The following is a 72,089-nucleotide window of genomic DNA, read 5'->3' as shown; positions in this document are numbered from 1 at the left end:
CCTCTGTCCTGTCCTCCCGTCCGGTTCTTGTCTTGCTCTGATATGAGGGTGTTTTCCGCTTCCTTGTGATCTTTATAGTATGAGAACGAGCCATTAGGGTTTCTGACTTTAAATATAGCTGGGTAGAGCAGCTGGCATTTTACTCTTTTGTTGTACAAGAATGTGCATATTTTACTGAATTCCTTCCTTCTCTTAGAAACATCAGTAGAGTAGTCTCCGAAGATTAGCAGTAGGTTGCCTTGGTATTGTAATGGGCGTTTTCGGTCTCTGAAAGCCCTCAGTATTTCCTCTTTGTGTTTGTAGTCGAGATATTTGACTATCACCTGTCTGGCTCTTGGTGCGGGTTTATTACTTGAATTTTGTCCATCCCCTTTGTTCACCTCCTGTTGCCTCAGTGGTCCCACTCTGTGGGCCCTCTCCACTCTAAACTTTGCTTTTATGCATAGGGCCTGTGGTAGCTCCTGCTGTCTAGCTGTCCCACAGATACCGATTCTGGCAGACCCACAATACGCAGTTTGTTACGTCTTGATCTGTTTTCTAGATCTTCTGCCTTGTCTTTTAAATATTCATTGGAATTCACTAAATTTGCAATTTGCTCCTGCATGCTTTGGATTACATCCTCAGAATCAGAAATTCTCTGTTCTGTGTCTGTTAGTCTATTAGCGTGGTCGTTTAACTGCTTTTGTATATTGGTAAGTGAATTTTTTATAGCTGCCTCAATGGCCACTTTTATTTCTTTACACAGGTGAAAGGCCACTTCTATTGCCAGTTTTTTATAAGTCACAGTGAACTCTTTCGGTTGCTCATTATGACCTGCAGGTGGTGCTATTGCTTTAGATTTTCTTGTCTGTGCTGATCCTCTGTCTCCTCCCAGTAATTTTCCAGATTGTAATAGCTTTGTGCTTGCACGTTTTTTGTTTCCTTTAAAAGGGGTATTAATGATTTTATTTAACTTTTGGGAAGCTTGGCCAGATCTGTTCCCAATACACTGCTGGCCTGCATTTTCCTCCTGCCCTCCTAATCCTCCATGCACCCCTTCAGCTCCACCTTCTTCTTCCTCTTTCTTCTTCTATGTCTCCTTCATCCTCCAATTGTGATCCTCCCTCTTCTGACCCCTGCATCCACTTCTCTGCAGCATCAGTGATCTCTGCCTCCTCATTTACATCCTCCATTTCTCTCCCTCTCAGGCCCAGCGTTGCTGTTTCTCTTGCCTTGTTTTCTGGCTCCTCCCCCAGCAGACTTGCCGGCACCATGCTTATCTCCTCCATGCCCTGCAGACATTCAGCGTTGCTGCTCCTCCAGGATCCCTCTCCACTACTGGCACTCCGTAGCAGGTACCGCTCCATGCCTGCCGACCTCCTGGTCCCTGCTGTGTTACTTGCGATGCGGCCACGTGAACGGGAGAGCTTTATTCTGACTGATTCCACGGGGGGTGGCAGGAGCTTCTTCTTTATGCCTTCACCTAAGCCAGGACCGGATCCGGAAGTATCGTCATAACGTTTTTAATTTTCCATCAACATAGGGGTGAGGGTTTGCTTTTTGAGGGATGAGTTGTATTTTTGAATTAAACTATTAATGTTACAATAGAGTGTAGTAGAAAGCGGGAAGAAAAAAATCCAAGTGCGGTGAAATAGCAAAAAAGGTACAATTTAACAATTGGTTTTGGGGGCTTTAATTTACTGTGTTCACTATATGGTAAAACTGACCTGGCACTATGATTCTCCAGCTCAGCATAAGTACATACTATAGATACCAAAAATGTATAGTTTTTCTTTAATTTAATTGGTGGGAAAAAATTCTGAGGTTTGTAAAAAAAAAAAGTTTCCTGTGATAAGATTTTCCGAGACCCATAGCGTTCTAATTTTTTGAGATCTGGGGCTGTGTGAATGCTTATTTTTTTATGACATTTTTACTGATACTGTTTTGGGGTAGATGCGCTGTTTTGAGCACCTCTTACGTTGTTACCTGTTACGGTGGCCACAAATCGTAATTCTGTCATTTTAATTTTTTTTTCTGTTACACTTTTTACCAATCGGATTAATTTGTTTTATATTTTAACATTTCTGAACACAGTGATTCCAAATCTGTATTTTTTGTTGTTATTGTTTTATTTTAAAGGCTCAAAAAGGGTGTAATTCGAACTTGTGTGTCTTTTTATTTTTTTCTCACTTTTTATTGTACTTACAAGACTTGGTGCTGTGATCATCTGATCACTTGTGCTGTACAGAGCATTGCATCAGCATCAGCACCGCTCTGTACGGTTCGTCATGACAGACACAAGGGTCATCAGCTAATCCCCGGCTGTCATGAGAACCAATCGGCTCCCCAGGATCACATCACAGGGCCGCTGATGGTAATGGAATGACACGCTCTTCGTCGGCGCATGTTAAATCCCGCTGTCAGAGACTGACATCGGAGTATGAGTGGTTAACAACCGCAGGCGGATCTCCGATCCACCCGCAGCTGTTAGAGGCACATGTCGGCTGATCACATCCCATGGGCTCTAGGTAACTATCTCCTGTGCCTGGGCTGAGCTGCTGCAGCTCCAGACCGCAGGTCTTCACTCCTCCGCTCCTACTTCCTGACTGGCTCCCTTTCCACCATGTGCTCCCACTAACTAGGCTCCACCTCCAAGCTGGCTTACGGGACGGTGCTTCTACTGGAGTTTAGTTGCACTAGGCCCTAACCATGGCCTGATGGAGTGTTGCTAAATGAGAGTATATCTGTGGTTGTGTGTACACCGATTTGTGACCTCCTCCTTACCCGGGAATGGGATACTACACCTCTGGCCGAGATGCAGTACCTCTCTGGCGACTGGAGCCTCAGGGGCGCCACACTACAGCAGGCATTGTCTAACAAACATTTATGGTATTACCTTTTGTATTAGCCCTTTACGTTTTACTGAGGTCCTTAGAATTGCTTCAGTCTGGCAATATGGCCCTCAGAATAGAAACCGTAAGGCCCCTCTCCCCTTAAACCTGGTAACACTGCTGTGTACAGTAGAGCTCAAGATAATAGCAGTCCAATTTCACTAACCAGATTATTCTCTGTTTTTGGTATAAATTATATTACCACTTGTCAAACAATTTACCAGTTGGTGCAGTAGATTCTTAGAAAACCACCAGACTCGACATTCATGATCTGCAGGTTTTTGCATCTGTGTATTTGAATAATTAATTGAAAGGTGACATGTGCAAAATAATAGCAATGAGGAGCTACATTAGTGTGGTCAATCATTCTGTGAAGAAACCGGTGTGAATCAGGTGACTCTTATTTAAGGGTAAATCCAGCGCATGTTGTACATGCATTTCTCCTTGAAAGCCTGAGAAATATGGGTGGTTCGAGACATTGCTCAGAAGAACAGTGTACTTTGATTAAAAACTTTTTGGAGAGGGTAAAACTTATAAAGAAGTGCAGACAATGATCGGCTATTCAGCTAAAATGATCTCCAATACTTTAAAATGGAAAGTAAAAACAGAGACACGTGGAAGAAAATGGAAGACAACTGTGACGCCCCTGGACTAGCAGGTCGTCACAGGGTACTGCACAAGCTGCCCTTCCGTGCAGTATTCCGCCTCTCTCTTGGTTCTGGGACCCTACTTAAGTGGTGGTGCCTCTAACAGCAAATCAAAATCCTAGAGACACCAGCATCACACCCACCTGACGCACCAGTGGATCGCTTGAGTGGAATAGAGCCGCCCACCTGTGGGGTCAGGGAGGGGAGGTGAGGTGTGTAGAGAGTGGAGTTGAGTCGCAGAGAGGAGAGGAGTTGGAAGTAGCTCTCGAGCTGAAAGGAGCTCAGAGGAAGTCAGGAGTGGTGACTCCCGAAGTAACTGCCTAGGTTGCAGACGGTGGTCTGGGCCTAGAGGAGTCGGACCCCCGGTCGCAGGGGATTGTGGCGAGGTGCTCGGACCCATCGTGGAGGACGGCCAGCAGCCTGGCCCTATCACCGGTCCGGGACCGAAGGCACGATGGGGTACATGGATCCTAGGTCGGGGAGTAGCTTCAGGCAACCCGACAATTCACCTGAGGAGAACGGAGCCTTCACGATCCGTTACCACCCGCTCCAGAATCGGGTCACTAGCGCAACAAGGGGGATAGGACTTTCCAACCAAAACGGTCCAGAAAATCCCAAGCGTGAGCCCTGAGAGCAAGCTCCCATACATAGCCATAGTAGGGAGGGGGGCCCGGCTAGTTCCAAGCTACCGGGCCATCAAGTTGAAATCTAAATTAAGTGCCAAAAGGCAGGTCACGGATCACCAGGCAACACTACTTGGGGACGGGACCCGGACGAGCTCCCCTCAGCGGCAGCGGTACCCAGAGACTTGGTTTACCCACTTGTTGGTGTCTGCTTATGAACTGAGTGAGTACGAGAGTGACTTCTGCATCCTCATGGCATCCCCCTCACTGAGTCCCGGGGCATCCCCTACCCGTGGAGGGTTCCAACACCTTGCTTCCCCGTTCCATCATCCCCGGGTACTCCCAACAGCAGCAGTGGTACTCCTAATTACCACACACCACGGGTAGCGTCACAAACTATAACTCCCCTGTAAATACCCCCCTTTTCATTAGAATGGCCGCATGACCCCCGGGTCCGGAGACCCTCGAGCCACAGCGAACCCGGATCCGAGCAGCTCGGCTGCTTCCACGGGGGCGGTACACAACCATTAAAATGAAGCGAAGAATAGCGAGAATGGCAAAGGCTCAGCCAATGATCAGCTCCAGGATGATCGAAGACGTCTCAAGTTACCTGTGAGGGCTGTGACAGAAGGCGTCTGTGTAAAGCTAATCTATTAACAAGAAGTCCCCGCAAAGTCCCACTGTTAAAAAAAACAAAGACGTACTGAAACAGATACTATTTGTCAAAGAACACAAGAGCTGGCCTAAAGATAAATGGAGAAACATTTTGTGGACTAATGAAAGTAAAATTGTTCCTTTTGGGTCCAAGGTCCGCAGACAGCTCTTCAGACGACCCACAAACTCTAAATTCAAGCCACAGGACACGCTGAAGACAATAAAGCATGATGGTGCAAGCGTTATAATATAGGCAGGTTTTTCTTACTACGGTGCCGGGCTTATTTACTGAATACCAGGGATTATGGACCAGTGTGAGTAGATCAAAACTCTTGAAGAGGTCATGTTGCCTTACACTGAAGAAGAAATGCCCTTGAAATGGGTGTCAACAAGACAACAACACTAAACACACCAATAAAAGAGCAAAATCTTAATCAGATAGAACACTTGTGGGGTGACAACAAAAATGCCGTTTCTTAGGCAAAGCCAACAAATGCAAATAAATTATGGGATGTAGTCAAAACATCCTGGGCTGGAATATCAGGTGACAGATGACAGAAGTTGGTTGACTCAGTGTAACATAGACATGAAGCAGTTCGAAAAAACAGTGGATTACAACTAAATATTAGGTTAGTGATTCACAGGAACGTGAAATCCTCAATAAAAAGAAGACAGATTCTGACATATGTAAAGACAAATGCAGACACTGCTATTTTTTGGAACAGCCCAATGTTCATTTTTTGAAATTTTCTGTAAAGTAGCTAAACATTATCTACATTTCTCTACGTGTTTTGATTTAGAAAACAGCGTGTAATATTCCTAATGCATGGAAATAAAAACTATTAGAAACATTTTGGGCTTAACGCATGTTTTTGAACACACTGTTTTTATTTTGAACACAACTATATATGCACACATGATTTAATTTTTTGCAACATAGAAGCGGTTATATATACAGGTTACAGGTATGTGTGCTCCATTATGGTTCTGCTTTTAACTTTATCTAGGAGGCCGCATGGCACATGAAATACAGAATATAGAGTAGGACCCCCCTATTGAGATTTGCCGTGACGTTGGCAGGGGTGGCTCAAAGAATTGATCAATTATTTGCTAAAAATCTCATTTATATTACAGTACAGTTGGAATAAATCTGTGAATTTGCACTTTTTTATATGATGCATGCCACTCTCAGATCGTGCTGGCTCCCCTCTCACACATGATTTAATGCAAACATTTCGATGACTGTCCAATTCATCAGAATTTCAAAGTTTCATGCACGTGTCGCAGTGAACTGATATTACATTGTAATAATGTGCTATGTGTGAGCATACCCTTGTAAGCATATCTATGTGTGTGTAGCTGTGTTGTATGGGTATACCAGGGGCCAAAATACCAATGGCACAACCTCTGCAGTTGCACAGGGGCCCAAGAGGTAATGAGGCCCACTTTCACTGCTAGCAGTTTCTGAGCTATTGTACTGCAAGAACTGCAAGTGTCTCATATAAAATTATTGCTCAGGAGCCCTCTTCTGCCTGGGGAATAAATATACAAAGAGTGAAATAAGTATTGAATATGTCACAAATTTTCTAACTAATATATTTCTAAAGATGCTAGTGACAGGAATTTCTTACCAGATGTCGATAACAACCCATCCAATCCACACAGGCAAAGAAATCAAACCATAGCTATTCATTTTTGGGATGGAGCCATTAATCTAGCCAACAAACTATCTGTGTTTCCTGTGGCGCTGACACCAGAGCTGGCAATGCTATCCCTAGGGGAGTTCTCTCTCTCCAGGTACAAGAAGGGCTTACTAGTATTGGGTGCATTATATGACAAGGCGACAAAACTTTTGTCTTGCCAAAATCTGACCTTTCTGTGTTCATTAAATGATCAATATTTCAGCAAGTTTATTTTCTAACCTAAACAAAATTTGGGAGGGTTTCAGCTTTCAAAAGAGTAATTTATAAAACCAATGGATGAATTTAAAGTCAGGTTATAAGCTTTTATTTATAAGCCATAGAACGTCTGTCAGGGAGTGTAGATATATATTGTCAGTGGCTAGGAGGCTGATCCCGAGGTACTGAAGACAGAAGAAGTCTCCATCACGTACTGAACTGGTGTTGGAAATTAACAACATATTCAGGATGGAAGATTTGATAGGCCAGACCTCTGGTAGGTCTGACAAAGTATTTGATACGTGGTCACCCTGGATTATGTTCCGGGACTCCCCGGACATGGCTGAATGGCTGAACTCAAAGAGGTCAGATAGCTTGACTCTCCTCTTGTCAGTAGAACTCTTTTTCAGGAGGTCTTGTGTTGTCTTGGACTGGGGTGGTCATCAGGACGAGATTCTACTTCTTTCCCTTTTTTTTCTTCTCCCTTTACCTCTATCTACACTTTCCCTTTTCTTTTCTCCCCCTTCCCTTTTTTTTTTTTTTTGCTTTGCTTTTTCTATTTGTCTAATAATGTGGTTTTTGTATAAAGCTCTGCAAATTTAGCATGGAACTGTTTATGTGGAAGTCGTCTAATATTTGGATATGGATATTCAGTGCGAGTAATAGAGACATCTGTTGATATTTTTATATAAGGGGAGTACTGTTTCTTTCCTTGTTAATTGTTCATAGATGTCCATACATGTTTCATGATTTGGAGATGCCTTTTTCAAATGAATAAAATTTGATTTACAAAAAAACCCCATAGCTATCCATAAATTAAATTATGTGTAATAATGAGAAATTACACAGGCAGAAGGTATTGAACATGCTTTCTGAAATTGAATTAATACTTTGTACAAAAGCTTTTGTTGGTGATGACAGCTACAAAATGCCTTTTGTACGGAGAAAGTAGTCACATGTATTGCTTAGGTGTGATTTTGGCCCATTCTTCCACACAAACACTATTCAATTCCTGAAGGTCCCATGGGCTCCATCTGCGAACTCTGAGGTTTAGTTCGTTCCATAAATATTTTATTCGATTCAGGTTAGGTGATTGTCTGAGCCATTCTAGCAGCTTTATTTTCTTTCTCGGACAACAGTTGAGAATTCCTTACCTGTGTGTTTGGGATAATTGACTTGAAATGTGAAATGTCCACCCTCATTTCATCTTCTAGACAAAAAACCTGCTGGCACTCCCAAATCTGCAATGTGAACTGGTGTATAACTGGATATGACATAAATGACAAAAATATAGACAGTTGCACTCTGAAATGCTAAAACATGAAAACCATGAATGTAAGAATATAGATATGCATTACTGCTAAAGGAAATCTAGGAAATATTGAGATATTTAGCATACAAAAATGGCCATTTTATATCTGACCAGTAGCCACGTCAGAGCATGTCTCATTATTGGATACCCAGTAACGAGATATGCTGTGACGTGGCTACTGGGCAGATATAAAACTGGCCGTTTTTGTATGCTAAATATCTCAATTTTTGCTTTTCCATTTTTGTTTTTGTTTTCCATTGTCTGTGTCATGATTCACCTCCCTATCCACATGGCTAGGGGGCGGAGCCTTCTCTTAGGCCTCACTTCCGGCCCCTGGATGCCTTAAAAGCTGACACTTCCAGTGAACCAGCGCCGGCTATAAGCTTAGCTCTGCTTTGCCTGTGATTGCTGGTCCTGTGAGTGATATCCTGATCTGTCTGTTCCTGTGCCCCCGTGCCCTTGTCTGTGTTCTGTCCCCTGGTCGTCCCTCCTGTCCTGTGTCCCCCCTCCTATTCCCCACTCTGTTGCTTCCTCCGGTACTGACCTTGGCCTGACTTTGACTCCGCTTTTGCTTGTCCCTCCGGTCCTGCTTCTGCCCGTTCGGTGTTTGACCCAGCCTGTGTGACTATTCCTTGCATGCTCTGTAGCTCTGCTTCTCAGCTGTGCTGATTAGGCAGTGCATGAGAACGCTGTGCATTTCCTCCCTGGTTCTCATTGCTCTGTGTAGTGTCGTCTGCTGCAGAGCTCTGGCTCCCCCTGGTGGCAGCATTACAGTCTGTCTTCATCTGTGTTTAACATCACACTCCTGCACCATCCTTCCCTGGTGGGAGGGAAAGGGGAGATCAGAGATCAGATATCAGATTAGGTCTGGTCAGCATACATACTGTATATACTATGTTGAAATACCCCAAACTTAATATTAAATAAATAAAAAAAGTAAATCAAATATAGGGGTATCTGTATACAGTATATATATGAGAAAAAATTCCAGCCGCACACTGTCGCAGTGTGCGGCTGGAATTCTTTCTCATATTTATACACCATCCAGATACGCACCTATTAGTACCAGCGTGGGAAACCAGCAAGGGAACCCCTGTTTCATTCTGTTTTTTTTCTATTGTACAGTGTATATATATATATATATATATATATATATATATATATATATATACGGTATGTACATATATACAGTGTCTTGAGAAAGTATTCGGCCCCTTGAATTTTTCAACCTTTTCCCACATTTCAGGTTTCAAACATAAAGATAGAAGATTTAATGTTATGGTCAAGAATCAACAACAACAACAAGTGGGACACAATTGTGAAGCTCAACGAAATGTATTGTTTATTTTAAACTTTTTTAACAAATAAATAACTGAAAATTGGGGCGTGCAATATTATTCGTCCCCTTTTAAGTTAATACTTTGTAGCGCCACCTTTTGCTGCGATTACAGCTGCAGTCACTTGGGGTATGTCTCTATCAGTTTTGCACATCGAGAGACTGAAATTCTTGCCCATTCTTCCTTTGCAAACAGCTGGAGCTGAGTGAGGTTGGATGGAGAGCGTTTGTGAACAGCAGTTTTCAGCTCTTTCCACAGATTCTCGATTGAATTCAGGTCTGGACTTTGACTTGGCCATTCTAACACCTGGATATGTTTATTTGTGAACCATTCTATTGTAGATTTTGCTTTATGTTTTGGATCATTGTCTTGTTGGAAGACAAATCTCTGTCCCAGTCTCAGGTCTTTTGCAGACTCCAACAGGTTTTCTTCAAGAATGGTCCTGTATTTGGCTCCATCCATCTTTTCATCAATTTTAACCATCTTCCCTGTCCCTGCTGAAGAAAAGCAGGCCCAAACCATGATGCTGCCACCACCATGTTTGACAGTGGGGATGGTGTGTTCAGGGTGATGAGCTGTGTTGCTTTTTCGCAAAACATATCCTTTGGCATTGTGCCCAAATAGTTCGATATTGGTTTCATCAATGCACCTTCTTCCACATGTTTGGTGTCTCCCAGGTGGCTTGTGGCAAACTTTAAACAACAATTTTTATGGATATCTTTGGGAAATGGCTTTCTCCTTGCCACTCTTCCATAAAGGCCAAAATTGTGTAGTGTACGACTGATTGTTGTCCTATGGACAGACTCACCCACCTCAGCTGTAGATCTCTGCAGTTCATCCAGAGTGATTATGGGATCAGTCTTCTCCTTGTTTAAGATGAAAGCTTGGATGGTCGGCCGGGTATTGTTAGATTTGCAGTGGTATATGCCTCCTTCCATTTCAATATGATCACTTGCACAGTGCTCCTTAGGATGTTTAAAGTTTTAGAAATCTTTTTGTAACCAAATCCGGCTTTAAACTTCTCCACAACAGTATCACGGACCTGCCTGTTGTGTTCCTTGGTCTTCATGATGCTCTCTGTGCTTTAAACAGAACACTGAGACTATCACAGAGCAGGTGCATTTATACGGAGACTTGATTACACACAGGTGGATTATATTTATCATTATCAGTCATTTAGGACAACATTGGATCATTCAGAGATCCTCAATGAACTTCTGGAGTGAGTTTGCTGCACTGAAAGTAAAGGGGACGAATAATATTGCACGCCCCACTTTTTAGTTATTTATTTTTTAAAAAGTTTAAAATAAGCAATAAATCTCGTTCAACTTCACAATTGTGTCCCACTTGTTGATTCTTCACAATAACATTAAAATTTATATCTTTATCTTTGAAGCCTGAAATGTGGGAAAAGGTTGAAAATTCAAGGGGGCCGAATACTTTTGCAAGGCACTGTATATATATAAATATAAATATATATATATATATATATATATATATATATATATACACATATATATATGCAGTACAGACCAAAAGTTTGGACACACCTCCTCATTCATAGAGTTTTCTTTATTTTCATGAATCTGAAAATTGTAGATTCACATTGATGGCATCAAAACTATGAAGTAACACATTTGGAATGAAATATTTAACAGAAAAGTGTGAAACAACTGAAAATATGTCTTATATTCTAGGTTCTTCAAAGTAGCCACCTTTTGCTTTGATTACTGCTTTGCACACTCTTGCTTGGCATTCTCTTGATGAGCTTCAAGAGGTAGTCACCGGAAATGTTTTTCACTTCACAGGTGTGCCCTGTCAGGTTTAATAAGTGGAATTTCTTACCTTATAAATAGGGTTGGGACCATCAGTTGTGTTGTGCAGAAGTCTAGTGGACACACAGCTGATAGTCCTACTGAATAGACTGTTAGAATTTGTATTATGGCAAGAAAAAAGCAGCTAAGTAAAGAAAAATGAGTGGCCATCATTACTTTAAGAAATAAAGGTCAGTCAGTCTGAAAAATTGGGAAAACTTTGAAAGTGTCCCCAAGTGCAGTGGCAAAAACCATCAAACGCTACAAAGAAACTGGCTCACATGAGGACTGCCCCAGGAAAGGAAGACAAAGAGTCACCTCTGCTGTGGAGGATAAGTTTATCAGAGTCACCAGCCGCAGAAATCGCAGGTTAACAGCAGCTCAGATTAGAGACCAGGTCAAAGCCACACAGAGTTCTAGCAGCAGACACATCTCTAGAACAACTGTTAAGAGGAAACTTTGTGCAGCAGGCCTTCATGGTAAAATAGCTGCTAGGAAACCACTGCTAAAGACAGGCAACAACAAGAAATTACTTGTTTGGGCTAAAGAACACAAGGAATGGACATGAGACCAGTGGAAATATGTGCTTTGGTCTAATGAGTCCAAATTTGAGATCTTTGGATCCAACCACCGTGTCTTTGTGCGACGCAGAAAAGGTGAACGGTTGGAATGAAGCATGGAGGAGAAGGTGTGATGGTGTGGGGGTGCTTTGCTGGTGACACTATTGGGTATTTATTCAAAATTGAAGGCATACTGAACCAGCATGGCTACCACAGCATCTTTCAGCGGCATGCTATGCCATCCGGTTTGCATTTAGTTGGACCATCATTTATTTTTCAACAAAACAATGACCTCAAACACACTTCCAGGCTGTGTAAGGGCTATTTGACTAAGAAGGAGAGTGATGGGGTGCTACGCCAGATGACCTGGCCTCCACAGTCACCAGACCTGAACCCAATCAAGATGGTTTGGGGTGAGCTGGACCACAGAGTGAAGGCAAAAGGGCCAACAAGTGCTAAGCATCTCTGGGAACTCCTTCAAGACTGTTGGAAAACCATTTCCGGTGACTACCTCTTGAAGCTCATCAAGAGAATGCCAAGAGTGTGCAAAGCACTAATCAAAACAAAAGGTGGCTACTTTGAAGATCCTAGAATATAAGACACATTTTCAGTTGTTTCACGCTTTTTTGTTAAGTATTTCATTCCACATGTATTAATTCATAGTTTTGATGCCTTCAATGTGAATCTACAATTTTCAGTCATGAAAATAAAGAAAACTCTTTGAATGAGAAGGTGTGTCTAAACTTTTGGTCTGTACTGTATATATATTTAGAATAAATGGTCAAGCACCATGCAATAAATACCTACATAAGAAAAAAAAGTGCTTATTAAACAATTTTAAAATACAAGAAATTGAAAATATATTGCAAATGGCCACAAGGTGGCACTGCGCACAAGATACAGGATTATTCAACCCAGTGATTTCTTATACACTGCCTGAAAGAGTGAAAAATGCCATGCTAGCATTACCAATAAAGTGACCAATGCACATAGTTTAAAGATAATAAACAGGTGCAAAATATTCAAAATAGAAGTACAAAATAATACATAGAAAATTACAATTAATAATAATAGCAGCACCACTGTTACTACAATAAAATTAATACCATTGTCACCACTAATAAGGTGGCCAGTGTATGATGTCAGAATAGCAGCAAAAGCAATGAAATTCAATAAAATGCTTACATTGGTATGACAGGTGCTAACCAGCAGCAACAAGGCAATGAGTTCACATTGTATATTGCTAGCAGAAAAAGATAATAAGGTGCAAACATGAATAGCAGCAAAGATTACATCATAATACCTGTATCAAAGGCAGTGCCACGACCCCAATGCAAGTTTTGGCGCAGTGCCTTCTTCCGGGGACGTCAGAAGGAGGACCAGGAATGGGACTTGGGTGTCTCCACCATCAAGAGTATCCCTTAGGTTAAGGATCGCATAGGGCCCCCTAATGTGAGGGACAGCATAGGCTCCCCTATCTCTCATTATCCAACAAGTCACATCGGTTAGGGATTAAGCTATATCATTTGTGGGCGTTCCACCCTCAGTCTCATGGGTAGACAGAACGTGTGAATCAGAATTTGGAGCAGTATTTATATTGTTTTGCTTGTGATAATCAGGACAAGCGGACCTCTTTTATTCCTGTCGACTAATTTGCCATTAATAATTGTCACCGTGAATGTCCTGGGGTGTCTCTATTTTATTTTTATATGGTCGATAAACCCAGGTCTGTGTGTTTCAGGAGGAGCACAAGTCATGGGTACCTAGGGAGGACATGCATTTGCGTGACATGGGTTCTAAGTATAAACGTACGGCTGACTATAGATTTGTGCCTGTTCCATACCTGTGTATGGGTGATCTGGTGTGGTTATCTACTAAAAACATTAAGTTTAAGGTACCTTCTTTGAAGTTAGGACCTCAATTTATTGGTCGGTACAAAATTAGGCTATGGAGTACTTGGTCCCGGGCCTGGTTACATTGGGAAGTGTCACGGGTCTAGTGGCCGGGGCCCGGTTCCGTGACCCTGGGGGGTTGCTTTTAAAAAGGGGATATTTACAGGGATAATTATAAAGTTTTTGTAGTGACGCCACTTGCGGGTTGCGGCTATATAGGTAGAGCCACAGCTGCACAGTCTCTCACTACTGGGGCCCATGTTAATGGCAGCCTGAGTGTTGTGGCCCTCCGCAATTAGGGTCAGGCCCCAGGGGATAGATGATGGTGTTATTGTTTATGTCCGTTAACAATGCTGGGGCGCAGAAAGAAGGTAGGCCACAGAAAGTGGTTGCAGTGTAACTGGTTCTTAACTCACTGAGCTGTTGCTGACAACCCGATGGAGGCTGGTCCTCACCACTGGTCCCCTTAGTTCCAGTACCGGTGGGATGACCTGGTGGCTTTCTTCCCCTGCACCTGTCTCTGATTAGCGGGTCCCCGTGGCTTGGAGCGTCTGGGGGTCCCCTCCTGGTTGTCTCTCAGTCTTAGGCAGGCTTTGCACGTTGCGACATCGCAAGCCGATGCTGCGATGTCGCACGCGATAGTCCCCGCCCCCGTCGCAGGTACGATATCTTGTGATAGCTGGCGTAGCGAAAATTATCGCTACGCCAGCTTCACATGCACTCACCTGCCCTGCGACCGTCGCTCTGGCCGGCGAACCACCTCCTTCCTAAGGGGGTGGGTCGTGCGGCATCATAGCGACGTCACATGGCAGGCGGACAATAGTGGCGGAGGGGCGGAGATGAGCAGGATGTAAACATCCCGCCCACCTCCTTCCTTCCGCATTCTGGCCGGCGGCAGGTAGGAGATGTTCTTCGCTCCTGCGGCTTCTCACACAGCGATGTGTGCTGCCACAAGAACGAGGAACTACATCGTACCTGTCGCAGCACCGGCATTATGGAAATGTCGGAGCCTGCACCGATGATACGATAACGACGCTTTTGCGCTCGTTCATCGTATCATCTAGGATTTACACACTACAACATCGCAAGTGACGCCGAATGTGCGTCACTTTCGATTTGACCCCACCGACATCACACCTGCGATGTCGTAGTGTGCAAAGCCGCCAGTAGTCCGTATGGCAGGTAGCTTGAACCCTGTGGGGTCGGTTTCTCTGTTCCTGTTCCCCAGTTCTCCCGTCGCTACTATGTCCCAGACTTTGCGGTCAGTGAGGTCCTGGATGGTCTCCTCACCGTGCAGATTTTATCAGGTCTACCTGGAGCATTTTCCTGACCTAGGACTCTGTACCCCGTCGGGTCTATGGTTCCGAGAGTACTCCACCGTACTCCTTCGGCAACCACACGCCTGAGCCTGACAGGTCACTGCTACACTCTCCCATCAGTACCATACGTCCGTTTCTTTCACCTCTACTTACTGACTGTCTGGCCCTGGTTGTCGTGTAGTGGACAGGATCAGTTCCACCTCTAAGTGGCCATCCATTGAGTCTAACCCTAGCCCGTCACCAGTTCTGGGGGGGTTAAAACAGGGATTTAAATGAATGTTTTGATGTTACTGACACTGGTCTTTTGGGTCCCTGGTGGTAGGCCCTGCATCTTTGACAGGATGCAGTTCCTTGTAGCTCCTGATGGCTCAGGGGTGCTAGTCTTCCTTCCTGTTCTTGTTTTATTTCTGAATCTCTTATTGTCCTATAGTGTGTGTGTGTGCGCGCGCGCGTGTGTGTTTAACATCACACTCCTGCCCTATCCTTCCCTGGTGGGAGGGAGATATCAGATTAGGTCTGGTTAGGAGCAGGGCCAGTAATGGTACTCAGGCATCTCCACCATTAGGAGCATGCCTGAGGTTAGGGATAACATAGGGCCCTGTGCCGCCCCCGTGGAAGCAGCCGAGCTGATCAAATCCAGGTTTGCTGTGGCTCGAGGGTCTCCGGACCCGGGGGTCGTGCGGCCACTCAAATGTAAGGGGGATATTTACAGGGGAGTTGATGTATAGTTCGTGACGCCACCCGTGGTGTACAGTAATTTGGGGAGTACCGCCGCTGCCGTTGAGAGTACCCGGGGTGATGAAGTGGGGCAGCAAAATGTTGTAACCCTCCACGGATAGGGGGATGCCCCTGGACTCATTGTAGGGGTGCCGTGGGATGCAGGGGTCACTCTCGTACTCACTCAGTTCATAAGAAGAAGCTGACAACCGGGTAAACCAAGTCTCTGGGTACCGCTGCCGCTGAGGGGAGCTCGTCCCCAATGGTGCTGCATGGTGATCCGTGACCTGCGTCCTGGCACTTAGTTTGACTTCAACTTGATGGCCCGGTAGCATGGAACTATCCAGGCACCACTCCCTACTATGGCTAAGTATGGAGCTTGCTCTCAGGGCTCACGCTTGGGATTTTCTGGACCGTTTTGGATTTGGAAAGTCCTATCCCACTTGTTGCACTAATGCCCCTATTCTGAAGCGGGTGGAAACAGATCATAAAGGCTCCGTTCTCCTCAGGTAAATTATCGGGTTGCCTGAAGCTACTCCCCGACCTATTGTCCATGTACCCCGTCGTTCCTTCAGTCCCAGACCAGTGATAGTGCTAGGCTGCCAGCTATCCTCCTCGACAGGTCTAAGCACCTCGCCACAATCCCCTGCGACCGGGGGTCCAACTCCTCTAGGCCCAGATCACCATCTGCAACCTAGACAGTTACTTCCTCTGAGCTCCTCACAGCTCCAGGGCTACTTCACAACCTCTCTCCACTCACTGACTCACTAACTGACTACATTCCTCACCTCCCCTCCCTAACCCCCCAGGTGGGCGACTCTATTCCACTCAAGCCGTCCACTGGTGTGTCTGGTGGGTGTGGTGCAGGGTGTATCTAGGATTTGATTTGCTGTTGTAGGCAACACCATTTAGTTAGGGACCCAGAACCAAGAGGGAGTCAGAAAACTGCACGGAAGGGCAGCTTGTGCAGTACCCTGTGACAACCTGATGGTCCAGGGGCGTCACATTCCCCCTTGGTTAAACGTAGCTCGTCCCCTAGCTACAGGACATCCAGAGATATATTTGCATAACTGTAAGAAAAGGGGTAACATTTTATTTACAAGATTTTCATCCCAAATTAGGCACATTTCTTAAGTTAGTTCATCATTTCAACTATGGAAAGCTACCGGTTATGTTAGTAGCGGAGGCTCAACCTACTCTGATGCAGCCTCTTCCTGCGACAGTCCAGTCCCAACGATCCCATCAACCCGCCACCCAAACAACCTGATCCGCTGCATTCCTATCCGTGGGTCCGTGGCCAGGTTAAGGTCCTGGGTGTTGCAAAGAAGACTCTGCTAGGCACAGGAGGTGCAACTATATACAATAACACAAGTCTGTGTTGGCCACAACCAGTCCCGTGACCATGGTCCATGTTTACTACTAAAAAATATATATATAACCGAAGTCCATGCACCTCGTGCAAACATTATATCAACTTTTTTAAATCTGGTAAAATTCTCTGTTGATTAAACCGGTGTGATTATTAAGCATTTTTTTTTATAAACACTCCTATTTACTATGCTGCAAGAAAAACAACAAACTATGGAAAATAATAAAGGAAAACACAGATTTTCTTTCTAACATTGCTAACTATAAATGGCCGGGTTCCACTCACTTGGATGCCTATAATCGACAGCGGAGGCTGGCAGGACCTGCTCATTAACCATGGCAAGCTGCTTCACATCCAGGGCATACAAACCCCGCTCTCCCCAATATCGAGTATAGGACACCACCTCTCCCGGTTCTAGGTTGCGGCCCAGGTGCTCTCTCGGAAGATGCTCCTCTATATCTCTCCGGGATATAAACACTTCCTCCTGAAGGCCCACTTCCATCAGAAACCCCCATCCTCTGTTGGAGTCAAAACACCTCCCATGGCCCTTGCGCCGCGGTCCTCTAATGCGGAAGGTGGCCTTCCTCAGATGCTCTTTCTCCCGTCATCGCTGATCTTGGGTTGTCATCTCTGGATAGAGCTTTCATTGGTGTCATTCCCAGTAGGGGGCGTCAGCGTCCGGCCTCGCCTCACTTGCTGGAATGGGTTTTAGCTGTATTCCTGCGGCCCCAACAGCCGCTGGGATGCCGCGCGGTGGCGGATCCGGTAGCCCCTCAGGTTCCACCTTTGCCACCTCATGAAGAAGAACCGCCTGCTCTGCAACCAGGGGTGCAGAGTCCGGGTGCTCTGTTTCTAGGTACGGGCCCGGTGGTGCGGCCGGGTCTGGTCGGCCCGGTGTCTGGGTGACCGCTGTCGTGACCTGATCGGGTGACGGGGCCGGGAGTTCTGGAGCTGGCTTCTCATAGACTGGGGCTGAAGGTTCCGCTGCCAGGGTTGGAATGGGCAGCTTGGCGTCCGCCAATGACGAGGGTGGCAGTGGTAAAGTGCTTGTGTGACGCTCTGGACTAGCCAGGTAGTCACAGACACAACAACATACACACCCCCTTCCCTAGACAGTTACAACAGTCAGACTAAAACCCTTGTTGCCTCCCTCCAGGGTCTGATGTCCACACCAGGTGGGGCGGAGCCAGGCAGTTGGCCCCACCCACCAAGGAGTTCACAGGCCTGGAGGTGGGAAAACAGATGGAGATTAGTTTTGGAGGTGAAAGTGAGAGGAGTAAAACGTCTGCGTGTGCCTGGGTAGGAGCCCAGGCACTGACAGCAAGGTTGGCAGACGGTGGTGGCCGTCTGCAGGAGTTAGCGGATCTCTGCGGAACCGTAGGACCGGGGTTGGGCGGTGGCCCACCGGTACCGAACAGGGGAGTGAAGCTAAGCACACAGGCAGGGCCATCGGACCCCAACCAGGCTTGGAGCCACCAACAATAGTCAAATCTGAGTGTGACAGGAACCCCAGGGGTTTCCCAACAACCAAGACCCGACAGAAGGCAACAGTCCACACCGAGAGGATATACAGCCACCGCCACAGGCTAGAGATCCAAGGGCCAGCGCCTGCGGGCAAAACGGGCTCCTACGGCACCTATACGCCGGGGAGCGGACTACCGGTGGGCAACCACAGGAGTCAGAACATTCTAACAGGTGCAGGGAAAGACAGCCACCATCACACCGTCCGGGGAGAGCACAACCACACTGCAGCTGGCTGCGGGACCCGTCCATCTGGCCGTTTGGTTTACCAGAGACTCTGTCGTTGATTGTCTGAGTGAGTACACCGGAGCCGTCCGGCACCGCGCCGCGCTGTCCCTGCAACCCTGCACCCCCAGCCTTCCAGCCTCCCCGTTACACCACCGGGCCCCGGGATCACCAACCCCTACCCACGGAGGGGACAACATCCTAGCTGCTCCCTACCATCTCTCCCGGGATCCCTGTCACCAGCAGCGGTGGTGCCCTCATCACCACATCCCATTGGTGGCGTCACGAACTCTCTCCCCAAACCAACCATCCCCTTTCACTCACGGGTGAGGAGTGTTGCTCGAGGCCCCGGGTCCGGCCCACCGCTCGAGCCACCGAGCAGCAACAGCAGAAGCCCCGGACCCGAGCGTGGCGGGCGTGGCCCCTCCGCCTGCGACAACTTGGCGTATACGAACAGGATAGAACCGATCTACCTACCGGTAGAAGTGCGGCTTGCAGACCTGTCTTGCTAAATTCTACTAAAAAGGGGGCTGAAAGCCCGTACTTACGAAGCGCTCACTGATATCCTAATCAGGCACGAATACTAATATTCTTTATAGCAAGATACTATTTATTTTAATAGCACATGAATATATATAGTCAATGGTACATAGGCATAAGAACTATAGTCATAGAAACTTATACAATAACAGAAATATGCATCAACATTACTGTTATGTTGTAGCAATCCTTTCACATCGGAGGGAACTCGAGTTAATGATAAGGAATCAACATGGCATCTTGGCATGGCATCACAGGAACAGTGCGTACGTACACTTCAATGTCCTGGAAGGTATTTCCCTTAACATTAAGCGAGCCCGGTGTATTTTTATAGGAAAACATTGTAGGTTGTGTTAAAATGGTCACCAGCATGTGACAGCTGAGTCATGTTCATGTAACTTGACCACAAAATGCTGTGGGCACCGGCAGCTTCCTGCACATTTCCTGCACATCCTGCCAGTTGACAACTGTCCGACCACAGTTTAACCATAGTGTTAGTGAAATATTGCAATGAGCCGTAAATTTCATATGCAAGCTTCCTTAAACCTGTCTTTAAGCTAACCACAAGTTTCCTGTAAGTGGAACTGTAAATGTGACTTCCTCATTATCTTAAGACATGTATTCTTTGGTCATCATGTTGGCCTTCCAAAGGACATCTCTTTGATACTGAATTATTGATAGGTCAAATAATATCTGGGATCACTCCTCTCTTTGGATTATGATTCCTATCTAATTACATTCAAACTTCAGTCATATCACATTGGTATCACAATATTTATGTCTTGCTAAATTCTACTAAAAAGGGGGCTGAAAGCCCGTACTTACGAAGCGCTCACTGATATCCTAATCAGGCACGAATACTAATATTCTTTATAGCAAGATACTATTTATTTTAATAGCACATGAATATATATAGTCAATGGTACATAGGCATAAGAACTATAGTCATAGAAACTTATACAATAACAGAAATATGCATCAACATTACCATTATGTTGTAGCAATCCTTTCACATCGGAGGGAACTCGAGTTAATGATAAGGAATCAACATGGCATCTTGGCATGGCATCACAGGAACAGTGCGTACGTACACTTCAATGTCCTGGAAGGTATTTCCCTTAACATTAAGCGAGCCCGGTGTATTTTTATAGGAAAACATTGTAGGTTGTGTTAAAATGGTCACCAGCATGTGACAGCTGAGTCATGTTCATGTAACTTGACCACAAAATGCTGTGGGCACCGGCAGCTTCCTGCACATTTCCTGCACATCCTGCCAGTTGACAACTGTCCGACCACAGTTTAACCATAGTGTTAGTGAAATATTGCAATGAGCCGTAAATTTCATATGCAAGCTTCCTTAAACCTGTCTTTAAGCTAACCACAAGTTTCCTGTAAGTGGAACTGTAAATGTGACTTCCTCATTATCTTAAGACATGTATTCTTTGGTCATCATGTTGGCCTTCCAAAGGACATCTCTTTGATACTGAATTATTGATAGGTCAAATAATATCTGGGATCACTCCCATCTTTTGATTATGATTCCTATCTAATTACATTCAAACTTCAGTCATATCACATTGGTATCACAATATTTATGTCTTGCTAAATTCTACTAAAAAGGGGGCTGAAAGCCCGTACTTACGAAGCGCTCACTGATATCCTAATCAGGCACGAATACTAATATTCTTTATAGCAAGATACTATTTATTTTAATAGCACATGAATATATATAGTCAATGGTACATAGGCATAAGAACTATAGTCATAGAAACTTATACAATAACAGAAATATGCATCAACATTACCGTTATGTTGTAGCAATCCTTTCACATCGGAGGGAACTCGAGTTAATGATAAGGAATCAACATGGCATCTTGGCATGGCATCACAGGATCAGTGCGTACGTACACTTCAATGTCCTGGAAGGTATTTCCCTTAACATTAAGCGAGCCCGGTGTATTTTTATAGGAAAACATTGTAGGTTGTGTTAAAATGGTCACCAGCATGTGACAGCTGAGTCATGTTCATGTAACTTGACCACAAAATGCTGTGGGCACCGGCAGCTTCCTGCACATTTCCTGCACATCCTGCCAGTTGACAACTGTCCGACCACAGTTTAACCATAGTGTTAGTGAAATATTGCAATGAGCCGTAAATTTCATATGCAAGCTTCCTTAAACCTGTCTTTAAGCTAACCACAAGTTTCCTGTAAGTGGAACTGTAAATGTGACTTCCTCATTATCTTAAGACATGTATTCTTTGGTCATCATGTTGGCCTTCCAAAGGACATCTCTTTGATACTGAATTATTGATAGGTCAAATAATATCTGGGATCACTCCTCTCTTTGGATTATGATTCCTATCTAATTACATTCAAACTTCAGTCATATCACATTGGTATCACAATATTTATGTCTTGCTAAATTCTACTAAAAAGGGGGCTGAAAGCCCGTACTTACGAAGCGCTCACTGATATCCTAATCAGGCACGAATACTAATATTCTTTATAGCAAGATACTATTTATTTTAATAGCACATGAATATATATAGTCAATGGTACATAGGCATAAGAACTATAGTCATAGAAACTTATACAATAACAGAAATATGCATCAACATTACCGTTATGTTGTAGCAATCCTTTCACATCGGAGGGAACTCGAGTTAATGATAAGGAATCAACATGGCATCTTGGCATGGCATCACAGGAACAGTGCGTACGTACACTTCAATGTCCTGGAAGGTATTTCCCTTAACATTAAGCGAGCCCGGTGTATTTTTATAGGAAAACATTGTAGGTTGTGTTAAAATGGTCACCAGCATGTGACAGCTGAGTCATGTTCATGTAACTTGACCACAAAATGCTGTGGGCACCGGCAGCCTCCTGCACATTTCCTGCACATCCTGCCAGTTGACAACTGTCCGACCACAGTTTAACCATAGTGTTAGTGAAATATTGCAATGAGCCGTAAATTTCATATGCAAGCTTCCTTAAACCTGTCTTTAAGCTAACCACAAGTTTCCTGTAAGTGGAACTGTAAATGTGACTTCCTCATTATCTTAAGACATGTATTCTTTGGTCATCATGTTGGCCTTCCAAAGGACATCTCTTTGATACTGAATTATTGATAGGTCAAATAATATCTGGGATCACTCCCATCTTTTGATTATGATTCCTATCTAATTACATTCAAACTTCAGTCATATCACATTGGTATCACAATATTTATGTCTTGCTAAATTCTACTAAAAAGGGGGCTGAAAGCCCGTACTTACGAAGCGCTCACTGATATCCTAATCAGGCACGAATACTAATATTCTTTATAGCAAGATACTATTTATTTTAATAGCACATGAATATATATAGTCAATGGTACATAGGCATAAGAACTATAGTCATAGAAACTTATACAATAACAGAAATATGCATCAACATTACCGTTATGTTGTAGCAATCCTTTCACATCGGAGGGAACTCGAGTTAATGATAAGGAATCAACATGGCATCTTGGCATGGCATCACAGGATCAGTGCGTACGTACACTTCAATGTCCTGGAAGGTATTTCCCTTAACATTAAGCGAGCCCGGTGTATTTTTATAGGAAAACATTGTAGGTTGTGTTAAAATGGTCACCAGCATGTGACAGCTTAGTCATGTTCATGCAACTTGACCACAAAATGCTGTGGGCACCGGCAGCTTCCTGCACATTTCCTGCACATCCTGCCAGTTGACAACTGTCCGACCACAGTTTAACCATAGTGTTAGTGAAATATTGCAATGAGCCGTAAATTTCATATGCAAGCTTCCTTAAACCTGTCTTTAAGCTAACCACAAGTTTCCTGTAAGTGGAACTGTAAATGTGACTTCCTCATTATCTTAAGACATGTATTCTTTGGTCATCATGTTGGCCTTCCAAAGGACATCTCTTTGATACTGAATTATTGATAGGTCAAATAATATCTGGGATCACTCCTATCTTTTGATTATGATTCCTATCTAATTACATTCAAACTTCAGTCATATCACATTGGTATCACAATCGGTCCTTGATCCCAGGGATTATTTTCCATCATCAGTATTCCACTAGAAGAAGATCACTCGGAATATACCATACCATGACCAAGAAATATTGTTTGCCACAAATTGTCTTGCTTTGTTTAGATAAACGTTGAATCACAAATATAATCAGTTTCACTACTATGTACAGTATATTAAAACTAAAAGCAATATTATCTGAAAAGCTCCCTTGAATATCATGTGTTTTGGCATTTGCTCGATATTCAAAGGAATCATTACACATTACATTTCCCGATATGTTACTACAAGTTTCACTAGTCCCATTTATGAACATATTGGCATAAGGCCATAACATATCATGAATTGTCTTTTCCACTAAGCTGGGTTTAAAGGCATCTACAGTATTTATAGCTGTCCCAAAACTTATTTTCATATTCCCCATAGGGATGAATCCCAGGTTAGTCAGTCCAGTCTTATATCTTAGTACCCAAATTCCTCCCTTAAAAGCCAGATATTGCAAATTGGTGACTGTTGCATTCAAATTGCCTTGCCACCATGGAAGATTGATCCATCCCACTACGGAAATGGGTACTGTAGTATTCTATAGACGAACACTTCGAGTGTCTTTATCAGCAAGATGATCAGAACAACTTTTCTACTTTAAGATTTCCTCCATCGATACCGGGACATCCAGATAAGGGATACTGGTGGCTGTAAGCGAAGAATGTGTACAGATCCAGCAATCTGTGTGTTGAAAATGTGATGGTGCATCAGAAATTCATTCGCCACAGGTTCCTCCTGATGTAGACTTGTCCATCCAACGACCAGAGAGGCAAACATCAAACACAGGAATTTCTCCATCTCCTCACTATCGAGCTCTTCCCAGTAACCGATACCATGGATTCCGCTTATTTACAACACCATCTGCAAATAAAGATACACTATTATTCTCGTAAATAACATTTTTCTTGTGGGACATATTCCCACTTCCCCACTCCTGGTCTCATCAGGAAAGTACGATCTTTTCCGACCGCTATTACCGCTGTCTCTGAGGGCGGTCCTTGGAGGTTTTGAATCCATATTTTTGCTCCTACATTTTTAATATTAGAGGATCCAAAACCTTTAGTACCCCGTATTGTTAATTCTGCTGGGGCAGTTCCTTCTTTTATTTCAGACAAGTTTATTGGAATTATTAACATCTGAGCCACCTTCTGGTGTTTCATCAATATCAAAGGTTCATTTCCCAAATTTAGCATCAGTACCTTGATTTCTCCCTGATGATCTGCCTCTATTACCCCTCCCACCACTATGGCTCCTTTTAACGCTAAGCTAGAACGAGTGGCTATTTGACCATAATGATCCTTTGGTATATGGCAACCCAATCCTGTTGAAATTGGTTTTACCTTACCTGGGGGTACCACGACAGTTTCCAATGTACTGAGGTCTAAACCTGCTGAATAAGGCGTCGCTCTTTCTGGTGTGCCCAAACAGCTGTACCTTGCCTTGTCAACTGTTGGACTGACTTGTCTGATGGCTGCTGCTTTATCTGCTTCTGAATTAAACAAACGTTCAAGTGAGTTAGTAAGGACATGAGCATCGACATGAAATACAGTGGTCTTGGTAGATTGAATAATCCCTTCAATGTCTTGCCACACCTCCCTGACCATCTCAAATGCATTTTGCTGTTCCTCTCCCCAGTGGAACTCATATTTTTTCTTCGTTACTTTGTACAAATGAGCCAACATTTGTCCCAAATGAGGGATATGTTGTCTCCAAAAATCAAACAATCCAATATAAGACTGAGTCTCCTGTTTGGATTTAGGGACCGGAAAATTAATAATTTTCTGTCTGGCATTGGGCAAGATCTCTCTGTGCACCTTGTTCCACTGAATCCCTAGAAATGTTACCACCTGAGACGGTCCTTGAACCTTGGCATCACTGACCTCCCATCCTTTACTCCACATATGAGCAATTTTTACGGCAGCTTTTTCTGCCACATTCTGATAATGTTCCAATTTATCCTTCAACAGTCTGGTATTACCTTCCATAACTGTTTTCAGGCCACCTAATTCTATCATCTTTTGTTCCATCTGGGAACTTTTCTTCTGCATCTTTAGATCACGCTCATGCATTACACTATATGCACTTGCCAAAATCCAGATGTGCCGTGCTAAAGACACTACATCACCTTCTTTCACAGGGACACTACCGAATACATTCACAACATCCGTAGCTTCACTACCCTTAAGCTTATCCTGCCATTGTTTGCGCCGTACTAAAGACACTACATCACCTGTTTTCACAGGGACACCACTGAGTACATTCACAACATCAGTAGCTTCAACCCTTAAGCTTATCCTGCCATCGTTTGTGCCGTGCTAAAGACACTACATCACCTGTTTTCACAGGGACACTACCGAATACATTCACAACATCAGTAGCTTCACTACCCTTAAGCTTATCCTGCCATTGTTTGCGCCGTACTAAAGACACTACATCACCTGTTTTCACAGGGACACCACTGAGTACATTCACAACATCAGTAGCTTCACTACCCTTAAGCTTATCCTGCCATTGTTTGTGCCGTGCTAAAGACACTACATCACCTGCTTTCACAGGGGCACCACTGAGTACATTCACAACATCAGTAGCTTCACTACCCTTAAGCTTGTCCTGCCATTGTTCTACCAATCCACAAGACACTACATCACCTGTTTTCACAGGGGCACTACTGAGTCCATTCACAACATCATTAGCTTCACAACCCTTGAGCTTATTCTGCCATTGTTCTGCCAATCCACAATTGACCAATTCATGTGCTATAAGATTGTAGGGAGCCTCAATCCAGCTCGGGATCTCCACAACAACCTCCTTAACATTATCCTTACGTTTTCTGAACATTTTGACACTATGCAAAAAGATTGAAAAAATATCTGGAAATTTGCCAAATATATGTTTTTAACTTCTAAATTACAAAAATTCGTTAATTACTTCTTATAGAAGTAATCCTGCCGACTACGCAAATTTATGTCTTGCTAAATTCTACTAAAAAGGGGGCTGAAAGCCCGTACTTACGAAGCGCTCACTGATATCCTAATCAGGCACGAATACTAATATTCTTTATAGCAAGATACTATTTATTTTAATAGCACATGAATATATATAGTCAATGGTACATAGGCATAAGAACTATAGTCATAGAAACTTATACAATAACAGAAATATGCATCAACATTACCGTTATGTTGTAGCAATCCTTTCACATCGGAGGGAACTCGAGTTAATGATAAGGAATCAACATGGCATCTTGCATCACAGGAACAGTGCGTACGTACACTTCAATGTCCTGGAAGGTTTTTCCCCTAACATTAAGCGAGTTCGGTGTATTTTTATAGGAAAACATTGTAGGTTGTGTTAAAATGGTCACCAGCATGTGACAGCTGAGTCATGTTCATGTAACTTGACCACAAGCTGCTGTGGGCACCGGCAGCTTCCTGCACATTTCCTGCACATCCTGCCAGTTGACAACTGTCCGACCACAGTTTAACCATAGTGTTAGTGAAATATTGCAATGAGCCGTAAATTTCATATGCAAGCTTCCTTAAACCTGTCTTTAAGCTAACCACAAGTTTCCGGCAAGTGGAACTGTAAATGTTACTTCCTTTATCTTAAAACTGCTTCAAAACCTGGTTGACATGTATTCCTTGGTCATCATTTTGGCCTTCCAAAGGACATCTCTTTGATACTGAATTATTGATAGATCAAATAATATCTGGGATCACTATATCTTTTGATTATGATTCCTATCTAATTACATTCAAACTTCAGTCATATCACATTGGTATCACAGGACCCCGCCAGCGGCGTCCGCCCAAAAAATTTGAAGTGCCGCCATCTTTGGCGCGAAGATTTCCCGCTCGAGCGTCTTCCCCGAGCAGGGAAGGCGTGAAAGTGAAGCCCCGCCCCAAAAGAGGAAGTGCTAGAAAGAACCAAGGGGGGACAGGAAAAAGATGTCTGCGCCCGACGGAGCCGTTGGAGGAGCGCTGGCCGCAGGAGCGGCGGTGCTTAACAACCGCATGCAATTAGCGCTACAGAGTGCAGGGACGCCAGGACTCTGCCGGAACACGTTCCTGGATCCAGCAGCAAGATGTGCCAGGAACTCCAGGCCAAGGTCCACTCCATGATGGCGGCGTGGACGTCGGAGAAGAAGGGCCTGGTCGCAACCGTGTGGGCATCTGGAGTGGAGGTGGTCTCAGAGGAGCGGGTAAGCGACCCACGCCCCTATGTCCCCGAGGGATCGGCCGCTGCGTCTGAGGGGCCCGGCCTGCTGCCATTCACTACGCCACCTTCCTCACTGCCCACGCCCGCGGTCACCGCCCTGACCGACCCGTTACCCCCGTCACCGGTAGCGGAGCCCGCAGCATCTGTGGGAGAAGGCCCGGACCCTACCATTATCACTGCCCTGGCACCCGTCCCGGCTTTCATCCTGGCCGCAACGGAGGCGATCCTCGATCAGACGCCAGCACTGCAAGTCACGCTGACCGCTCCCAGACACCCAGCCTCGGCCGAGGCACCGCGGGGATGTAGCTGCCAAGCGCCAAGAGCAGGCCATGTCACAGCGGGGCCCCTCCCTACTGAAGGTGCCGGTCGTAGCCGGCACGGAGGGACTCCGGCTGGGCCCATCCCCCACACCGACTGACCCGGAGCGGCAGCTACGGCAGCTGTGCCATAAGACTGCTGCTTGGAGAAAAAGGATGCTGATGCGGAAGCGGTTCCCGGCTACCTTGCTGTCGGTCCCCGTCGGGACCCTGTTGATGTTCTAGTTGGCCCTCAAGATTAAAGAGTCCAGTCGTAGGAGCAGTTGTACCCGAACCGCCGGCAGCTGAAAATAGAGTCCTGTGGGACAGTGTCACCCCTGAGTGAGGGTGGCATTGGGGGCTCGTGCTGTCCGGTGGTGGACTGTGGGAAAGCTGCAGGAGGAAGCTGTACCAGAGTCAGGTGTTGTGGATAGCTCCTGGGACCCAACTGACAGTCCCTGTTGGGACCCTACAGCAAGTCTCCGTTGGGACTCTACAGTTTTGTTTGTGGTAGCCCGTTGGCTATGAAGAGCCCCATCCCCGTTGAGACTACTGTTGCCCCGTTCCCTGTTGCGTGAGTGACCACTCAGAAACATGGCCGAGAACTTACAGGCCACCCACGAACTTGTGGGCTTGTAAATACTTTGTGGGCTGTTTTCCGTTCCGTGCCGCCTCCGGAGAGGCAGATTGGAGGAGGGACCCGCAGCGGAGCAGGCTGGGGTCCGGCCACCACCGGGACCGGTGGCCATCCTCCGGGGATCAGGGGTCCCCCCTGGACGTGTGGTCCCCTGAAGTGACAGCCGGGTGCGAGACACCGTACCCGTTCCCACTCGGGTAACCTGGACCAGGACTGGGGTAAAGGGATGCTGCCCGTTTCTTAGGGGCAGCATCAAGGTTTAGGTTGCTTGGGTGGGGGAGCGGATGACCATGAACCCGTCCGTCAGTAATAAAAATGTTTTATATGTTTGAAACGTTAAAGTATCAAAAACCGAAAATTCCTTTTACCTTAAAATCATAATATTTATTGGACATATATGCCACAAACAGAGTACATACAAACATAGAATAATAAAATTATATTAAATTATTATTGGAAAGAAAGGCGAGAAGATTTTTCCCTTTCTCACCCTTCCTTACATACGGAGGTCGGCGTTCTAATTAGTCATAACGCCCCCGTTCCTCGTCGACTGATGTCCTATACTGACCCTCCACTCACTCTCAAGAGGACATACAGTGTGTCTAAATAGCCTGGGGACTGTTTCCTTGATGCGATTCAGGTATTTGAATTCTCTATGTAATGTAGTTTTGATGTTTGTGCCTACTTATATATATATATATATATATATATATATATGTTCATGTGAATACAGCAGGACTTTTGCCAATATTTTTTTCTATATGATTGGTGTTGCAGAGGGCTTGAACGCTATCTTAGGACTCTGCTTATATTGTTTTTTGAAAACCTGGGTATGTATGTTTTTTGGTGTGGTGTACACACTATGGGTGGTGAGATGTCACTTGTACTGAGTATTATCTTCTATTAGCAGGCTGGTGGGGTGCACAATTTCTGGTGCCCATTTGAGGATGATTATGACTTGTTAATATAATTTGATTCTTTATTAAGGTTGCATATTCCATATGACTGAAAAATTTTCTGGATGCATGGACTTTGTCTGTTGTGGCAATTTAGCCTGAACTTCATTCAGACTCTACGTTTAGCAACGATTTTACCAGGTATTGGACTGTTATTTTTTCCTCAAATAATTATATATTCTATAGAGCCTATGCTTAATTAAATATCTACAAGTGAAAAATGCCCCTCCATTTTTGATTGCTAGGTGCATGAAGTGGTGATTTGCTACTGTTCTTTGGAGGACGTACCATATTATCTATTGGTCCTGGTACGATTCTATAATGGTCAGTGATTCACTATTTTTTATGCCATATTGTGGTGATTATAACAGTGGTCTTTTTGGTCTAAGATGAAACAAACCCTGTGTTCTATTCTAGGTTTGAAGCTGTGTGTTTCAAGGATCCATGCTGTTATACCCCTGATGAGCCCCTATTTGCTAAGGGGCGAAACGCGTAGGGTGAATCCTGGACAAAAAACAGCTTAAGTCAATAATTTAGTTTTATTGTGTGTCGACTTGAGGACATAGTCTGGCCCATCCCTACTAGTCCATGACAGATGATTAGTGACGGACGTATTTTCCTCCTCTGCACATCTTATGTGTGTTTATAATCTTGTGGGCTTTATCTTTGGTGTTACACCTTACCCACTGCTATTTAGACACACTGTATGTCCTCTTGAGAGTGAGTGGAGGGTCAGTATAGGACATCAGTCGACGAGGAACGGGGGCGTTATGACTAATTAGAACGCCGACCTCCGTATGTAAGGAAGGGTGAGAAAGGGAAAAATCTTCTCGCCTTTCTTTCCAATAATAATTTAATATAATTTTATTATTCTATGTTTGTATGTACTCTGTTTGTGGCATATATGTCCAATAAATATTATGATTTTAAGGTAAAAGGAATTTTCGGTTTTTGATAGTATACTCTACCTTGGTATCTATATTCGGTTTTTTGTTTTTGAAACGTTAAAGTACCAAGCCTCCCGTAAGGGAAGACCTACAAGTATGCTTATGTTGAATGTTTACATGTTAATTTATCTTTTACAGAAAAAATAAAACCGGTGGTGGACGGGCAGCCCGCGGACAGTCTGCATTTTACCAAGGGGGAGTGTGACGCCCTGGACTAGCCAGGTAGTCACAGACACAACAACATACATACCCCCTTCCCTACACAGTTACAACAGTCAGACAAAAAACCCTTGTTGCCTCCCTCCAGGGTCTGATGTCCACACCAGGTGGGGCGGAGCCAGGCGGTTGGCCCCACCCACCAAGGAGTTCACAGGCCTGGAGGCGGGAAAACAGACGGAGATTAGTTTTGGAGGTGAAAGTGAGAGGAGTAAAACGTCTGCGTGTGCCTGGGTAGGAGCCCAGGCACTGACAGCAAGGTTGGCAGACGGTGTTGGCCGTCTGCAGGAGTTAGCGGATCTCTGCGGAACCGTAGGACCGGGGTTGGGTGGTGGCCCACTGGTACCGGACCGGGGAGTGGAGTGAAGCTAAGCACACAGGCAGGGCCATCGGACCCCGACCAGACTTGGAGCCGCCGACAATAGTCAAATCCGAGTGTGACAGGAACCCCAGGGGTTTCCCAACAACCAAGACCCGACAGAAGGCAACAGTCCACACCGAGAGGATATACAGCCACCGCCACAGGCTAGAGATCCAAGGGCCAGCGCCTGCGAGCAAAACGGGCTCCTACGGCACCTATACGCCGGGGAGCGGACTACCGGTGGGCAACCACAGGAGTCAGAACATTCTAACAGGTGCAGGGAAAGACAGCCACCTTCACACCGTCCGGGGAGAGCACAACCACACTGCAGTCGGCTGCAGGACCCGTCCATCCGTCCGTTTGGTTTACCAGAGACTCTGTCGTTGATTGTCTGAGTGAGTACACCGGGGCCGTCCGGCACCGCGCTGCGCTGTCCCTGCAACCCTGCACCCCCAGCCGTCCAGCCTCCCCATTACACCACCGGGCCCCGGGATCACCAACCCCTACCCACGGAGGGGACAACATCCTAGCTGCTCCCAACCATCTCTCCCGTGATCCCCGTCACCAGCAGCGGTGGTACCCTCATCACCACGTCCCATGGGTGGCGTCACAAACTCTCTCCCCAAACCAACCATCCCCTTTCACTCACGGGTGAGGAGCGCTGCTCGAGTCCCCGGGTCCGGCCCACCGCTCGAGCCACCGAGCAGCAGCAGCAGAAGCCCCGGACCCGAGCGTGGCGAGCGCGGCCCCTCCGCCTGCGACACTTGCCATGAGCTGGGGAGGACCGGATCCCACAGCCGCATTGGCTGGATTAGTGGAATCAACTGGGACTGGGTATCTGCTTACCCGCTCCTCACGTGGGATTTCGATCTCACGTGCTCGCATCGCCACTGCCAGGCTCCTCATCTCTTCCCTCCAGTGGTCCAGTATGAAGAGGAACTGCGTCCGCATCCTCCTGCAGAGCTGCTCCGTTTCTTGTTCGATCCAGGTTGCGGTCCCAGGAGCAGCACGCTCCGGTGACCAGTCTCTCGCAGCCGCCATCTTTCCTTTGCGGGGTCCAGGAACGTTATTGCAGAGTCCTGGCGTCCCTGCTTCTCTTCCGCTGCTACATGCCATCACACCCACTCGGTTTTCGCCCACCACTCACTTCTGTGCTGTGGCCTTCTGGGAACTTCCGGTTCCGGACCGACTCTCAGGACGAAGGGCGGGGCTTCGGCTTCACGCGCTTTTGGTCGAGAAGACAGCGTTTTGGCACCAAAAGACGGCGGAAGATGGCGGAAATGGCAGGAAACGAGACTCTTGACTCGTGGTTTGGATTTTAAAGGCGCACGTCACCCAGGTAAGTTGGTCCTGCTCGTATCCTGTTTGTGATGCCAGGAATTTGAGGTGTGCCGCCCCCGTGGAAACAGCCGAGCTGCTCGGATCCGGTTTCGCTGTGGCTCGAGGGTGTACGGACCCGGGGGGTCGTGCGGCCACTCAAATGTAAGGGGGATAGTTACAGGGGAGTTTATGTATAGTTTGTGATGTCACCTGTGGTGTACGGTATTTGGGGAGTACCGCCGCTGCCGTTGAGAGTGCCCGGGGTGATGAAGTGGGGCAGCAAGGTGTTGTAACCCTCCACAGGTAGGGGGATGCCCTGGGGCTCGGTGTAGGGGTGCTGTGGGATGCAGGGGTCACTCTCGTACTCACTCAGTTCATAAGCAGATACTGACAACCGTGTAAACCAAGTCTCTGGGTACCGCTGCAGGTGAGGGGAGCTCATCCGGGTCCCATCCCCAATGGTGCTGCCTGGTGATCCGTGACCTGCCTCTTCGCACTTAGTTTGACTTCAACTTGATGGCCCGGTAGCATGGAACTATCCGGGCCCCGCTCCCTACTATGGCTAAGTATGGGAGCTTGCTCTCAGGGCTCACGCTTGGGATTTTCTGGACCGTTTTGGATTTGGAAAGTCCTATCCCCCTCGTTGCACTAATGCCCCAATTCTGGAGCGGGTGGGAACATATCATAAAGGCTCCGTTCTCCTCAGGTAAATTATCTGGTTGCCTGAAGCTACTCCCTGACCTATTGTCCATATACCCCGTCGTGCCTTCAGTCCCGGACCAGTGATAGTGCTAGGCTGCCAGCTATCCTCCTCGACAGGTCTAAGCACCTCACCACAATCCCCTGCAACCGGGGGTCCAACTCCTCTAGGCCCAGACCACCATCTGCAACCTAGACAATTACTTCAAGAGTCACCACTCCCGACTTCTTCTGAACTCCTCACAGCTCGAGGGCTACTTCCCAACCTCTCTCCACTCACAGACTCACTGACTACACTCCTCACCTCCCCTCCCTGACAACCTAGGTAGGCACCTCTATTCCACTCAAGCTGTCCACGTGTGTGTGGTGGGTATGGTGCAGGGTGTATCTAAGATTTGATTTGCTGTTGGAGGCGACACCATTTATTTAGGGACCCAGAACCAAGAGGGAGGCAGAATACTGCACGGAAGGGCAGCTTGTGCAGTACCCTGTGACGACCTGATAGTCCAGGGGCGTCACAGCCCCCTTGCGTGAGGGACAGCGTAGGGGCCCCTATCCATCGTTATCCAACAAGTTACATTGTGACACTTTGCTTTGGAGTGCTTTGGAAAAAAATGTTCCATTCTAACAATCTCCCTCTGGTTTTCCAAAATGAATGATATTACGTTTTTCTCACCTCCACGATTAATAATTCCTATGACTGTTTTTACAAAACCTGGTTTTATTGGTTGGAATTTAGATCTTCTGCTGAATACTGAGTTTTTATTGTGGGAAAACTAAGCCTGTAAGCATAGGAACACTGGCATAAACACCTTTCCTAATTTTTTACTGATTGACTAATATTCATAATGCTAAATTCATTAAGTCTAAATAGACCATCAATTATAAATATCTAAAGTTTTTATTGCACATGACACAAACCCCCCCTGATCTTCCGACGAAGCTGCTGCGAAACGCGCGTCAAGGTGCAGGGCGGTGTGTTTGGTCAGGGTTTGCAGATTGTTGGGTATTCCCATTATGGGAACAATAGGGTGAGCCCGGTCAGTCATACTGGCTCCCAATACTCTATTTTGATGCATAGAGAATTCCTTGGTGATAAAGTCTTCATATATAAATATCTGACACCAGCAAAGTTGCTTTGTATGCCCATTGGACAACATAATAATAATAATAATAATAATAATATGTTCTGGTTGTCAATGTCAAACAAGATATTGTTTCTATTATTACTATGTAATATCATCTGGGTCACTAATATTTAGTCCTTATGTGCAAATGCTGTATCGACTTGGTTCATCTCCGATTTTCATACATTAGGATTAGGGTAATCTGGATGTGGCTGGACCAAAAAGTAGGATCTTTAATTTATTATTTGGTGTACATGGTTTATTAGAATACTGTAAAGTACGTGTGTATATATATATATATATATATATATATATATATATATATAAAATAGTGTGCCAAATTGATTATATTTGGATTCACCCTATATGAGTAAGATCTCATTTGTATTCCCTTTATAAAGCCTTCATCTGCTTATCTATCTTTTTTTGCAGGATATAATAATTTGCCCTGTATAAAGCTGGGTTCACACTAAGCGACAGCGACAACGACGTCGCTGTTACGTCACCATTTTCTGTGACGTAACAGCGACCTTGTAAGTCGCTGTTATGATCGCTGCTTAGCTGTCAAACACAGCAGAAGCAGCAGCGATCATAACGTCGCTGTGCTACATGTGCAGAGAGCAGGGAGCTGCGCTTAGCGCTGGCTCCTTGCTCTCCTAGGTACAGTACACATCGGGTTAATTACCCGATGTGTGCTGCAGCTACATGTCACAGTGCAGAGAGCAGGGAGCCGCGCACACTGCTTAGCGCTGGCTCCTTGCTCTCCTTGCTACAGTATACATGGGGTTAATTACCCGATGTGTACTGCAGCCACATGTGCACAGAGCAGGAGCCGGCGCTGGCAGCAAGGGCGGAGGCTGGTAACGAAGGTAAATATCGGGTAACCAGGGAAAGGTCTTCCCTTGGTTACCCGATGTTTACGCTGGTTACAGCTTACCGCAGCTGCCAGACGCCGGCTCCTGCTCCCTGCTCGCTTCATTTCGTCGCTCTCTCGCTGTCACACACAGCGATGTGTGTGTCACAGCGGGAGAGTGACGACCAAAAAATGAAGCTGGACATTCAGCAACGACTGGCGACCTCACAGCAGGGGCCAGGTCGTTGCTGGATGTCACACACAGCGACAGCGACGGGACGTCGCTGCAACGTCACAGAAAATGGTGACGTAGCAGCGACGTCGTTGTCGTTGTCGCTGTGTGTGACACCAGCTTAATTCACACTGTCCCCTGTGTTTTTTGTATTGATTTTAATTATTTCTGTCTGTGTGATCTTTTTTGTGTCGTGTACAATAAAAACTTTATATATTTATAATTAATGGTCTACTTAGACTTAATGAATTTAGCATTATGAACATGAACAGAGTCAATCAGTAAAAAATTATGTATGGTTTGGTGACTTTGGTCAACAAAATATCAAATATTTATAGTATGGACCCAGGTATTCTTGCTCTAATATATTCTATCATGAACACCTTTCCTGCCTCTTCTCTTCCCTCCCCTTTCTTTCCCTTGTGCGTGCGTCCTATATCCTTTTTCTCCACTCTACTATTTCTTTTATTTCTTTTTATGGCTCTGATATTTTATTCAGTTTGTGTTGTCATAAAAAGTATTTATTTTTTGTTTTATTATTTCTCTTTATTGTACAACTGGTACTAATGTCTTGAACTGCCCAATAATGCCAGTGTTAAGACAATGCTCCTTACTCCTCATGACAGTTTACATTGATACTTTCTTGTTTTTGGTTGTTGCCTTTCAATTTCGACACATTCAGTGCGTTACGTTTATGTTATTTCTTTTGCAATTCAATAAATAAATATACATTTAACAGAATGTCTCAGTACATTTGTCCAATCCTCCTTCCTTCAATTAAATCACATTTGCCAGTGCCATATGCTGAAAAAGAGCCCCACACCGTTATGTTCCCACCTCCAAACTTCACTGGTGTTATGGTGTTAAGGGCCTCCAAATATGTTGTATATGGCATTCAAAGAACTCTTTGGTCTCATCTGACCAGACTATATTCTGCCAGTATTTCACAGGTTTGTCTAAATGTTGAGCAAACTTTAAACATCTTTGAATATGCTTTTTATTCAGCAATGTAGTTTTTCGTGGAGAGTGTGCATACAGGTCATGGAGGTTGAGTGCATTATTTATTGTTGTTATGCATGTACCTAACTCAAACACGCGAAAAAGGGAGAAATAAAGCCTACGACACAGCAGCCACACCCACACCATACTGGTTCCTGTACAGACTAGAAAACCCTTAGCAGCACAACTAAAAGATCATCGAGCGGTTTGTCATTCGTCCTGAGGAGCCAAAGGCGAAGCCATTACGAACAACTTACCAAGAGAGGCAAAGTATATAAAAAAGAGGTAGACAGGAACCCAAAGTGAGGTAACTTAAGCACATGCACAAGGGGGAAAAGCAGTATATTAAATCAACTATAGCCAGCAAAGTAGGCAAGGTGAGTATAAATAACCTCACCTCGGATGTGATAGGACAAAGACAAAATAGAAAAGTGAGAACACCTGCTTAACTGCAAACTAAGGCGGGCTTTGCACGTTGTGACATCGCAAGCCGATGCTGTGATGTCGTACGCGATAGTCCCCGCCCCCGTCGCAGGTACAATATCTTGTGAAAGCTGGCGTAGCAAAAATTATCGCTACGCCGGCTTCACATGCACTCACCTGCCCTGCGACCGTCGCTCTGGCCGATGACCCGCCTCCTTATTAAGGGGGCGGGTCGTGCGGCGTCACTGCGACGTCACACAGCAGGCGGCCAATAGGAGCGGAGGGGAGGAGATGAGCAGGATGTAAACATCCCGCCCACCTCCTTCCTTCCGCATAACCTACGGAAGCCGCGGTGACACCGGTAGGAGATGTTCCTCGCTCCTGCGACTTCACACACAGCGATGTGTGCTGCCACAGGAGCGAGGAACAACATCGGACCGTCGCGTCAGCGTAATTATGGATTACGCCTACGCTGCAACTATGATACGATTACGACGCTTTTGCGCTCGTTAATCGTATCATCTAGGCTTTACACACTGCGATGTCGCATGCGATGCCGGATGTGCGTCACTTTCAATTTGACCCCACCGACATCGCACCTGCGATGTCATAGTGTGCAAAGCCCGCCTAAGGGATGAACAGTAAAGATAAAAGCACCATCATCAGTTAGACAGAGACTGACCAGGCTGTAGCTAAGCAGGGAAGGAAAATGACCACGCAGCAATTGTGATAATTATACCTGCTGATTCAAGGTTTTTCTGGCTCTCCACAGGTGGTCCTTGGCTCTTGGACAACTCTTCTGATAATTATTTTCAGTTTTCTATCTCAAATCTTGCAGTTAGCACCTGGTCGTGGCCAGCTGATGGTGAAAGGATGTTCCTTCCACTTCCTGATTATGCCCCCAACCAGTGCTCACTTCAACCTTCAGTAGTTTAGAAATTCTATAACCAATGTCATAAATATGTTTTTCAACAATAAGGTTGCAAAGTTTTTGAGACAGCTCACTGGTTTTACCAATCATAAGATGTTTCTTGTGTGGCACCATGATAATGAGACACCTGTCTATAGGCCATTAGATGAGCCAGCTGATGTTTTTCAAAAAGTGGCAGGATTGGTTTCTAATTGCTGATAGATTTCAGCTGGTGTCATGACTTTCCATGGTTTTTTGCAATTCTCTTTCTGCATCTGTTCAATACTTATTTCTTGTGACATTGCTAATTATCACTGATAACTTAATTTATGGACATTTATGGTTTGATTTATTTGCCTGTGTGGATTGGATGGGTTGTTACTATAGATGTGCGAGCACTAACATGCTCGGGTGCCCGGTACTCTCTGAAAGTGCTCACCTCAAGTAACGAGTATAATGGAAGTCAGTTTGGCTATCTGCCCACATACAGCCAGCCATAATCAGAGCATTTCCAGGACGAGGATTTTTTTCTTTTGACACGCTACAAACAAAAATGTTGTTTTAACCTCAGCCTTTCGGATACTGCGAATCGTTCTTACTTGGGTGCCTCCTCACATCATGCAGTGAAACAAGGCTGTGCATTGTGGTCGTTGTTTCACGGACAACACATCTGAGCACCCGTGAAACTCGGCTGAGCATGGCGAGTACCCAAGCACATTCGATTAAATATTGAACAGTGGCGAGCACACTCGCTCAACACTAGTTGTTACCAACACGCGGTGATGATATCATGTTAATAGCACCTTTACAAAAATATTTATTTAGAATATTGGTGACGTGTTCAATACTTATGTCACCTGCTGTATATATAGTCCCCAGGCAGAATAAGGGTCCTGATCAAAAATTTTATATCAGACATTTGTAGTGCAATAGCTCTTTAATGACCTTGTGTATTTCAACCTAGATTTTAAACCTATGATCATTATCACCTTTATGGTAGAATTTATTGATATAATCCTACAAAATTCCTGACTTTGTGTAAGCGCATACTGTTTTCAAGAGACATAGTCATACCAATTATTGAATTGATTTATAAATCTCTTTTCTTCATTCGCTTTGCATTTTGGTAATTGATAAAAATAAAATATTAGCACTATTTTTTAAAGTATTCATTTTTTCCACTCCGGCCTGAACGTTTTACACAGTGTTGTACATTCTTCGACATTGAAATTGCAACACCAAGAAAGAAAGGTTGTGTAAATCCTCAAAATATACTGTACATCGTAGAGGGACTAGTCCGGAAATGGTGCTAGTTTTGATAGTACATTTAGGCTACCAAGGCTGCTCACAGTAGCATGAACAACGTGTTGTCTGACAAAGTTGTGTGAAAAACAGCTCCTTCAACACTTTGGAGAAATGGCCATACCAAAATTAATCCCTTCTGTATTGCAGGTGAAATTACTTTCCAAGCCTAAGGCATCAGTGTCTACACAAACCATCAGAAGGTGATTGCACTATATTGGACTACGAGCCAGATGTCCAGTTACAGATGTTCCATTGACCTCACGCTACCACTCTTAAAGGCTATCATCGGGCAGAGCAAAATGGAAATCAGTGGAGGCTGGAATGGAGGTCCACCTTCATCAGTGATGAGTCTTCCTTTTGTGTTGGACACTACAATAGAGATTGGTCAGTAGACAAAATGGGCAACGTCATGATGAGGCCTTCATAAGGGAATGTCATGCTCGTCCTATTCTCACGATTATGGTTTGTGGTGGCATTATGTATAGTAGCCGTACCCCTATTTTCTTCATCTAGGTACACTAATAGCGCTACATTGATTTAGTCGTGGAACCAGTGGTAGGACCATTTCTACAAAGTGTCCTAGGAGCCACTTTTCAATCTGATAATGTGCTACTATGTGCAGCCCAGATGGCGTAAATGTCCTACTAGGGTCTGTTACATCTCTTAACTTGTCCCCCTTTGAGCACATCTGGGACTTTATTGGTTGGCAATTGAAAAAGGGAAATGCCATCAGCAGATTTTACCATTTGCGTACCCAAGTGCATTCAGTGTGGTAGTACATTCCTCAGACAACAAATAATAGCAGCCCAGATGTGTAAGTGCTTGAATTTCTGCGTGTGGTGCTCTAACTGAAAAAAAAAAATCCATTTTTTTCATCACTTGCATATCATTATACATTTATCCATCCTGTGATTTCCACAATTTCACAACTTTTCCCTTTTGCTGTTGTAATTTCAATTATGAGTATGTGTATCTACTGTGTATGTGTATCTATGTAAGTATCTTTCTTATCTATATATCCACAGTTATAGCCGAAAATGTTGGCACCCTTGAAGTTGTTCTAGAAAATGAAGTATTTCTCCCAGAAAATTATTGCAATATGTTTTGTTGCACACATGTTTCTTTCCTTGTATGTATTGGAACAACACAAAAAAAAACAAGAAAAAAGGGCACATTGGACATAATTTTGAAGAAAACCCCAAAAATGGGCAGTACAAAATTGTTCAAAACTTTCCAGCATTGAGGGTAAACAACTTTGTTTCAACCATGTGATGCTCATTCAAACTCACATGTGGCAAGTAACAGATGTGGGCAATATGAAAATCACACCTGAAACCAGATAAAAAGTGGAGAAGTTGGCTCAATTGTTGCATGGTGTGTCTTTGTGTATAGAACAGAAAGAGAATTATCAGAAGACTTTAGAACCAAAATTGTTGAAAAATATCAACAATCTTAAAGTTCCTTAGTCCATGATGCGCAACATAATCAAGAGGTTTACAACCCATAAAACTATAGCTAATCTCTCTGGATGTGGACAGCAGATAAAGATTAATGAAAGATAGCAAAGCAAGGTAGTCCGGATGGTGGATAAGCAGCCCCAATCAAGTTCCCAAGAAATTCCAGCTATTCTGCAGGCTCAGGGTGCATCAGTTTCAGTGCAAGCTATCCATTGATTTTTGAATTAAATGAAATGCTATGGAGGAAACCCAGGAGGACCGCACTGCTGACACAGACATAAAAAGGCTAAACAGCAGTTTGCCAAATTGTATGCGAGTAAGCAAATATCCTTCTGGGAAACCATCTTATGGACAGATGACACTAAAATAGAGTTTTTTGGTAAAGCACATCCTTCTACTGTTTACTGAAAACAGAATGAGGCTTACAAAGAAAATAACACAGTACCTTTTGTCAAATATGGTGGAAGATCAAAGTTGTTTTGGGGTGGTTTTGCTGCCTCGGGCACTGGGTGCCTTGACTGTGCACAAGGCATCCTTAAATCTAAAGATTACCAAAGTTTCAATGTAGTGTCCAGTGTCAGAAACATGGGTTTGCATCCTAGGTTATAGGTCTTCCAGCAGGACAATGACCCAAAACATACTTCAAGAAGCCCCAAGAAATGGATGGAAACAAAGTGCTGGAAAGTTCTGAAGTGGCAGCAATGAGTCCAGATCTAAATCCCATTGAACACCTGTAGAAAGATCTTAAAATTGCTGTTGGAAGAAGATGCCTTCAAATATGAGAGGACCTGGAGCAGTTTGCTCCAGGTGAGAGGAGTAAGAAGCTTGTTGATGTTTATAGGAAGTGATTGATTGCAGTTATTCATACCAAAGGATGTGCAACCAAATATTAAAGTTAAGGGTGCCAATAATTTTGTCTGGACTATTTTGTCTGGACTATTTTTGGTGTTTTGTATGAAATTATGTCCAATTTGCCTTTTCTTCTATGTTTTGTGTTGCTCCAATTCACACAAAGTAACAAAAGAAATAAACATATGTATAACAAAACATGTTCATGATCTAAACCCAATAGAAAACCTCTGGAAAATCCTTGGTGACAAAGTTATGGCCAAGAAACCTACAACACTCAAATAACTGTGGAAGAGATTGGAAGAAGAGTGGACCAAAATCACACCAGAGCAGTGTGAGAGACTAGTGATGTCTTTTGGCTACAGATGTGCTGAAGTAATTCCCAGTAATGGCCTGTACACGTCCTACTGATTGGTGACTGTGGTTACCTGCAGAAAATTTACTGATAATCTTTCTGTGTGCTACAGTCATTGCTGTTCTCTAATTATGATCATCACGTTTTGGGTAAAATAAAGTTTTTATGGTGATAAACTTTGGATCTTTTGTAAAACACTGTTCTAGTGGCATGGTGCACCCCTTACAAAAACCCTTCAAATGTTAATCAATGTAGATAACATTATTTCGGAAAAAAAAGTAAGTGATCAAACATTGTTCTCTAATTTTGATCTCCAGTGTATATATCCATCATTTAAAAGTTTATCTAATTCTCAACATATCTTATTTAAAGAGAGAAAGAGAATAAAAATGATTTATTAAAACTAAAACACACATTAATACAAAAAACAATTTTACATTCTGACATTTGTACTTTCGGCGCTCCCTCTAGTGACCTATTGCTGGAAATACAGCTGTGACTATCTCCATAAAGTAGATATGAACATACAGTCTGGCTTTGTCATATCCTCACATTGACAATTGCCTTGCTCTTCTGGAGAAAGAATTATTTAATCTGTAAATCCAAAATACAAGCATATACAACCTCAAGGCAGAAAAAAAAACAATATAAATCCATTATATGCAGTGGTCAAATTAGCAAATATCTTTCCTTATTTCATTCTGAAAAGTAAAATAACACATAAACACTATATTTTGGATGCCAAGTTTCAAGTTCCACCATGAGTAAAGAGATGGCTAAATTGCTAAGGTCGTCCTCAGCAGCAAATTTATTTAAGGCAGCACTATATATACAGTGTAAGGCAGTTCTAGGTTGGGTTAGGACGACCCTTTTCATATGTTAGTGCACCCTTTACTAAATCAAGAACATTTCTTCTTATACGGAATTTTACAAAAATATTCCAAGGCCAGGAAAAAGTTAATTAGGCAATATATTTCAGTCCAGCATTGCACAAGCCTCATATTCACCTCTTAATAAGAAAAAGTGGCAGTGTTTTCTTCAGCATACAGTCTTAAAATATACAAAATTAATCTGTTGCTGAACTGGTAACGTATAAATAATAAAAATAATACCCTCCAAAAATGCAAAAAAAAAAATAAAAAATACTATTGACTGTTATTTATAATCTATAGCTTCTTATTCTGGATCCACAAGTTTTAGTTTTCATTGCTATGACCCTTATATTTTCAGAGCTATGCTGAATGAAAAATATCATTTTGGCAGGCTTGGTTCAACACCCCAAAAAAATCCCTTAAATGACATCTTCACTTGGGTTCTTGGATCATTGCTCCTTCTGCTCATTTAATATGTTCTGCTTCTCTTCCCTCCCAGTAATATGGTTGACGTGCTTTTTGGCCTTTCTCCGGGATCTTCTAAAAAAAGCTTGAATGATGAGATAAGATAGCTCTGCCACATTAAGAATCATGCAAATGCCCGACACGATGATCATAAAGAAGGTAAATACAGTCTTTTCAGTAGGCCGAGAAATGTAACAATCGACAAGATTGGGACATGGAGAGTTGGAACATTTCACTAGAAATTGCATATGGAAACCTTCATAGAGGAAGTAGAAGAGGTACATAAAAATAGCTTCAAATATGACCCTGAATAGGATGCTGGTGGTGTATGTCCACCACAAGGTGCCGACAATTCTAATTTTACGCTGCTTCAGTTCTTCCAAGTTCTTTTCATCACATTGTCCCTTTCTCCGTAGTTGCTTTTTCTCTTCGTGTTTTAAGTAGGCTACATGCATAGCCACCAGCAGTGCCGGTGTGGCCACAAAGATGAGTTGAAGGCACCAGAGCCTGATGTGAGACACCGGAAAATAGTGATCATAGCAAACGTTCTTGCACCCAGGTTGTAAGGTGTTGCAGGTGAAATCTGACTGTTCGTCACCCCAAACACTCTCTGCAGCCACCACCAGGATCATAATACGGAAGATGAAGAGCACAGAGAGCCAGATTTTGCCAATGCTGGTGGAATGTTTGTTGACTCCTCCAATGACCTCATAAAGTGTTCCCCAATCCATGTTGTTTGAAGTCCGTTTCTGGAAAATAGAAAGTATTAGATTGTTACCAAATATATAGACAGTAAAAGGGTTAGCCACTTGAAAAACAAAAGATTTAAAAGGGGTATTCCTATCTTTAAGATCCTATCCCAATATGTAGGAGGTGTAATAATAATAATATTAGCAAATACCTCCAATTAGAAATGTAGTATATTTCTCCTTATATAGCCATGTCTTTTACCTCATGTGCAAGGCATTGCAGGACCTTAGGTATCAATGGTTATGACCACTAGCAACTAACTGACTATATGCGTTGTCGTAACCATGGATACCAAAGGTCCTGCAATACCCTGAACATGAAGTAAGCAACATAGTGAATCAGAAGAACTATACTACATTTCTAATTGGATGTATTTGCTATTATTATTATTATTACATCTACTACATATTAGGATAGGATCTTGGAGATTGGACTAACCCTTTAAGTTTGTGAAATATAAAAGATACAGTATATATAGATACTATATATCTTACTAATAAAGATGCATGGCTTCACTCATATTTTGGTTTCAACATTGATCCAAGCAGCTCCACTTCTGGCTTGTGCTCGACATAGGAAACGTTCTCCTAGGTTGGCACATTATCACTGCTATGTGTGAAGGCCTGGCTGACTGGCTCATTTCAATAGACTGATGTATAGACATAGAGTGGGGATAGCTTAGTTGTTAAAATTATTAGTCAACGTGTCTCCTAAATGAAGGATAAACTGGAGGTGGATCTACCAGAACCGATTGTCATGATCGTCTCCCTGCATGTTGAGACCAGTGACAGCCTTCAGACTGGAGACTCTCATCTGGCTCTCCTCATTTAAATGGGTTTCATTTCTGTTAGCACTGAAGTGGTTAACTGTCAGTTTTACTACTGCAGCCTTCCTTTCCAGCAGTTACGTGCTGAGTGACCAGCTGCACTTACTAAGTAGTCACGCCCTACAGCTTTAAATAGTGTTGTATCCCAGCATTCCATGCTGAAGATACATAGTCATTTGTGTCCTGGCTGCCTTTGACGAAGACTCTGCAAGTCAAGTTCCTGTGCTCAGGCTATATCCTTTTGTTTGTTAATTTTTCCCCGTTAGTATTTACTTCCCTGGTGTGTTCAAAGTGCAGCGGTGAGGTCTAGTGAACCCCACCTGCCCCACACTAGTCAGGGTTTCTATAGGGCCTTCCGAGGGTCCCAGGTTTCTGTTCAGCGACATTTGCGAAGACTGTATAGGGACTGGTGAGGAGAGAAGGGACAGTTGCAGGTGAGGTTAGGAGGTGCCCACCTACCCCTCTCACTAGTTCCAGGGCCTCCCATTGTTTTTGTGTCCCCGGTACCCCTCTTTTTTGTTGTGCTTCAGACGCACGTAGGTCTGAACACACCTCGCCACACTTGCTACATCCGGCAAGCGTGACTCCGATGTTCCAATAAAATATACTGTACGTATATCATAGAAGTCTGGATGGATGATGGAAGTCAGTCCAGCAGATAGAAAGTGGACAGAATGGTGGCTCAGTGGTTAACATTGTTGCTTTGCTGCACTGGGGTCCTGAATTCAAATCCCCCCAAGGACTACATTTGCAAGGTGTTTGTATATTCTCCTTGTATTTGCTTGGGTTTTCTCCAGATTCTCCAGTTTGCACCCATACTCAAATACTGATAGGGAATGTAAGCCCCAATGGAGACAGGGAAGATCACATCTGTAAAGTGCTGTGGAATTAATAGCGCTATATAAGAGAGTAAAATAAATAAACCTCGATTAATTATGAAAAATAAGTTGATGTTAGTCCATACCTTGCCTCAATAGACATGTATTTAGTCTTTCCCTATTCCTTCCATATAATTTTAACCTCTCTATTGAAAATGGAATTGCATCTGATCTTTTAATAGATCAGTTCCCAGATTCTAAATGATCTGAATTATTAAGCTAATCAAAGCTGTCATGGGTGTTTAAGATTCACCTCTTTAATATTCAATAAACAGAAAATACATGTTGAATATTTCAGGAGAAGACTGTGCATGACACTGGGAGTTAATAAATCACCAAAGAGAAACGGTTACCTTGTGTTACGATGTCACGCACCACCCACGTCTATACATGAGTCAGTTTATGTAGTGGGATTCAATATATGCAATGTGATCAAATACATATTTTTTTTTAATTATTGTTTTTAGGCCCAAAAAGCAAAAGACCTAATTACACAGCTAACAGGTAGTACCAGAGAACATTTTACTGATATCCATGCCTTTTGTATAGTTGCTATTAGTGAAAATGAACATTTTGCTTTTATTTTTTCCTACAAGAATGACACATACAAGAATTTGAAAGATTGTGGGAGTCTGACTCCAGTCACTGCCAGCAAACAGCTGGTACGTCCTGCAGTGGGATCCAGATGTCATCAATATAAGGCTATGTGCGCACGCTGCAGATTTGGTGCAGAAACTTTCTGTATGAAATCTGCACCTTCTGGCAGAAAAAAACGCACCAAAAAAAGCACACTTTTTTGATGCGTTTTTGTGCCATGTATTTTTTTGGAAGAGCTAAAAAAATGCAAGAAAAAAAAGCACCAACGATTGACATGCAGCAGATTATTTTCTGCACTAAATCTGCAAGTAAAAAATAAGCAACGTGCCCACAGCATTTTAGAATTCTCATTGACTTTTCATGGCATAGCAGGCATGAAGCCACTATCTGCAGAAAATCTGCATCAAATCTGCATAAAAAAACACACTGTGCACATACAGCCTCAAGCCTCCTTCACACGTCAGTGATTTGCGTACTTATGAAGTCTGTTTTCATACGTACAGGAGACACGGACATACACAGACCCATTAAAATCAATGCTTTTACAAGGATCATGTTTCCGTATGGAGCACATGCATGTCTGTGTGTTCCGCACGGAGACAAGTCTATTTTTCTCTGGTAGCACTAATGTCACACGGACCACATACTGATGTGATCCTTGTGACATGTACCAGAGAAAACGTGTTTTTTATACTCACATGTCTTTAGCACTGCTGTCACTTGCTTCCAGGCCCACTCATTATGCTCATGAATATTCACTGCACCACCAACCTGGAAGCACCAGAGTCGGAGATATCAGCAGCGCTGGGGAGGGGTGAGTAAAAAGTTCCTGCTCTTTGTGTGTTATTAAGGATAAAACACGGTGAACACTAGTGTGCCAAAATCACAGCACACGGATGGGCCATACACACCTTCCATGTGGCAGTGCAAAACACAAACATTTTTCACAGACATGTGGAGGGGGCCTAAGGCTGCTTGCACACGATCAGGGTTTATACCATTTTGGACGCAGCATGTTTTCACTGCTTCCAAAACGCTGCATTGTACAGTAGAAGCACCATGGATGTGATTTATAGAAATTTCATGCCCACTGTGCTTATTTTTCCAACAGCATAAACTGACATATGGTGCGGGTTCCCGAGACGCATAATGTCAATTGCTGCAGTCATGAGTTTTCTCCACAGGGAGAACAGAGAGAAAGTCCGCAGTGGCCCAAACCCTGATCGTCGGCAAGGGGAAGCTGCGGTCTCCTGTGGAGAAGACTCGCGGTGCCACAGGTGAAAAAACGCTGCGTCCAGGACACAGTATGTCTGAATCACAGGCACGTAGCCTAAAGGGGGCTTTACACGCTCCAACATCGCTAATGCGAAGTCATTGGGGTCACGGAATTGGTGACACACATCCGGCCGCATTAGCGATGCCATTGCGTGTGACACCTATGAGCGATTTGGCATCGTCGCAAAAACGTGCAAAATCGCTCATCGGTGACATGGGGGTCCATTCTCAAATATCGTCACTGCAGCAGTAACGAAGTTGTTCCTCGTTCCTGCAGCAGCACACATCGCTCCGTGTGACACCGCAGGAACGAGGAAGCTCGCCTTACCTGCCTTCGGGCCGCTATGAGGAAGGAAGGAGGTGGGCGGGATATTCGCCCGCTCATCTCCGCCCCTCCGCTTCTATTCGGCGGCGGTTCAGTGACGCAGCTGTGACGCTGAACGAACCGCCCCCTTAGAAAGGAGGCGGTTCGCCGGTCACAGCAACGTCACCGGGCAGGTAAGTAGTGTGACGGGTCTGGGCGATGTTGTGCGGCACAGGCAGCAATTTGCCTGTGTCGCACAACAGATGGGGGCGGGTACCCACGCTAGCGATATCTGTACCGATATCACAGCGTGTAAAGCCCGCTTTAGGCTGAATACACACACTGGAATACTGAAGCTTATTTTTTCCTTGCAGATTTGGTGAAGAAAATAATCTGCAGTATGTCCATTACTGGTGCATTTTTGCCTGCGTTATGTCATGCCCTTCCACCCATTGACTTCATTATGAAAAACACATGGAAAAAAAAGCATGAGTTTTTTGGTGAGTTATTTCTGCCAGAAGGTGCAGATTTGATGCAGAAAATTTCTTCTCCAAATACTCATCATGCACACATAGCCTAAAAGTACTATAAAACCCAATATAATACTAGAAAGAATTATATAACAGATTTTATACATTGTTTACTCTAATCTGGTGAGCAAAATCTCTCCGGATTAATGTTTCATCTAGATTTGTGGATTCTGCTGCCATTGCAAGTCCAAGGGTCAAGTGAGAGTGTCACTCTATTAACCAGTAGATGGCGCTACAACATCACAGCCAATGAAGCGTTTCTGTATATAGGAATGTTACTGGTATTTTCCGCCAGTATCCGGCATATCCTATGGATCTATAAATGACTCAAGGAAGATAAAGTTATCGGCTTTCGATTTTTGGGAAGTTTTCTACGCCCACTATTTACATGATGGACTGAAACTATCATCTGAGTCATGGTAACCGGTGATAGTACAAGTGAAAATAAAACATCACTAAAAGATTATTTCACTTCACTATATTAAAAGTGTGACCTGTGAGAAATCTGCTTTTATCTCAAAAGTTACTTTTCACACCATGATACATCGCTACACTTTGAAGAAGACGTATTAAAACCGGAAGAAAATAAAAGCTGTCTTTGTTGCCCAGAGCAACCAATTACAGCGCAGCTTTCATTTTACCAGTGTGGTTTAAGAAATAAAAGCTGCGCTGTGATTGGTTGTTACGGGCAACAAAGAGTCATACTTTATAATGTACTTCATTGTGTGGTGCACATCTCAGAATGATCTTCCCCCAAGAATAAAGTGTAACACAGCAAAAATAACATAACAACGTGTACGAATGCTGTGTAATACATATTACGTACATAATCTGTGTGACTAAACGTGACACAATGTGACTAATAATAGTAATCACTGGATGCAACCAGTTTACTTTTTAATATTTGGCTCTTCCCCTTATTAAATGCGTAATTAATGGGCAACAGGAAAAATAAGAGCTCTCACTGGGACAGACTGGGGAAACCTGAGGTGGCCAGACACCATAGCTGGCTTGAGATTAAAGTATCATGAATGATGAAACTCAACATGGCTGATCCTTCTAAACATTGGACATCAAATATATTAGTCTTACTAAAATTTGCTTGCGTAGACAAGCTTAATGCCCCCATACATATTAGTCAGACATACCCACTAATTTCGGATCTCTAATGCCTATGGGGTCTCCTGATATGATGTTCGAGGAGATAAGGATCCTTTTGCCCTCACCACTGAGAACACAGGAGCCATAGGCTGAGTGAGCGGGCCTGGGTATAGCGGAGTCCCAAAGAGATAGCTGCAGGCCGAACGATGGCTAGCTACTATTATATATGGGGCAGCACCTTACCTAATGTATATGGCCGCCATTATTTAAAGGGTGCAGTGATGAAGAGGAAGAGTCCAATACATTTTGTCTGGGCATACAGGAGTCCCAGAGAGATAGCTGTAGGCCGAACGATGGCTTGCTACTATTGTATATGGGGCCCCTTAGGCCGTTTTCACACATCAGTTTTTTTGCATCAGTCACAATCAATTTTGTGACTGATGCGATGGATCCTGTAAAAAAAAAAACGGATCCGTCGTACCATTTTTTTCCTGACCAGCAGTGATTTTACAACACTTCTGGGCATGCTCGGTTATACAAAATGGAATCCAAAGACGGATCCGTCATTTGACGGATGACGAGGGATCCTGAGCCCATAGGCTTCCATTACAACAAATTACAGATGGCGACGGATCCGTCGCAGTCCGTTTTTTTGACGCACACAAAAAACATTACTATGGACGTGGTCTCCATTACATTTGTCGACAGATCCGTCATACGACAAATGTAACGTGAGGCCATCCTTCGCAATCCGTCGCTAATACAAGTCAGGGAGAAAAAAACGGATCCAGCACTAGATTCGTTTTTTTCCCATTTTGGCTGGTTGTCACTGATGGCAAAAAATGAATGTGTGAAAGGGGACGTAAGGCTGCTTTACACGCAGCGACATCGCTAGCGATGTAGCTAGCGATCGCACCCGCCCCTGTCGTGCGTGCGTCACGGGCAAATCGCTGCCCGTGGCAAACAATATTGCTAATACGCGTTACACGAACTTAACTTCCTAACGATGTTGCTGTGGCCGGCGAACAATCTCTTTTTTAAGGGGGGCGGTTCGTGCGGCGTCACAGCAACGTCACACAGCAGGCCACCAATAGAAGCGGAGGGGCGGAGAGCAGCCGCATGAACGTCACTCCCACCTTGTTAACGGAGGACGCAGGAACGCTGTTGTTCATCGTTTCCGGGGAGTCACACGTAGCAATGTGTGCTGCCTCAGGAACGACAAACAACCTGCGTCCCAAACGAGCAACGATATTTGGAAAATGAACGACATGTCAACAATCAACGATTTGGTGAGTATTTGGGATCGTTAGCAGTCGCTCGTGAGTATCACACGTAACGACGTCACTAACGAGGCCGGATGTGCGTCACAAATTCTGTGACCCCAGTGATATTTCGTTAGCGATGTCGTTGCATGTAAAGCGGCCTTAAGTCTCATGTGTATGGCCACCATTCTTTTAAAGGGTGCGGTGATGAAGAGTCCAATAAACAGTTTATCTGAAAAAGTCCCGCAGCTCAGTCATGTCATGACTTACTGCTCGCTTTATGAGTCCTTGTTGTTTTATTAGAGGTGTTTAAATTCTTGAAAGCTTTTGTTCTATCCTTTAGAAGGAGGATATGGCTGCCTTATAGGGTTAAAGAAACTAAACTCACTGTTTTACATCAGCCTCATATTCAATCCCTATTCACACTTTTTACAGTCATGCACAACTCAAAAATGCCTTGAAAAGATATAATGTATTAGCAATTAAAGGGATTTTTTTATGTAAATCATATCTCCTATGCATAGAATAGATAACTTGATGCAGGTTGATGCAGGTTCCACTTTTATCACCATTAAAATGGCGTGGCAGTGTGCATGTATCAGGTGTGGCACTGGTGGGGACATAGACACAAAAGGGCCCAGGGGCGGACATATCATTGGTGCAGCCTGCGCGGCTGCACATGGGTGCAAAGTTTTGGGGGGGCCATTTCTATCTCCAAAGCAAATGGCATTGTGTGTTTTGATGAGTTCTTGTGTGGCAAAGGGTCCATATATTATTCTTGAAAAGGGGCCCTTTTCTGTAAAAGTGAAAGGGTTCCCTGTGCAAAAACAGTGAACGGGGACCGCTTGCAGTACAATAGCGCATCGTGATACACATGTCCATTTGCTTTGGATGTTGAAGTGGGCCCCCTTATCTCTTGGGCCACTGTACGGCTGCACATGTTGTACCAATGATATGTCTGCCCTTGAGCTGTGGGACACACAGTGATCAGAAAGTTAGTACTTATCCACAGCAGATAGGTGATAACTAGAGATGTGTGAATATTAACTGTTTGTGTTCAGAAAATGCTTACCAATTACCGAGTATTATTCCAGTATTCGTCACGACAAGAAAAATGCTCGGGTTGCCCATTGACTTGTATTAGGTTCATTATTCGTGATGAATACTGGAATAAAACTTTGGGAATCGTTACGAATAATCCGAACACGAATAGTTACTATTCGCCCATCACTAGTGATAAGTAGATAATCGATGTGCCTGTGGAAACAAACTTTATAGTCTTCTTTACATTATAAAAACGTTTTGCATCCATAGACATTATCCAGAAAATGCCATACGGAAAATCGTGCCAGTCACATCCACTGCAGACATGACTGGCTCCGGTGCAGTTCTCTGTACTTGTCAGCATAGCCAGTTATTAACATTCACCATTCTGGTCTGTAAAACGGACCAAACTAAGTCCAAGCTGCAATTTTTCTCTTGTGCGAGTAAAGTTGTTCATGTGCACAGGCACACTTGTTATTATTGGATCATTGCGATGTCTGATAAACCATGCCACTTGATGCCAGCCTTAGGACATGTTGACACGTAGTTTTTTGGAGGCGGGCAAAACAGATGAGTTTTTCTAGTGGAAACCGGTGCAAGAAACACTCTTTTTTGGGGACATTTCTCATATGAGGATTTTTTTTTCCTGAAGTTGATTTTTTTTTTTTTTTTTACAACTTTTTGGAATTCATGTGTCAAATTTGGAGCGGATTTCAGAAGGAAACCATCTCAAAGTACAAACATGGCAATTTATTGTTTTATTTCAACCAGGAGTTTTTCAAAACCATTTTAAAATCATCATGTCAGAAACAAAGTGAATGTGAAATCAATTGGAAAGTCTTTCAAGTTTTTTATAGAAAATTTGATGGAAAATCTGCCCCAATAAGACACATACAAAACATCGTGTGAACATGCCCTTAAGTTGCTGTCCATTTAAAATGCATGAGCATGAATCCAAGGATGTACCCTCATATTAATGCTGGGGATGTACAGCTGATTTGCCCCAAGGTTTATCCCCGCTGTCATTCAATGGATTTCTGACTGACGCGTTTCTTATTTCTGCAGTAGATATTTTTCCACTGTGCAGGCAGAAATCAGCATTGAAATTTTGTGAGGAATATGAATATGATCTCAGATGATCTCAGAAATCCTATTGATATACATTGGATGCAGATTTTATGGAGATTTAGGTGTAAAATCCATTCCAAAATATGCATAAAATCTGACCATGTAAATAGCAGTAAACTGAATTCAGTCTTTATGCCTATGACAAAGGCTTCTCTCGTGCTCATCACAAAGGCTTCTCTCATGCTCATCACAAAGAATATCAAAACCCTATATGACTAAACTACATTATTTAAAATCCGATATTATTAAAACCTTATTAGTTTCCTCCTACTTCAAATACCAGTAGACAGATAAAAACTGATGTTTCTTAATTTACTATTCCCTAATTGTAATTAAAACCTCTTATACTTCTGTTCACGAAATGAAGCATTTATAGATTTTGACTAATCTGCTAGATAAGTATAAATAACTGGAAGATAACCCACCACCATCCAGAATCAATCATACACACCTGAGATCTTCTTTCCGAAGAAAGTTATGGTCTGAGTTGTGAACATTAAAACCTCACTGATCTGGGACAAGCAATTCCATGTGACCTGAATAGGTTGGTACTTATATATTATAATCCAGGTGTGTCAACATACACCCATAATGAGTGAGCATTTTGTAATCAGTACCTGAGCTCTGTTGAAACACGAAATAGGATCAGCCAAATCCAGCACAGGATGTATGATATAGCTGATGATCACAGGCTGGAACCGGTGTAGCTGCCATTTTAATGGCAATGAACTCTGTCCTTACAAGCTGGGCCAGACTGTCCATTGGGTAATTCTGGTATATGCCAGTTGGGGCGATTCGGCTGTGGGCTGCAACTATTGCAACTCTGGTAATAGTATCGGCGTCCTTGGTACACTGGTGCTGTTAACAGCTGTGGCAAGGCTCGGAACCCCTAACTCCGTGCTTCGTCACATACTCTTGCAGGCAGCAGGATACTTAGAACCCACAGGCTGCTAGAGGCTGGCGCCACGCAGGCGACATTGTATAGCGCAATTACATCACTGCATCGTGCCTCCACTGCAAGATATGATAGCAGAGGAGATAGCAGTTGCGGTGGTCTCAGATGCTGGATTGGGTGAGTATGTTTTGTTTTTTGTGAGCTGTGGTGCTCATAATCCCATAATACTGTATTGGAGCTGTGAGGGAACCATCATACTGTGATGGGGCTGTGAGGGGTACCATAACACTATATCCACGGCTGTGGGTAACCACTATACTATATTGGATAATCTTACCTATGGGGGGGCTGTGGTGGACCATCATACTGTGGAGACAATTATACTGTGCGTGGGACCCATCATACTGTGTTGGGGCTGTGAGGGATACCATAACACCATATAAAGGTCTGTCGAGAACCATTATACTTTGGAGGATTATCTTACTGTGGGGGGGCTGTGGGGGACCATCATACTGTGGAGACCATTATACTGTGCGTGGGACCCATCATACTGTATTGGGGCTGTGGAGGACCATCATACTATATGAGGGGATCATCATACTATATGGCAGGTCGTGGGAGGACCTTCATACTGTACTGAGGCTGTAGGCGACCATTATACTGTGTGGGTGGATGTGGGGGGGAACCATTATACTGTGGGGGGGAACCATAGTACTGTGCGGATGGCTGTTGATACTATCATACTTTGTAGAGGAACCATCATACTATGTGGGGGGCTGTGGAGACCATCATGCTGCAGGGGGAACATCATGCCTTTGTGGAAGGGATTATTACTAAAGGATACGCAGGGCAATTATTATTACAAGAAGGCAGAGAGGGACAATATTGGTATAGTGTGCTGTATATCTATAAGGAGGCACAGGGGAGCATTATTACTATGAGGAATTACAGAGCGAACATTATTACTGTGTAAGGGTACTGGATGAGGGTATATTATTACTGTGTAAGGGTACTGGATGAGGGTATATTATTACTGTGTAAGGGTACTGGATGAGGGTATATTATTACTGTGTAAGGGTATTGGATGAGCTGAAGTCTCTTATACAATGTGAGCTTATGGAGTCTTGTTCTGACCCTCCATAGATTTAGATTGTAAAAGCCACTTCTGGCTCACAGAGAGCGTAGTGTGACCTGGAGAATTTGGACAGCGGTGACGTCACTGAGAAGAGGGGCAGAGGGGCAGAGCTGCGCTGGACCCTGGACAAGGCGGCGGTAGGTGAGTATATTAATATCCTCACATTACACTACATGCATATATACTCATATGTAATAAAAAGAATGTAGATGGAGTGCTTCATTAATAATCAGTATGGCGGTATTATGACTAATGTATTTGCTGCTAATATGTGGTTGTGTTCTGGTGTTATTTATCTGTTATATTGCAATATTAATATTAAGTATTCTATAGCAGTATTATTTGAAATATAGGTAGTAGTAAATCTTGATTTTCTGCAGGCAGAGTAATTTAAGTGATAAAAACCCCAATATGCGGAAGGGGATAGAGCCGACAGCGTGGCCCTGTTTGCTTTCAAATGCCATGGCTGAGTTCTAGTATTCCCAGTCAACTCTGCCTAATTCCCATGTATTAGAGGACCTACTAGTGGTAAATCCACATACACCCCAAAAATGATGGTCTATAAACCATGCTATGTGCGTAAACTAATGACCGTCCCCAGAGCCCCCAACCATGACTCAACAACAAAAGCCCCCTAAAGCACCAACATAATATACTGTACAGGTTTGTTTTTCCTCCTCTTGCATTAGTCCAAAAAAAATCCTTAATTGCAGATCAAGTTTATATTAAGTATCCGTCTAAGATGGTGATGAGTAATTAATAGTAAATGAGCTTTATATTTTAATTAACTTGAGATAATTAACTCTCGCCTAGGATTTCCATCTATTATGGACCTGTGTATGTCTCACCCAAACAATAGCATATTGGACCATCTCCAAACAGATGGGCAAAGACTTTTCTAAAGACACCAGCCATTGACTAGCTGTGAAAGAAGCATCCTGTGCTAGGTAGCCACAGAAAAGAAGCCCAAGGTCTAGTAGAGGTATATTCCCACCACCTTTCCCAATATCTGCACCTTCCCATTGAGTCCTATCATCAGTACCTGCTTAGAGTCCATGCTGAGAAGAATGAAATGTTCACAGACCCAATGTTAGAAGCTACCGCCTCATGGTAGATGTTCTTCCTCAGAATCTAGTTTTCCAAGTGAATTATTGGAAGCTTCAGCTCATATATTCATCAGATACCTGTGCTCTGGACACTTGGTTTGTTTTGAACGATTATATCATATTTTTATTCACGTTACCCGTGCGTGAAGGAGTGAATCAGAACATATGTATGTAAAGCAGGTGTACATACTCCCTAGACCGTGTGTTCTGTAAATGGAATGTCTATGCAACATCGAGTACACAGCACTAGTCCAGGGTAATGACAGATGATAGTGGAATGAGGAAGATCAAGGACTCACCTGTACACAGATGGGTGGCTAATGTATCCAATGAGCTGTGCCCACTGCCCAGGGCACCGATAGAGCTGTCCCACAGGTGAGGTCTAGTAGAAATCCACAATGCCTGGCTGCTTCAGAAGCTCAGGTAGGAGGTTACACCTCCACTCTCCAATCTGATACTTCACTCTAAACTTCAGACTATTTATTACTGCCTCTCTGGTCCCTCCCATTTGCTCACACAGCACAAGTTATTACTAACCCATGTCAGCAGAGCCAGTTGATCATTTATCATGACTGGAGGAAGACAGTTTTTAGAATTTGGCAATCCGTTAACTCCTGGCTGCCTATTGACATGACATGAATATAATATGATTGACGAAATAATTAATGTACATATGATTTGTTGTAAACCAATATTAGGGCTTGTTCACACGTAGCAGTTTTGCAATGTTTTTTTTTCTCTGTGAGTTTTTTTGTGCTGAACAAAAATGCAATATTTAAAAGAGGTAACAAAATAAATTGTGATGCCTAAGATCTCATTTACACAATGCGTTTTGATTAACTTGCGTTCTTTGAGCCGTAGTGCTTTTTTTTAAATGCAGCATGTCAATTTATTTAACTTTTTTGCTGTTTTTTTTAATTCAATGCAGAAGAGATACATCGAATATCATTAAAAAAGCATAAAAAGTGTACAAATTTCAATAATAAAGAAAATTTCCAGCAACTTCGTCCCAAATGAATTTTTTTAAAACTTGTAAGTTTATTCCATGATATTAAAAACAGACATACATGTTAAAAACACGAACATCCAACGCGTTTCGAACATAGGGCTTCTTAGACAATGTTCGAAACGCATAGGCTGTTCATGTTTTTAACATTTATGTCTATTTTCTTTCTTGGATCTCCACTTTCTGGACGAGAAGCCTTCTCTCCATGCACCGCCCTGGACTAATGATCCACGCTTATATTGAACAGGTGAGCTGACAACTGTATTTATTACATACAAATTTGAATAATAGTAGTAGTTATAGGAGACATAGTTTAGTAATAAACTTGTGATTTTATTTTTATTTTTTTTCTGTCAATTATTTTTTTTTCTTAAAATATTAGCTGACAAAAATATATAATTTTTTAAAACTACAACTATTTATTAATGTATTTACATCTTCCTACATAAGATATATTTTTTTCCTGTTGGCTGTAGAGTTAAAAGGTTATCCACTACTTTTACATTGATGGGTTCGACACCCCGCAGATCAGCTGTTCTTGGTGCTGGTGGAGGCAGTGGGTAACCAGAAATGCTCAATTCCAGAGCTGCCCAGTCTTCTGATAGCGGGCACGGCCAAGTATTGCACATCCGCCTCCGATTAAAATCAATAGGAGGCGGATGTGCAGTACCCGGCTGCAGCTGATATCAGAAGACAGGACAGCTCTGTAATTTAGCATTACCGTCCACCTGCTGCCACCACCGACACCAAAAACAAGTGATAGGTGAGGTGTGGGTTGTCAGACCCCGATAGATCACACATTGAAGACCTATTTAACAGATGGGCTATCAATGTAAAAGTAGTGGACAACCTCTTTAAGAAGGCTTTATTGTATCTCCTAGTGCCAACTTAGTACTGTAAATTTACAATACAAAGCAACAGTTCACTAACCACCAATGCTCTGCTCCTTTTGGCATACACAGGCACATTTAATAAAAACAAGTATAAAAATGTTAACGTAGATTACACTCTTAAAATTCACCAAATAAATCGCAGTTGCGCATTCTAGATATAGCATCTTTGGACACTTTTGTCTAGTTTTATACCATGTACAAAATTTTGCTCACTATTTTAGTGCATAGTGTTGTGTTTTTATTTTACTCTGCATTGTTTCAGTTCTTAAGCTGGGTTTACACACTGCAACATCGCAAAGGACATCGCTGTAACGTCACCGGTTTTGTGACGTAACAGCGACCTCCCTAAGTATCTGCTAAGTCGCTGGTGAGCTGTCAAACAGGCAAACCTGGCCAACAACTCAACAGCGATCCGGACCTGCAGAGCGACCTAGCTGGTTGTTGGGGACGTTGATAAGCAGCCTTTTGAAAGGGAAGTTGCTAACAAAGTCGCTGCAAAGTCTTCACACACTGAAACTTCATGCTGCACAGCGGGAAACAAAGGACCTAGGAATGGTCCTGAATGATTTGTAACGATTACAACTTCACAGCAGGGGCCGGGTCGCTGATAGGTTTCACACACTGCAACATCGCAAACAACATCGCTATTGCGTCACAAAACCGGTGACGTTACAGCGATGTCGTTTGAGATGTTGCAGTGTGTAAACCCAGCTTTAGACTATTAACAGCTTCAGCCAACAGTCTAATGTGTATGGGGACCCCTTACAGATTATTTGGGACATAAGGATTGAACATTTGCAATTTTGGACTGCCGATCGTTTTATTTTTTGAAAGACAAGCCACCGCAGTCTGGCAGTGACTCACCCATAGAAAACACAAGAGTGCCCGAGTGAGTGCTCCAGTCTATGGGATAGCCGGACTTATGTGATAACCAATTTTAGACACTGAGTTTGGTATAAAAGTAAGCAGAATGACTATTTTCTAGTGGAATTTATGACAGATCTTTTTTTTATAGATTTCACCACTTCATAAACAAGTGGTTGATACATCAAAGTGTTTATGTAGCGCCCCACGGGGCAGGCGATTAACCTACTCGTCGCCGGGCCGTCGACTGTCACGGTCATGGGCGGCCTAGCCCGGCTCTGTTGCCCCGAGGTGTACAGAAGATGGCTGGGGAAGGATGATGGGGTAGTAGTGAGGTGTTTATCGTGACGCCACCTGCGGTATGCGGCCAGGGAATGGGCCGCCGCTGCTGTCATTGTCCTCCAGGGCAGATGATGGTAGCAGCTATGGATGATATCGCTCCCCACAGGTGGAGCGAGCCCCGGGGAGGATGATGAGGGGAGTAGTGATGGTGGGTGTCTAGGGGCAGAGCGGCGGTGCTGGTAATGAAGAGTCAGAGTCTATGGCTGCAGCTCCAGGTTGTTTACACACTTTTTTGTGCTGTACCATTCACCCGGGTAATACCAGTCACTTGCTATGATGGGCTCCGTCGAACCCGAACCTGTTAGAGATCACTCCGGTTTGGTGTTCGGTGGGTTCTCTCCTTGTAACATTGTGCTTTGGATCCCCTGGCTTGAAGCTACGAGGAGGCCCTGGGTTTCACGAGTCAAGCTCTTGTCCCTGTATGCAGGTGCCGCGGTTCCGCTGTGGGGTCTGAAGTCATCCAAGGCCGCGGATCCAATATAGCACTGTGCTCTAGGGCACTTTGTGCTCAGGGAAGCTTGAAACTTTCCCCGGCCAGGAGGATTCTGGAAAACCAACGTGGAGTATGATCTTCCCTAGGGTCCTGCCGCCCTATGTGGCATCGATTCCGTGGGGAGCAGAGATCCCTCTCCCCACGGCAATCGTGTGAACTTCTCCTCCTACCTACCGGAGCAGCTGTAAGATGTGACTGCTCCCTTACTCTCCTGCTGGAGAACTCTCTAACTGTTCTGGTGGCTCCTGACTCCCCCTGCTGGCTGCACCTCCCCCCTCCCAGATCCTAAGCTAGTGGGACTGGGGCCCCTTTTGAGGGCATCTTATAAATGCCTCTCTGTCAGCTACCCCTATATTGCCCTACCCAAATCCAGTCCCCAGTGGGAACAGGGCAACCTGGTGTGTATTTGGGTGTGTAATGTGCTGAAACCAGGACTGACCTCCTCAGGATCTGGGTTTAACATTACACCCAAATTTGGGTAAAATACTCTGTGGCAACTGAAACCTCAGAGGCGCCACATTTACACCACATAAAACACTTTGGAGTCTCATGCCACTAATACGATGCGCTGAATTGGTTAAGTGGTATATGCCTCTTAACGTATTTTGCACATCGTACCTTAGAGGGCCCTTCATTAAGACTCACGGGCGCAATGCCAGTCTTACTGAATCGGACTAGTTGAATAGTCCAGAACTTTGCATTGCGCAAACAAATTTAAACTTTTTGCGATTTCATGCCAGTTTCAAGCAGCTCTGCCAATATAGGTGTAGCAAAGTTGTCAGGATGGAGCGTGGCTAAGCCCACACACCAAATTCATGGAAATAGGAATAAAACACTTGTGTGCAATTTTAGATCAGGTATAAGGAGGGTGATGGTAAGGAGTGCAGTACATTTTGGCTTCTGCATGACACCCTGTATGATGATGCAGACACATACAAAATGTAGCGTAAGCTCTAAAATATAGTATACATGGCCAAGGATTGTTTGTGGCTTTTTATAAAATGTTGCTTGAAAAGGTCTATTAAAAATGATAGCCACCCATTCTTAGGATTGAGTATATTTCCTGACATTCACTAATCCAATTATAAGGCTTGATGGCTTGGCCAAACATGCATGGAGATTTATTTTGCCGACAGGAGCTGTTGCCAGAATCATCAAATCTTGCTTCCTTATCCTGGAAAAAGAGGCAGGCTTGTCCTAATTTAGATATATCCTTCTTTATACAAGGTTTCATTCATTTTTCTTAGAATATGAAAGTGTCTGCGTTTTGAAGTCATTTTATCAATTAGGAGAGACAATGGCGCAATAGGGTCTTATCTGGGGGATGATGATGATATTGCATACAGGGATTTTCTCACATGGAGAGACACATCTACTGAAAAGAGTGTGGACACGGCTGCTGCAGGACCCAGGTGTAGACAGCTGACAAAGAGTAGCCCGGACTGCTGCCCAAAAGGGGCTCAAGGGAGGGCAGCATGACTAGGAGGGATGCCAGGCCATAGGGTCAGTAAGGGGTTAATGTAAAGTTTAGTTTGAGCGGGAAATTTGGGGGTGGTAACTAAGGGGCAGTTAGGACTAGGGGTCAGTTCTATTGGTCAGGGGGTGGGGCTGTTGAAGGGTCGTATATAGGTCAGGTCAGGGGTGTTGGTGGGCATTCCTACCTGGACGGTGACTGGAATCGTTGGAGCGTCTGGATCCTGAAGACGGAAGACCTCATGGCACAGATGAAGAGGATGGTGGAGCAGTGTGGACAGTGGTGGATGAAGGAGCATCTGCAGCGATGGACCGGCGATGGCGCTGAAGATGGGACCCCCCTGCCTCCGAAGCGGCAGCGAAGATCGCGGCCTCCGGAGCGCCTCAACCCAGAGATGACACCGAGGAGCCGGCAGCAGAGACGGAGCCCCAGTGGAGGACGTGCTGCGGCGGCGGTGGATCCAGGAGTCGGGACGTCGCGAGGCCTAGGCCGGAAGTCGGGCCGCGGGCATCAAGGCAGCGGGGCGGTGACTGACGTGGCCGGCTTCCCCTCCACTTCCAGTTCACGGCGCACAGTGGTGACGCGCACGTCGCGGCTGCGTAACCCGACGCGGTCACCTGACCCGGCGAGCTCACCTGACCCGCCGCGCTCACCTGACCCGCTGCAGTCGCGTGGGTCGGCGCAGTCACATGGGTCGCCGTGGTCACGTGGGCCGGCGCGGTCACGTGGGCCGGCGTGGTCACGTGGGCCAGCGGGGGCACAGGGCCAGGATGAGGCTGCATTGGCCCCTGCAGCACATACAGGGAGACGAGCGGTGCCTATGCAGGTGCATAGGGCTCCAGTGCCGGCGGTGGATCCCATATGGAGACGGCCCGGATCAGTGGGGCCTGGCCTTCTAGAACGGAGGACGGACAGCAACAGGATGACGTCGGGGACTGCAGGAAGTGCGCGGGGATGCCGGCCGGCATGCCCCAGGCAGGGATTATACGGAGGCGCCGGCTTCTGGATCGTCGCGGACGGCGCTGAGGACAAGTGGTTCTGCGGGCGGACGGGGTCAAAGGTCGAGCCTGCCGGACGGCAGGCTCTCTGGACCTGGGTCCAGTGAGGAGGAGGACGCCATCTCTGAGGAGGACGTCGTGGAGGACGACACCAGGGACCATATCGCTGACGACGTCGAACCGGCTGGAGTGCGACGCAGAGGACATGTGACGGCTGTTTCGGGATCTGCTCGGAGTCAGCCTGGTAAGACCACGGTTTTTCCTATTTCTCGTATGACTGGTTTGGCAGTGGATGGTGAGTCTGGTGATATGAGTGGCGTGCAGGGTTTGAATGTGGTTGGTGGTATGGGCGGTTTGCCTGGTGGCCCGAGTGGTGGGCAGAGTATGAATGTGGGGCCGGGTGACGGTAGCGTGGCATCTGAGTTGCTGTGGTTGGTTAGGGGTTTATTTGCACCCGTGGGGGGCCCTAGCATGGTGTGGCAGGGAGCGGCTGGTGCGACAGTTCAGGATGTTGTGGCTCCCGCGGCCGGCGCGGTGGCCAGTGGAAATGTTGTTAGTGAGCCGGTGGTGGCGGCTCCCGCTGCCGCAGATGCTGCTGCAGTGGATGTTGTTCGTTTAGATGACAAGGCGAGAGGAGAAGTGTATGTCTGCTTTGATGGGCCGTTGGGGGCGCATTTGAAGCAGGAGATTAGGGAGAAAATATGGAAGGACGAATATGTTGAAATATTCTCTTTACTTCCATTGGAGAAGTTTAACCTGGATCGGGTTAAACCGGATGAGAGCAAAAAGGATGAGGAAGAGCGGCGGCGTTATCGCCTTATTCCTCGCACTTTTCAGAATTGGCTACAGGCATTTGTGATACTGGCCAGTGTGGTGGGGGAAAAGGCTCTGGATAACTGTTTGGCGCTTTTTTGTTATCTGGATTCTATCTGTGAGGCGTATAGAACCTATGGGGGGACTGCTTGGCTAAGATATGACGAGCAGTTTCGCCAGAGGAAAGCGGTCAGACCTAGTTTATGGTGGGACCACAAAGAAATCAGTTTATGGATGCGGCTGATGGCTGCGCCGAAGTCGGCATCGCAGTCCTTTCCAGGGGGTGCCGGCAGGGGATCATTTGGCACCTTGCCGGGGCCCAAAAAGGGCGTTTGCTGGCAGTTCAATGAAAAGGACTGCTGCTTTGGGTCCTCCTGCCGATTTAAGCACGAATGTTCGGGCTGCGGCGGCGCCCATAGTTATCTCAAGTGCTTCCGGAAGGGAAAAGGGAAGGCCGCAGAGTCTTCGTCAAAAAGGGAGGACCCCAGTGAGGGTAGATCGGATGGCGCCGTTTCTAAGTAGATACCCGGATCGAGTGACGGCGGAGTTGTTGAGTGAAGGTTTTCGTTTTGGTTTTAAGATATCGTCAGTTCTTAAGCCTGGCGAGATTCGTTTGAAAAATTTACAGTCGACTCGCTTCCATGGTGATATAGTGGCAGGTAAGTTACGGAAGGAGGTGGAATTGGGACGGATGGCAGGCCCCTTTGATGCTCCTCCATTGCCTGACTTGGTGGTGTCCCCGTTGGGGTTGGTCCCAAAAAAGGAACCTAACAAGTTTCGGCTGATTCACCATTTGTCCTATCCTACTGGCAGGTCGGTGAATGACGGTATTGATTCTGAGCTGGTTTCAGTTTCGTATGTTCGTTTTGATAGGGCAGTGGAATGGCTAAGGAAGTTGGGTCGTGGTTCGCTTTTGGCAAAAACGGATGTGGAAGTCGCCTTCCGTCTGTTACCGGTACACCCGGACAGTTTTCACCTGTTGGGGTGTTGGTGGGAGGACAAGTTTTATGTAGATTGTTGTTTGCCTATGCGCTGTTCAATTTCATGTTCTTATTTTGAGAAGTTTAGCTGTTTTTTGGAGTGGGTAATTAAGGAGGAGGCGGGCTTGGATTCAGTGTTGCACTACTTCGATGACTTTTTGTGTATGGGGCCTGTTGGATCCCTACAGTGTTCCCTTTTGCTTCGGACAGTGGAGCAGGTTGCTCGCCGCTTTGGCGTTCCGTTGGCGCCTGAAAAGACGGAGGGTCCGGTTACGGTTTTGAAAATTCTGGGAATTGAGTTAGATACAGTTGCCATGGAGTGCCGCTTGCCGGAGACAAGCTGGGGGATTTGAGGCGTTGTGTTCAAATGGCAATGAAGGCCAAGAAAATTCGTTTACAGGATTTGCAGTCCCTGTTGGGAAAGTTGATTTTTGCTTGTAGGATTTTGCCGATGGGAAGAGTTTTTTCCCGTCGCTTGGCTCAAGCCACTACCGGCGTGTCGCATCCTTTGCATTTTGTACGTTTGAAGGTCGAGCACAAGGCGGACCTGAGAGTGTGGTCCCGTTTTTTACAATTGTATAATGGACGGTCATTGTGGCTTCGTGAGGTGGTGTCCAATGATGAGTTGGTCCTTTATACGGACGCGGCGGGGTCCAGTGGTTTTGGGGCATATTTTGGGGGGAGATGGTGTGTCGGCAGGTAGCCCGAATCTTGGCGGGTTTCCGGTTTGACCAGGAATTTGGCCCTGTTGGAACTTTTTCCCATTGTCGTGGCCATAGAGGTTTGGGGGCAGGATCTGAGAGACAGAAAGGTGCGTTTTATGTGTGACAACCTGTTGGTCGTTCAGTGTGTTAACAAGTTGACAGCTGATTTCCCTCCGGTGGTGGATCTCTTGCGGCATTTGGTGTTGAAGTGTCTGGAGCTTAATTTGTGGGTTTGTGCTGTGCATGTGCCGGGTGTTCTGAATTCCGTGGCTGATGCTTTATCTCACTTCCAGTGGGACCGTTTTTGAATGCTGGCGCCGGACGCGGAGCAGCAGGAGACCGTGTGGCCCGTCTGGTTGTGGGACCTGGTTTGCAGCCAGCCTGGGATTTGATCAAACAATCGGTGGCACCCAGTACGTGGCGCAGCTATACTGCAGCGTGGGATCGTTGGCTCGAGTTGGTTGCTGAGGTTGGAGGTGATGTAAATGAAGATGACAGGGTTTATTTAGTTTTATTCATGATGGGCAGAGCGAAGGAAGAAGGCCTGTCATGGTCGGCGGTTGCTGGCAGGCTGGCTGGCATGGCTTTTTTTTTTAGGTTACTGGGCTGGAAGGACGTCACTAAGGATTTCATGGTGCGCCAGGCGTTGAAGGGCTACCGTAGGGCAAGGGCGTGCCGAGACCTTAGGCGCCCGGTGTCTTTTGAACTGCTGGGCAATTTGTTGTCAGTTTTGCCCCGTGTGTGCTTTTCAGAGTATGAATGCCGTTTGTTTGGGACCGCTTTCGTTTTGGCCTTTTTTGGTGCGTTTAGAATCAGTGAACTGGTGAGTAGGAACACGAGGAGTCACGGAGGTTTGTTGTTGGAGGATGTGGCATGTGGTGTGGATGTGGTACGGTGTTGCTTGAGACGGTCAAAGACGGATCAGCTGGGCAGAGGTCGGGTGGTAGAACCGGCTCTCGAGTCGGTGTGTTGCGGCTGAGGGCCAGGAGGTGGGCCATTGTTGCAAGGAACAGTTTGGTCAACCTTCAGGTACCCCCCCTTCCTTTTCGGGTGTTCTTCAATGAAGATTTGTATTGTTATATTGCCTGTGTTTTGTTATTAATAAATGGGGCTGCTGTGGCCTTTATATCCAATGTCACGCAGTGTTGGTGTTTATTTTAGATAAGAACCCTAAGGGGGATAGGGGGTTTTGGGTGAATGATAGGCCTTTAGTCAGACATTCCGGAGTCAAGAGTAGCCCGGACTGCTGCCCCAAAGGGGCTCAAGGGAGGGCAGCATGACTAGGAGGGATGCCAGGCCATAGGGTCAGTAAGGGGTTAATGTAAAGTTTAGTTTGAGCGGGAAATTTGGGGGTGGTAACTAAGGGGCAGTTAGGACTAGGGGTCAGTTCTATTGGTCAGGGGGTGGGGCTGTTGAAGGGTCGTATATAGGTCAGGTCAGGGGTGTGGGTGGGCATTCCTACCTGGACGGTGACTGGAATCGTTCCCGCCCACCCGCCCTGATGATGGATTCAACATCGACGGAGAAGAGGAGGAAGATCGTGATTTGTCGCAGTGGCGGAAAGGAGGGGGGTGTCTGAAGGTGGGGGTTTTGCACAGAGGAGAGGATGGAACCCAGTGCCGGAGCGGGTTACCTCTAGCGGTGCAAATGTTTGGTAAAACGGGTCCTTGCTGGGTTGAGTCTCAGCGGGACAGGTGTTGGATGTGCAAGTCAGTGTTTTTGATATAAGAGATACTTAGCTTATGTATTGGCCAATGCATGTGAGCCCGGTAACCCAGACAAGGTAATTTCTTGTATACCAGGACTCTAACTTGAAATGCCTCTACCGGGCTCACATGCATTGGTCAATACATGAGCTAAGTAACTCTATTTCAAATATTCCTATAGCAGTAATGCAATATCAGAGCTCCCTTATTCAATGTTAGCATTTTAGAGTGCAGCTGTATGTATTTTTGTAGTTATAATGTGTTTTCAGCTGGCAACTATTCACACCTGTTTGATGTGCAGGTCGGTGTTTTTGATATATTTGTAGTGCATTTCTTTCTGGCTGAGCACCCCGCTCTGAAACCAGCCGAATCCTTTCTGCCCAGACACATTGGTTTTTAACCCAGATAGAGGCATTTCAAGTTAGGGTGTCTGTATACAAGAGATCACCTTGTCGGGGTTATCGGGCTTACATGGGCATCTCTTGTATACCGGGACTCTACCTTGAAATGGCTCTACTGGGCTCACATGCATTAGCCAATGCATAAACTAAGTATCTCTTTTTTCAAAATATTTCTATAGCAGTAATGCAATATCAGAGTTCACTTATTCAATGTAGTCATTTTAGAGTGCAGCTATATGTATTTTTGTAACATTTTTATATAAACTATGATAGACTTGGCACAGCTTTGTGACCCCGAAAAAGGAGAAATAAGCATAAAAAAAGCTTTTGGGGAGGGTTCAATCAGGTCTTGTGTTTGTATGACTGCTAAAAAGGATTGACATAACTAATGAATACATTCAGTATACTGATTCCTATGCATAATTAGATTTGGAATGGTGTTTGAATTTGAGGCTTTCATTGATACAAGGCAACCAATGCACTAATATGCAAATAATATCATAATTAGCAAGTATTGTTCAGTTTACTGCCCCAGGTCAAATGCAATTGTTTACCAATTAATCAGAAGACAACACCTATAGGCACAATCCATATGTCAATAGCCCATAAGTAATACTAATATAAACACATTTAGTACAAAATAAATTGCAGGACAAAAGTAGAACATGAAGTGAATCAATGAATTTATTACATCATAAAAGTATGGAAGACTAATACATCATAAAAATTGAAAGACACAGCACAAAATGAAAGATCAAGGAAAAAAAGTGAGGGAGAGGGGAACAAATGGAAACAGCATCTGAACATACCCCTCATAGTAGAAGCATCCCCAGTAATCATGCCATATGCTCAGCACAAGTATTAGAGATATAGGGAGGTAAGAATTCCACAAAGATGAGCCAATAGATAGAAATAATAGCATTAGTTTTAATGAGGTGAGAGGACTAGCGTGAAGGAGTGGATCACTGATCTATACACCAAATACGCAACCACATCTACTACAAAAGAATTACTAGAAACTAGACCATGAAACCAGCCATAGATCTGCTAAGTATATGCCAGGACGGAACAAAGAAATTAATGATGAAGAACTACAAGCAGGGAACTACGGACCCGCTGTATCCGATGCGTGTTTCGCTAGTAATGCTTTGTCTGGGGGGTTTCTTGACCCAAGGCAACCAATGTACTTGTTACGATTGTGCCCACACACACAAACAAGTTATAAACAAAATAGGAGAAACATAACATCTGCGCCCAATAGGTCTCTGTCAAGATTAAGATAGTCCCTAGTCTGACTCTGATTGGTCCCTGTCTGACCATGGAGATTGGCACCCTGAGAATAAGCAATGGCCGACCAATAAAATTGGAGGGGTGGAGACCAGCCGCATTAACAACACGCCCACCTCATTGCCGAAGGATGCAGGTAAGCTGTTGTTCATCGTTCCCGGGGTGTCACACGAAGCGATGTGTGCTGTCTCAGGAACAACGAACAACCTATGTCCACACCGACCAACGAGATTTTGAAAATGAACGACGTGTCAACGATCAACGATTAGGTGAGTATTTTTGATCATTAACACTCGCTCGGAGCTGTTACACATAACGACGTCGCTAAGGATGCCGGATGTGTGTCACGAACACCGTGACCCTGACGATATCTCGTTAGCGATATCGTTGTGTGTAAATGGGCCTTAACGCTAGTCAATGTGCAACAACAAAAAACAGGGATAATAGAAAAACAAAAATACACATAACTAAAGTTTGAGGCACAGGCCTAGGAATGTGTTCAAATATTATCCCAGGAGACACAAAAGAAAATAAGAAGAAGCCAGAAACAAGCGGAATAGGAGAAACCTCCTAGACACCCAAACTAAGAGAAAAGGAAGGGGCTTCGAGAAACAAATCACTCTCAGATTCTCTGCAGGGAAAATAACTGGGGTTTAACATGCAGGATAAACCTCTAGCTAAAGAGCTGGAACTCCAACCACCTATCCACCACCTGGAAATATAGCCAGCAAAGAAGGCTGTTCCAAGGCGAGTATAAATAGCCCCTCCCAAGATGCAATAGGACAGAACCAAATAGCGAAGTAGAGGCACCTGAAATAGAAGCATACTCAAAAAGGAAAGAAAAGACAAAAGAACCATCAGCCTTTGGACAGAGACCAAAACAGGCTGTGGCTCAGGAGAACTGACCACGCAGCAAGAGGCCACTGGATCGATTGTTAAAACCAAAACATATCAGCACTAACATGCAAATAATATAACAGTTAAAAAGCGTTGCTTAGTTTCTTGCACCATTTCAAATACAATTATTTAATAATTAATCAGAAAATCTAATAGAGTAAACCCATCACTGGAGAAAGGCAGGCCAAACTTTTAAAGTCTGTTCTCATAGTGTTCTAAAATTGACTGGCTTCTTGACTAATTGGATTAGTTAAACATGGAAATCATAATTTCATAGTTTTTAAGGTTGAAGGTAGACTTAAGTCCATCGAGTTAAACCCATAGCCTAACATGCTGATCCAGAGGAACGCAACAACCCCTTACGGCAAACAGTAAGCTCCATATTAAGTGAAATTCCTTCCAGTCTGCACATACGGCAATCAGACTAGTTCCCTGGATTATTGCCCAATCACAGAATCTAGTGCACGTAACCAGTGATATTATATTTTTCAGGAAAGGCATCCAGGTTTTTTGTTAAATTTTAGTAATGAATCATCCATTACAACATTATGTGGCAGAGAGTTCCATAGTCTCAATGCTCTTACAGTAAAGAATCATCATCTGTGCTTATGGTTAAGCCTTCTTTCCTCTAGACGTAGAGGAGCACCCTTGTCCCCGTTACAGGCCTAAGTGTAAAAAGATCATTCCAGAGCTTCTGTACTGTCCCCTGATATACAGTCATGGCCAAAAGTTTTGAGAATGCTACAAATATTAATTTTTACAAAGTCTACTGCTTAAGTTTTTCTAATGGCAATTTGCATATACTCCAGAATGTCATAAAGAGTGATCAGCTTAACAGCAATTACTTGCAAAGTCAATATTGGCTAAGAAAATGAACTTTAACCCCCAAAGCACATTTCAACATCATTGCATTCCTGCCTTAAAAGGAGCAGCTAACATTGTTTTAGTGATTGTTCCATTAACACAGGTGTGGGTGTGTGACGCCCTGGGCAAGCCAGGGGTCACAGGTCACAACATCACCACACCCCACACCCCAGGTAGGCACATCACAGCTAAACTACAAATCCTTGTTGCCTTCCTCCAGAGGCTGATGATTCACACCAGGGGGTGGGCCAGGCGGTTGGCTCCGCCCACCGAGGAGGTCACAGCTCTGGAGGCGGGAGAAACCAGGCAGTCAGCTCAGGGACGAGCTGGAGTGAACAACAGAGATTAGCCCAGGCAGGGCTTGAGTGCAGACAGCTCAGGGAGGAGCAGGAGTGAGGAGCTAAGTAGAGGAGTTAAGAAAGTGAGAGTGAAAGTAGAAAAGTGGAAAAAGGAGGAAAGCAAGTGAAGTGACAGAAGAGAAAGAAAGCCTGAAGGGTCCAGCTTTGTGTAGGGCCAGATCAGCAAGGTCAGCGACGGCGGTGACTGTCCCCACACCCAACAACCCCCCTTTCACTCACGGGCGAGAAACCCCCGAGATCCGGCCTACAGCTCGAGCCACCACTGAGCAGCGGCCGCCGGACCCGAGCAGAAGGGGGTGAGCGCGGTGTGCTGACACCCTCCTCCCCGCCCGCGACAACTTGGCGTCACGAACAGGATCTTACCGCTCTGCCGTCTGGTAGAGGTGCGCCTTGTTACCGCCGGAGGTATCCGGCAGGAAAATTTCAGAAGCCGCCATCTTTGGCGCGAAAAGTTCCCGCTCGAGCGTCTTCTCGAGCAGTAGAGGCGCGAAGGCCAAAACCCCGCCCCGAGAGAGGAGGGGCCGGAAAGAGCTAAGGGGGACGCGATGGCGGCTGGACGCATGTAGCTGCGGCTATAAAAGCAGGGACGTCAGGACCCTGCAAACAAACCGTTCCTGGAAGAAAGAGAGAAAGACACCATGTGGATGCCGTCCCGAGACACCGTGGCCCCCGCGCCGGGAACCGCGGCGTGGGTGGAGATCCGAACCGCGCAGCTCTACCAAAGGCTGCAGGTCAGGATGCAGCTCCTCATGGAGGAGTGGGAGGCCGACATGGCGGACGTTGTAGCCACCGTGCGGAGACGCGAGGAGGAAGCGGAGAAAGGGAGGGTGAGTGACCCACGTCCCGATGCCCTTGAAGGGCCGGTCATCGCGGCTGTGGCGGCCCGGTCCAAGCCCTCTCCCCCCGTTGCCTCCCTCACCATCGGTCCCGGAGACCGTGACCCCGCCACTAGGCCTGCTACCACCGCAACCGGTAGCAGTACCCAGCGTCCCCGCCCAGGCGGGCCGACCTGTAGCTGGAGCCCGCGGCACCCCGGAGGTGTTACCGTGGAAGATTCCGAAAGTGGAACCGGAGGCATCCCCCGAGAAGTTCCCCGAGCCGGAGCCGATGACCCGCTCCGAGCCAAAGGCCCAGCAGCGGAAAGCCCCTATGCCCATCCCCCACACCTCGGCTGAGGTAGCGCCGGGTTGTTGTTGCAAGGCAGCGCCCAAGGCCACGACACCGCGGGATACGCCGCCCACCTTCCTGACAGTGGGTAACGTTCTGGATGTCCCGCGGGGCCCGACCCGTGCGCCGGCGCTGGCGGCAGCGCCGTATTGGGATAGGGAGCCGACATCGCTGGGCCTGGAGATCGCGGAGAGGGAGAGAAGGAAGGCCGAGCTGGTGGCCCGAGCCATTCGGGAGAAAGAAAATCTGCGGCAAGCGACCTTCCGTGTCCGGGGCCCGTTGTACGAAGGGCAGGTGAGGCGGTTTGATGTCCGCCGGGGCTACGGGTTTATATATGAACCGGGCCTGGAGGCCGAAGTGTTTGTAGCCCGGCGGGATGTGAATGCCCATCTGCCCGAGGAGCATCCTGGCCGTAACCTCATGCCGGGGGACATGGTGCGGTACACCCGACACTGCGGAGAGAGGGGGTGGTTTTCCCTGGATGTGAAGCTCAGGGGCACCAACGAGAGCAGGGTGAGCTCTGCGCCCCCTCCCTCGGATGAAGCAGCAGAAGGACCGGAGTAGGGCAGCGGATGCCCGTTGCACCGTCCCCGTTGGGACCACCATTCTTTTGTTTGTTTAAAAGTTGAAAATTAAAAATGATTGATCCAAGAAGAAGTTACCTGATTGTCTGTAGTGATTGAACCTGCTGGAGCCGGCACCGTTGTCCCCGTGGGGACCGTTTAAAGTTTTAGCATGGGAACTATCCATGGACAAGCCCGTGAACTTGCAGGGCACCACAAACGTTAAGTGGCTTGTAAATATGTTGTTTACCGTTACCGTTTTCCGCAATGCCGCCTCCGGAGAGGCAGGTTGGAGGGAGGGCCCTCAGCAGAGCAGGCTAGGGCCCAGCCACCAAAGGAACCGGTGGCTACCCTCTGGAGGGAAGGACAGATCCCGCTCGGGTACCGTGTGCTGGACTGTGGGTCAAGGGGTGCTGCCTGGGTTTTAGGGGCAGCATCAGGGCCAGGTTGCTTGGGTGGGAGAGAGCGGAAACCGTAACCGTAAACCGTTTGTAACGTTAAAAGAAATGTGCCTCCCGTCTTGGGAAGAGTTATGATTAAAAATGTAAATATGTTAATTCCAAATGTTATC

At 45.1% G+C, this 72,089-nt stretch overlaps 1 protein-coding gene across 2 annotated transcripts; it reads right to left on the bottom strand.

Annotated features, from left to right (window-relative positions):
* Window positions 1-41,918: 41,918 nt before the first annotated feature.
* On the bottom strand, window positions 41,919-56,171 carry GJB2 (gap junction protein beta 2). Of its 2 annotated transcripts, none has more exons than XM_075337402.1 (2): window positions 56,007-56,171; window positions 41,919-43,625 (listed from the first exon to the last, which is right to left on the bottom strand). In XM_075337402.1, the coding sequence occupies exon 2, from the start codon at window positions 43,605-43,607 to the stop codon at window positions 42,861-42,863; it is 747 nt and encodes a 248-aa protein (XP_075193517.1). In that variant the 5' UTR covers window positions 43,608-43,625; window positions 56,007-56,171; the 3' UTR covers window positions 41,919-42,860. The 2 variants fall into 2 exon arrangements, with proteins under 2 accessions (XP_075193517.1, XP_075193518.1); XM_075337403.1 differs by lacking the exon at window positions 56,007-56,171 and adding an exon at window positions 53,023-53,124.
* Between the last annotated feature and the right edge of the window lie 15,918 nt (window positions 56,172-72,089).

The sequence above is a fragment of the Anomaloglossus baeobatrachus genome, chromosome 2 (genome assembly GCF_048569485.1).
Source record: "Anomaloglossus baeobatrachus isolate aAnoBae1 chromosome 2, aAnoBae1.hap1, whole genome shotgun sequence".
Lineage (NCBI taxonomy): Eukaryota > Metazoa > Chordata > Amphibia > Anura > Aromobatidae > Anomaloglossus > Anomaloglossus baeobatrachus.
Note: the sequence above shows the minus strand (reverse complement) of the source record. Positions and strands in the feature narration are given on the sequence as shown.

Excerpts from the sequence above, each read along its gene's own strand:
- GJB2 (XM_075337402.1), bottom strand. The coding sequence starts at position 43,607 with ATGGATTGGGGAACACTTTATGAGGTCATTGGAGGAGTCAACAAACAT.